The following is a 72,089-nucleotide window of genomic DNA, read 5'->3' as shown; positions in this document are numbered from 1 at the left end:
GGATAGTCACTTTAAGAAATTAATTTTCCTTCGGTTTCCTAAAGCACAAATGTGTTTTCCATTACTGATTCTCGACAATAATGTATTCAGTGCTGGAATTTACCAAACAATTAATTATTTTATTGTTTACACTGATATAGTAGAGTCCAGATGAATGCAAACTTAATCCAAGTATATTTCTGATCAAATCCAAAAACATAATTGTGATTGCATTCAATAATATCCAACGTACTCCCACTATGTAAAAATTCTAATCTTAATGCTCCAAGCACAAAATGATGCCCAATTATTAATATTTTCTTTTCATAGCCCATTAATTGCGATCAGTGTAATTTGAACCATGTCATATGCATCGCCAATCTAAGAATAAAGCATTTTCAATTTAAATTCACTCCCAATGTAAGTCATTGGGAAGAAACTGGAACATGGGCATGTGCAAATGTTAGTTGAAGCATGTCTTGATAAAACCAATTGTACTTGATGAAGACTGAGGAAACTTCAGCTTAAAATCAATGGAAAACTCTGGTCACTTCTTTTCTCGGGACCAAAAATGGTTTTCTTCCACTCTATGTTGTGAAAGTAGTCCAATGCAGGATAAATACATGTTGGGGACTGGAGGTAATGCTTATTGAGGTTGGTTGATGGCATGCCCAGCTTGTTGCATGCTCCATCAGCTTCTTGTGCTTGGCAGAGGTGCCTACTGGAGATGTTCAAAATGACTGGCACATTCATGGTTGCTACTTCTCTAGTTTGGAGTGCTATCAGTTGCTTGGGCGTATTGCATTTCTCAGGGAAGCTTTGATGAAATCCTTGAATCATTCCTCTGCTGTCCTGATAATCATCAACTGTGATGAATCTTGAACAGAAAACTTGCTTTGGAAATCGGGCATGATGTGTCCTATTCCAAGAGCTGACTAGCTCGAACCAGTGCCTCAGTACTGGACTTGTAGGCCTGAGGCAGGTCATTATAATTGGGATACCTAGTCTGCTTTTGGATTCCTTTGTCACTCACTTGTGGATGTGGTCATCGCAGCCTGGGCCAACATTTATTGCTCTCTCCTAATTGCCCTTGAGTAGGTCAGGGGGAGCTGCCTTCTCGAAATGCTGCAGTCCATGATTTTCGGAATGTTGCACAGGAATCTCTGGAGATATTCCTCCTGAGATTTGAGATGCCTCCTGTACATTACCCATATCTCCAACAATATAGGAGGGCAGGTAATATTACTGAATAAAAAGTCAAAAGAACTGTGGTTACTGGAAACCAGAGACAAAACAGAAATTGCTGGAAAAACTCAGCAGGTCTGGCAGCATCTGTGGAGAGAAAGCAGAGCAGGTAACATTATTGTCCTGGAGACCACAAGCACACAGTGACTCATTGGTTAGCATTGCAGCCTCACAGTGCAAGGGACCCAGGTTTGATTCCACCCTTGGGGTGACTGTCTGTGTGGAGCTTGCACTTTTTCCCCATGTCTGCCCTCCAATTGCTCTGGCTTCCTCACTAGTCCAAAGATGTGCAGATTAGGCAGTTTGGCCAAGATAAATAGTCCATAGTGTCAAGGATAAGCAGGCTAAGTGGATTAGCCACGGGAAATGCAGAGTTTCAAGGGGTAGGGCAGGGGGCTGGGTTTGGGAGGGATCCTCTTTGGGCGGTTGGTGTGGACCTGATGAGCTGAATGGCCTGGTCCTGCACTGTGGAGATTTAATGAATTCTATGAGCCTTTGCCATCAAACTCTCTAATTCTCAGCTGGTACAAGCTGTACTGATACATTAAGAATCATATTGAGTTTCATCAACAACCTCTGCCCATGCTGAAAGGAGTATCTCGTTAGTAACCCACCATGGATCTGGTTCATGTTTGGAGTTAGCTCTGGTTGGGCATTGCTTTCCAATTTAATTTGGCTGACCAGCTCTCAAGACTGTAACAAAGTGTCACTCAATGCAGACTGGGCATATTCTGCTGTGTAGACACGCTGTTTAGACCATATAGCATTGCTAAAAATCTTAGTTCCTGGATAAGTTATCAATCATCATACTGGACACTCTCCCTGATGAAAGACCAAGAGGTCGTGAAGAAAATTTTGGATAGACTCCAAGATACTCAAAATTTTCATTCAACCTCTAAATAGAAATGGTTCAGGGTCTGACCTTTATCAAATCAGGTTTAATTTATTCATTCTTGAAATATTAGGATTCCTGGCTGGGCCAGCATTTATTGCCCATTCCTAGTTAACCTTGACAAGGTGGTGATGAGTTCCCTTCTTGAACCACTGCAGTCCATGGGCTGAAGGTACACAATGCTGTTAGGAGGGAGTTCCAGAATTTTGTGCTAGCAACAGACAAGGAACAGCATCATATTTCCCAGTCAGAATGGTGAATGGCTTGGAAAGGAACTTGTGAACCTGATGTTTCCATGAGTCTGCAGGCCTTGGCTTTTCAGATGATGGTAGTGGTGAGTTTGGAAGGTGCTTGACAATGGACCTCAGTGAATTTCTGCAGTGCATCTTGTAGGTGGCACACCCTGCTGCCAATGATTGTTGGTGGTGGAGGGTATGGATGCTTGTGGATGTGGTGCCAATCAAGAGGACTGCTTTATCCTGGATGGTGTCAAGCTTCTTGATGACATGAAACCAGAAGTCACTGGAGTTTAAAAGATATACGACCTTCACACAATTATCAGACGAGGAGGAAAGGGGATGAATTTAAATTATGATTGTTTTAGCCCTCTTTATCCAGAAGGAGTGAGGTTTTGTTTGACTTTCTCCTTTTTCTTTCCCCTTTTTACACCCATCCCTTACTGAGATAAGCCAATGAGTGGATTTGGACTCCAACTTCTCAAATAAATCCACAGCAAGATCAGTTAAGATGAATCAAAGTTAAAATTTATTCTTGAAGGATTTATATGTTACCCATGTGCATCACCGAGGGGGATACTGACCAGCCTTATTTTGGCAACTCTTGATACCATCTCTCGACGGTTTTGCTATATTAGGCAATACATTTGTCCTCTTGGTCCCCTCTTCCTGCAAATAACAGTCCCACATTCTTTTTCTTAAAGATCAGGATGATAACTGATCTTACATAATGGCAGGCAGTCTTATCACAATATCATGTAGCCAGGATTTCTCTTGAGGCTTTAATTGTCATCATCATTGACAGTCATTTGCTAATGAGTGTAATTGCCCAGGTGTCACTAGTATTCTGTGCCTCCTTGTGACACTACTGTGCTCAATCCTAGAGCTCCATCTCCCACCACACTTTGGCAGGTACTTTTGAGACCTGGAAGTGGTGCTTGGTATTCATTTCTCCAGCTCCTTCTCTGGGCTTCCTCTTGTCTATAAGTATTCTACAAGTATACAAGGAGAAATGCGCCACTTCATACAGGAGTTTCCTCCAATTTGGTTTCTTCTGAATGACTGTATCCCACACACGGACATCTATGCATTCCTTGAGGGAAACCATCAGGGAGGCTTTGGAAAGCATGCTTTGTCCTTCTCTCATTCAAGTGCTTTTCTTGAGCCGAGCAAGGCAAATTTTCTTTGGCAGTCAGAACTCAAGCACACAGCTGTACTGAGGAGTTGTTTTTGGATGATCTGCTGCTGGTGCTATTGGTCTACTACAAAGATGCTGATGTTAACATGTTTGTCCTTCCAGTTGACATGAAGTAATGGTCTCAAATAGCGTTGGTGGCTCTTCTCAAGGGTCTTGAGGTGACGTCTATAGTTTCTGGTAGTCCACATTTTGGAACTATGTAAAAGAGTCAGTGAATGGCAATTATATTTAAGTGTCGCTGCAGCCTATGAAATCCTACCCTTTATGTTGAGTTCATCTGAAGCAGGTCCATCTGAAATAACAGCTCGCTAGATACAATGGTGTCCAGAGGATGGAGCAAACGTGGAGATTCTTACCTTGTGAATTAAAGTGTTTTAGCTCTGCGGACTCTACTCCTGGTGCCTGTGGGGCGAAGCAGTGGTGAGGAGTTGAGATGGGGGAAGTGGGTAGTTAGGAAGAGGGAAGCTGTTGCAGTGGAGAGAGGTTAAGGGGTATGGGTTGGTGGGGACCACTGGTGGTGCTAGGCTGAGTCTAACCAGTGGAGCCTGGAGGAACATTGCACAACTCACATCACCTTCCTCAGCACCTGCCTACGGAACCACATCATCCTCAATAGATTACAGTCCATGAACGGTCGGTCCTCAGCAAGGGGCTGACCTTTGTCCCCCTCCACCCACAAATCAGGGTGCTGCTTGGCCTGCTGTGTTCATCCACCTCCATACTTTGTTATCTCAGGTAAATTTTTCTTTAAAAAATTGTGCTTTTTTGGGGGGAATCAAACAGTTACATGTGCTTTAACATTGTTTCACAGTAATAATCAGGCTTAATCATGATGATGTTTCCTCCACTGAGTACTTTTTTCCCAATCTCCCACCAGATTCATCCAAGTTGTCAAGACTTCATTGATTCATCCTGGCACATGTTACTGCGCTAACTGTCTCCTTGCCATTGTTAAAAGCCATCTTTGCTCATTAAAAAGCTTCACTTTTTTTCTCTGTTTTCATTCACAGTGAGTGGAAGACCTATCCAGGACAATGAGCTTTTCAAACTTTGTGTGTAGCATTCTCAAATAAATATTCCTTACCTCAGAGCCATATTAACAAGCAGTTTAACATTTAGACTGGCTGAGAAACTTGTTATTATAGCTGGCGGTCCTGATTAATTGCTGTCTGTATTCACTAACAAAACTGAAATCTTATAATTTGCACAACGACTGCAATTAATTCAGGGTCCCGTGGTTTTATTGTAAATATTGATTTAAAAAGGTGTTTGTTCGACAGTTCTTTCTTGATCTAAAGGAATTCTGGCCTCAGTAAGGTGCCAGGTGCTGACTAGATGGAGACCTTTCATTTAATTGGAATGGTTATTTTAGATTCTTCCTTCCTCTGTAGTTAATTTGTTATACTCCAGAATCTACACATCACTAATATTAGTGTAATGGAGTTTGTAACCTGTTGTAAATTAAACTTACTGGCCATGAAGTGTGATTATAGTTTAAAAATGGGGTTGGGGATTACACAGTAATTTCCTTCATTGCAGGTATTAGATAACCTCCATGCTGATTACCATGCTTGTACCATGCAGTTAGGACCACTTCGAGCCTGCAGTAGTTAAATCCAGACTGCATCTCTTAAAGTCTAAGTCCATTCTCATTGCAGAAGGAGGTGAAAGTGGCTGGGGAAGAGTGTCTGGGTAGGAAGAGCATGCAGAAATGGTGAAAGAAGTCACAGAACATTTTCTGAAGTTCTCCAGTGAAGAAAAAGAAGACTTTGTGCAGGAGATGGACTAAAGGAAATGGGTGCTCGATCGGTAGAAATCAGCAATCTCCCCAGATCTGAGAAGACAATATAACGATGTGGGTGGCACGATCAATACCAGAATTGAGGACATTTATTTGAATTGTTAGATCTCTGATCATTTTTATTTCAGCATTGTGACCAAGAACACACTGTGATTGTCAACAACAGAGGCAGGCTGAGCTGTCTGACTGTTAGTGAATGTAAAATTGGAATTGTATTCAGTCATGTCACAGTCTAATGAGATGCTCATGGCTAGTCCAGCCATTAAAGGAATGAATCAGATGTTTTCTCCCTTTCTTCTCCACCCTTCTGTCTCCACCTCCTCCTCTTCTTCAGTTGCTCATGATGTACCACAGCATTTACAGAATGATGCAGTACAGCCTTCAGCCCACTGAATCTGGTTCCACCATAAATACGCTGCTTGTCTCACTATCGCTCTGCTAGCCACACTACTACTCTGCTAGTCACACTACTACTCTAGTCCTATTCTCCCACACTAGGCATATAACCTTGAATGGCTATGACAAATAACAGGAGAGTAGCTGTGCCCTTGCAATGGTGAGATTGTGGAGAACATAGCAGACCATTCTATATCATGAAAATAACTTAGAGAGTACTGCAGGCCTTCTACAGAGCTGTTAAGCATCTGAAGAGTTGCCTAAGCAGCCTACTGATCTGTTCAAGACACTTTTCATGGCAGCATGGCTCTAGCAATATGCATCTGCCCATTTGTGTGTAGAATGTACACTTGCAATAAGAACTAAGTGGTCAGCGGCAAGGCTTTGTCATCCAGGAAATAAATTCAGGGCTCCCAAAGTGCATGAAAGCTGAAGGTAAAGTGCACTGGCACAGGCTGAAGACATCATAAGCAGGAGACAGCCTAGTGGCATAATTGCTGCACTGTTAACCCAGATACCCATGTAGTGATCTATAAACGAACTCGACCATGGCAGATAACAAAATGTGGAGCTGGATGAACACAGCAGGCCAAGCAGCATCAGGGGAGCAGGAAAGCTGAGGTTTCGGGTCTGGACTCTTCTTCAGAAATAGCACATGATGGAATTTGAATTCAATAAAGATCTGGAATTAAGACTCTAGTGATGATCATTAACCCATCGTTGGTTGTTGGAAAAAACCTCTCTGGTCCGTTCGTGTCCTTTAGAGGGGGAAGCTGCCATCTTTCCATGGTCTGGTCTACATGAGGCTGCAGGCCCACAGCAATGTCGTTGACTCTTAACAGTCCTCTGGGCAATTAGGGATGGGCAATAATTGCCAACCCGGCCAGTGCATCCGCATCCGGTGAAAGAATAAGAGAACAGCATCACGGTTGCTGCAGGGCAGTTGGTATTAGCCTATGTGATGTTCTGAGCATGATTGCACAACACATGTGAGGGTCAAAGTCTTAGTATTCGCAGCGGTGACCTGCCATCAAAAAATGCTGAAGACAACACTTATAACTCAATTACAGGACAATCAAATAAAACCCAGGAAATATGGGTTATGCAGTCTGTCCAGTTCACACGTTTGTATTCAAGTTTACTCCAATGACCTTCCAAAACTCATATCCAGATGATCCCAAAGGAGTGTTGTTGTGGCATAAACACCATTTTGGACTCAAAATAGTATCCACTTATGGTATAAATGAAGGAATTAAACAATCAAAAGTTTTATGCATGGTACCTAAGTCATTCAGTTAACGTTGCTTTGTTACTTTTTAACATTCAATTTTATGACAGATAGTTGTAAAAACGTGGCTGTATGTTAATTGAAAACATCTAACTTTTAACTGACAGTTTTATGCTAGGTTTTTTTGCCTCAGGTTGATTTGTAACTCTCCCCTTCAGAGAGAAATTTCAACCATTTCCTACATTTTCCACTACTAGCTCCATTCTCCCAATTCAGACCACCTCATATTGCACCGATATGACATTGGCATTTCTCACAGACTTAGTTACTGTGACCTTTCAAAGAAAGCCTTATGCTGATCTGCACAACATAGCTTGGATAAAAATACACTAGGATAACGCCATTTTTTTAATTTGAAATCATCAAACTGCTCAAGTACTCACTGTGCCATGTGAATGTTGCCAAGCAGCATTCAGGCTGCAATCCAATCAGTAAATAAATTGCTATCAGTCCTAGAAACAGTACTTGTTGTAAGTGTTAATGCTTACCAAGGGAATAGCTTTCATGTTCATTTCGCTGAATTTTCAGAACATATTTTTGGTCATGACAGCAAATAAGTACATCATCCATCTTTGGCACAAAGCTTAAACTGTCATTGAATCTTTTACATTAACTGGAGCAGGGAAGGGACGGAACAAAGAACTTTCATTTCATGACCTCCAAAAATACTCAAGTACTTTGTAACCAATTAAACATGCTTTAAATGAAAACAAAGTTTCTGGAAAAGATCAGCAGGTCTGGCAGCATCTGTGAAGGAAAAAATAGAGTTAATGTTTTGGGTCCAGTGACCCTCCCTCAGAATGGTTCTGTAGATGGATTAGCCACGGTAAATGCAGGGTTGCAAGGTTGTGGGGGGGGGTGAAGCCTGCATCAAGGTTGGTGCAGTCTTGATAGGCCAAATGGTCTCTCTCTGCATTGTATGGATTATGTGATCGGTTAATATTTCATCTGAATAAAAGTCATTTCAGGGAGCCTGTATCCTGTTGGGCATCTGCCTGAGTTTCGTTTCTCATTGAGTTCAAAGGCCTGCTGGCTCCCTGTTCTTGCTTTCACACGATTGTACAAAAGCAGCATCAATCACATGGAAGGACACTTGAACTCAGAACCATCAGATTTAGAGTTCAGGGGCTGAATTATATAAAACATCTGGTTCTTACCAAATGTTCCGGCAAAACAAAAATTGTGAGGGAGAATGTTGTTTGGGGAAGAATAGCCAATTGGAGGTGAGATTTGGCACTTGGTGTTTCTGACACTGGCAGTTCTCTCCATTAGCCACAGAGTCAATGAGAGCAATGGTCATTGCTTTTACTACGTCTGGTGATACAGTGACTGTGATTCGTTACAACTTTGTAAGTGATTGGGATTGGCAAACACAATTCAGAACTATGGGACAAACTCCAATAAGAGGCAGCAGATAACTGCTTCAAACACAGGATGGTTTTGTAAAATCCAGGACAGCTGGTCATACAATCTACCTAATCTGTATTTCCTTGCTTTTGTTTTCATCTTTGGAGTTTGACTTGAACCACAATGCTCTGATTTAGCAATGACAATGATATCACAAAGCCAAGACAAAGAAATAGTGGTATGAACGTGCAGAATTGCTCCTGCTACTGTTAATCCTTTTATGTGCTGGTTGCTAGCTGGCAAAAATTTTGCAATTTTTAACAAGGTGGCACAATCACAAAGCTCTAGCTTTCTCCCACATAATGTTGCTTTTATGTATGGGGTCATTTTGGTTACTTATGTAGATCCTTTTTCTCTAACATTTTGCACAAAACAAAACCAATCTGAAACAGCAGAGGCATCCATGTCTTATTCTTTTTATTTCTGTTTTTTGTCATATTCTATCATTCTATTGGAAATAAAATGGGTTGCTCTTGATGTCTTCGTTTCCTGCCTGTGATTCATTCGGGCAATAGCATTCAGCTGATAATGGCAAGGTTGTGTCCCATGGTGTGGTGCTATTCTACAGACACCAGATAAACAATTACATTCAGGGTGACATGGTGGTGCAATGGTTAGCATTGCTGCCTCACAGTGCCAGGGGCCCAGGTCTGATTCTACCCTCTAGTGGCTGCCTGTGTGGAGTTTGCACTTTGTGTCTGTGTGAATCTCCTCTGGGTGCTCTGGTTTACTCCCACAGTCCAAAGATATGCAGGTTGGTTGGATTTGCCATGCTAAATGTGGGATTAAGGGGATAGGGTGGATGAGCTATGCATGGGTGGGATGCTCTTTGGAGGGTTGGTGCAGACTCAGTGAATCAAAGAACTTCTTTCAGGGCTGTATGGCTTCTATGAGTCGACCACATACTTCTTGTCCATCCCATCTGTACTGATCTACAGGAATAGTTGAGCTTGGGAGAGATTTTTCTGACAATATGACAGCAATGTGTAATATAGTGAGCTTCCTGTCACTGACAACATGTTGGACATCAGCCATAGGTCCTACAGCAGTGAATTTCCATTTTCCCCACCCCATTCTACTAACTCAATTACAAGAAGCAAGCTGTACAGCGTGGGAATCCACGGCAAACTCCTCCAAATTACACTTTACTACAGAATTTGATGAAACCATGCCCTGCTGAAGATTTATCTGAATCCTACGCAAGGGGAAAATCTTGCACCTAATTTTGTATCTCACTCACTTAATTGGCAATTCTCAACATTGTATTTCATCAGAATACTTGAATCAACAATTCACTGCTTGACCTCCTGGCAATAAGTGAGTTCGGCAACAAGTCAGGAACCTGGAAGTTTCAACAGCATGATTATCATTGACTTTATAACACAGTCTCAGCATTTATTCCTGAGTTCCGGAATGCTCAATTAATTGGAGATGAAGTCTGTGCACAGATGTGGTCTCACCAAAGCCCCATGCAATGTTAGCATGACTTCCCAATCCTTGTACTACAATCATTATATAACTAAGGCCAATATGTTATTTTCTTTCCTGGTTGTTTGTTGTATGCTTTTTTTTGTTCTTTGAGATTTTATCCAGGGCTATATGTTAATTTTAGGCAGCTACTTTATAGTTTTCATAAGGTCCTATGATTTAAAGACTTAAGTTAGAAACTAAACTGTTCTTAAAACAGGAAATTTCAAACTGGCTTTCTGACTCTAGTAAGGATATTAAAGAATTACTAGATTTGGTGTTGGGCAGGTGGTCAAGCATCAAGTACCATTTTTCTTCATTCACACTGTAACTTCCTTTTGGCCTCATCCAGTAGCTTATATTAAAACAAATTCAACACCTAGAAGGTCAGGAGTTCTGGGTTGACTTAAATACTAATTATTTCCATTCATTAAACACATTTTTTTAAAAAGGTTATAGTCAAAAAAGGTACCTATAAACAGATAGCATTTCTGCAGCAGAAATATTTATAAGGAAATTGAAGGGGAACAATAAGCTTGATTGTGCCCACAATGTCTTTTCTCCTTTATCCCAGATCTATTTTAAAACTCACTCATAAAAGCATTTAAGATAGCAAAGTGTGAAGCTGGATGAACACAGCAGGCCAAGCAGCATCTCAGGAGCACAAAAGTTGGCGTTTCGGGCCTGGACCCTTCATCAGAGAGGGGGATGGGGAGAGGGAACTGGAATAAATAGGGAGAGAGGAGGAGGCGGACCGAAGATGGAGAGAAAAGAAGATAGGTGGAGAGGAGAGTATAGGTGGGGAGGTAGGGAGGTGGGGAGGGGATAGATCAGTCCGGGGAGGACTGACAGGTCAAGGGGGTGGGATGAGGTTGGTAGGTGGGAAATGGAGGTGTGGCTTGAGATGGGAGGAGGGGATGGGTGAGAGGAAGAACAGGCTAAGGATGCGGGCATGAGCTGGGCTGGTTTTGGGATGCAGTGGGGGGAGGGGATGAGCTGGGCTGATTTTGGGATGCAGTGGAGGAGGGGGGCATTTTGAAGCTTATGAAGCCCACATTGATATAAGCATTTATTGGACAAATATAAAAGAGGTGGAAAACTGATGGAAAAGATATAACTTTTCTTATTTGTTTGTTATTATTCTAGTACATTGTAATCTTGTAAGGTATAGTCAGGAAGGTTTAAGTTGGTATAAAAATAGGTAAATACAAAGGTATTTTATATAGACTATGATATGATGTGCTATGATATGATATCAATATTTTAAAAAATATATCATATACAAAGGATAAACTATAAGAATGGAAATAAGAAAAGTTTATTTTTGCCCACATCTTTCTCTTTCATTATTTTACCCTTGAATGGTTCTCCTCCAACCCATCACATCCTTTCCGTGATTGGTCTTGATCTTCCTCCCCCTTTTATCTCTCTCTCTTGCTCTGACACACATTCTTGCATAAATACTCATACTTACTTAAGGGACTTTGCAGTGTAATGATAAGTGGATGCTTCCCTTCATGAGAGACTCTAGGATCAGAGGGCACAGCCTTAGTATATAGGGGTGCCAAGTTAAAACTGAGATAAGGAGAATTTCTTCACTCAACGGGTTGTGAATCATTGGAACTCCTTGTGTATATTTAAGGCTGCGATGTCCTTGGAGGAGGTATGTATCATGCTTGGTGTTCTCATGTATCTGCTGCACTTACCCTTTTAGGCAGTAGTGGTTATAACTTTGACAAAGCTGTCTATGGTCTTGGTGAGGTATGACAGTGTATTTGTACCTGGTACATTGCTACCACTATGTGTGAGGAGTAGAGGAAGCGAATGTCAAAGATGCTAGATGGGGTACCCAGCAAGTGACACTTGATGGTGTCAAGATTCTTGGGCGTCATCAGAGCTGCGTTCATCCAAGCAACTTCAGAGTATTCCTTTCAAGTGCAGTAATCCTTCTTCACAACACACTCACTAGACTCGAAATGGTGACTCTGCTTTCTCTCTACAGATGCTGCAAGACTTGTCACCTTTTTATTTATTCATCAGTAGGATGCGGCCGTCACTGGCTGGTCGGCATTTATTGCCCATCCCTAGTTGCCCTTGAGGAGTTGATGGTGAGCTACCTTCAACTCCTGCAGTTCACCTGCTGTGGGTTGACTCCTAATGTGCTTAGGGGGAGAATTCCAGGATTTTGATGCAGTGACAGGCGATATATTTCCAACTCAGGAAAGTGATGGAAGGAAACTTGCAGGTGGTAGTGTTCTCATGTATCCGTTGCCCTGGTCCATCTAGATGGAAGCAGTCATGGGCTTGAAAGGCACTGTCTGAGGATTTTTGGTGAATTTCTGCAGTGCATCTTGTTGATCAGCTGAGGAGTCACAAAGGGTGCTGAACTTTGTGCAATCATCGGCAAACACCCTCACTCTGACCTAATGATGGAGGGAAGGTAATTGATGAAACAGCTGAAGTTGGTTAGGCCTAGGACACTGCCCTGAGATGCCGAGATGCCCTGGAGCTGAGATGGGTGGCCTCCAACAACCACAACCATCTTCCAAATGCCCAGTATGTCTCCAACCAGTGGAGAGTTTGGCCCCTGATACCCATGATTCCAGTTTAACTCAGGGTCCTTGATGCTACACTTGGTTGAATGCAGCCTTGATGTTGAAGGCTGTCACTTTCACCTAACCTCTGGAATTCAGCTGTTTTATCCATATTTGCACTCAGGTTGTATTTAAGCCAGGAGCTGAGTGGCCCTGGCAGAACCCAAATTGGGCATCACTGAACAGATTATTGCTGAGTAGGTGCTGCACTATAGCACTTGCTGTTTTTGTTTTGTTATATTGATCTCCTGCCTTGCTGGTAATTGTAGAGTGGGGCCATGGGGTTGCAGATTATGCTAGAGTACAATCCTGCTGCTGTTGATGACCCACAGCACCTCATGGATACCCAGTCTTTAGTTGCGAGATCTGCTCAAAGTGTGTCCCAGCTAGCACAGTGATAGCGCCACACAATATGATGGAGGATATTCTCACCGTGAAGGTAGGGCATTGTTTCCACCAGACTTGAGGCAGTCACTGTTACAGTCAATCTGATGCAGAGCTGTGCCCATGAGATGAGATAAAGTACATTTTTCTCTCTTGATGGTTCGCTCACCACCTGCTGCAGACTCACTCTAACAGCTATGTCATTTGGGATTTGACCAACTCGAACTGTATCACTGCTGCTGAGCCACTCTTGGTGGTGGACATGGAAATTCCTCACTGTGAGTGTGTTCTGCATCCTTACCACCCTCAATGCTTCCTCTAAGTGTTGTTCCAGGTGGAGGAGCAGTGTCCCTGCTGATTCATCAGCTGAGGAAGGGTAAGGAGTTGGTCTGTGGGAATCAGCAGAAGCTGTTCATGTTTGATCTGATACCATGAAACCTCATGGGATTTTGAGTCAATGTTAAGGACTCCTTCACAAATGTACACCACTGGGTCAGAATGGCAATTTCCTTCCCTAAAACTTGTGAACCAGATGAGTCTTTACAACAATTGGCAATAGCTTCACCGTTATTAATTCCAGATTTTTATTGAATTTAGTTTCCTCCGTCTGCTGTAGTGGAATTAAAACATATGTTCTCAGAACTTTAGCTAGCTCTCTAGGTTACTAATCCAGCTAAACAAAAAATCACTGGGCCATTGACCGTGCACATCTCTTTCCTCAGTACCTGTTGTTAGCAAACAGTGCACCCATTTCCTGGTGGCTGTTAGCTTGTTGTTGCAGCAGAATGATTCTCACTTCAGGGGAATGGAGTGATTGGGAATGTTTGGTGCTCACATTCTCAACGCGTTCTCATGTTATTGCTCCTTTGTTTATCAGTGAAGTTTTTCAAAAAACCTAGAGCCTGAGAAAATGGGATTTTTTCTGAAATTGAGAGTAGGTCTGAGACCCCAAAGAGTTATTACAGTGCATAGCTCATGTGTGGACCAAGCAACATCTACGCATGGTATGCAGTTTTGAATTTTTCCTCAATCACCAATTTAATGCAATACAGTGTTTCTTCAAAATACATCTATAGCCAGCAATTTGCAGAACTACTTTCGATTTGAATTTGAAAAGTGTCACTCTGACGTTGACTGAGTACCTTTGTTAAAGCAATTGATGAAATGTTAAATCTCCTGATGAAACTGCCTGGGTCTCACAGCAGTACCCCATTACTGAGCAATTTCAATTAAATGAGACCAAGTATCAAGTGTGTCTTGGCTGCACCAATCCAGGAATGGAATCAAGGGTTATGGGGATAAGGCAGGAACAGGATACTGATTGTGGATGGTCAGCCATGAATCGTAATGAATGGTGGTGCTGGCTCGAAGGACCGAATGGCCTACTCCAGCACCTATTGTCTATTGTCAGATACAAGGATCATTTCCTGTTCCAGTTTTTGCTAGTAGATCAGAGATATCTAATTTTGCCTCCCATTATGTTTCCACTGCCTGATTCTTATTAAAGTCCCTACTTTACAAAGCCGAAATGTTGCATCTTATCGACATTGTTACTCATCATCATTTTCAAATTTCCCAGTTCCTTCAAAAGTTTTCATAATCCAAAATATTTAGCTACTATGTACTCCTGGTCAGGTCAAATTAGACCATATTGCCCAGTGAGATCAAATTGTGCTTGTAACTTGCTTGTTTTATTTCTTATTGAAATATGTGCCTTTGGGTAGAACACTTGAATGGGTAATGGTCTCCATGCTGTCTTTATGTCCATTAGGCTGTTTGCACATTTTTTACTTACGATGTGGATTTTCTCTTTCCATTAAAATCGCCAACAGTTAGTTAAAATGTTTCCCAACACCCTATTAGATGTTGTTCAAAGACATATGTGCTTCTCCAGTTTAATCAAGGCCATCCTGTCTGAACAGACCTTCCTGGCCCCAAACATGATCTCATGACTCAGCTCTGCACCAATCTTCCAGCTACATGTGGATTATCTTAATTTATCTCTCTCTCCCCCAAATCCAGGGTATGTCTTAGAGAATAATTTTAAGGTGGCTTTGCTCTTTAATGGAGAGTTCAATTCCTTTCAAATATTTTTATCATCTTAAACATCTCTACCAGGTCATCCCTCAGCATTCTCCATTGTAGAAAAAATAGTGGTTATATTTTTAAATTGTCCTTTATGATTCTGTCCATATCATAAACAGATATATTTAATAGACAAACTCAGTTCTTCTTTTGCTACTTCCTGCCTGTCTGCCTATGGTCACCAGGTAGCATACACCAACTCCTCTGGTCCTAGCAACTTGTCAGGTATATCAATTACAATGTTCCAGAAACCTTTCTCCCTCCAAGATGTTGCAAATGATACATAAGTGATCAATTTTCTACTGAAGGACTCCAGCCTTTGGATACATTGCACATTATAGTCACTCCCTGGCACATGATCCCAGAGAGCTTCACATCATCCTTTTAGATACATTCATTCTGTTCCCTATCATATTCATTTATAATTAACTAAACAGAAATTCTTTAAAGTTACAATGTATTGAAACATTTCTATTTATGTAATCCAATTTATTATTTTACTTCAAGTGCTTTAAAATCTTTCTGTTTTTCCCACTGAGATTATGTTAGAGTAAAAATTAAAAGTTAGCATTAGCGTCAAGAGCAGCACAGCACAGGAACAGGCCCTTCAGCCTGCAAACACATGATGTCTTTCTAAACTAAAACCCTTTTGCCTCTAGGCTGTCAGTATTCCTCTATTCCCTGCACATTCATGTATCTGTCAGGATACCTCTTAAATGTTGCTATTGTATCTGCCTCCATCCCCTCCTCTGGCAGCGCATTCTATGCACTTACTATCCTCTGTGTAAAAAAGCCTGCCTCTTAGATTTCCTTTAAACTTGCTCCCTTTTATCTGAAATGTATGTTTCCCTGTAATTGACATTTCTTTGCTGGGAAAAGGACTCTCTATGCCTGTAAACTTCCATCAGATTGCCCCCTGCCCAGTCCCCGTTTGTTGTGGGGAATACTTAGATAACTATTTTGTGTTTCCTGGTCGCCACCGCTTTCACTGCTTGTCACATTTCCATTAATGACTCTAAGTTTCGGTTGGGGGCATGTGGGAGCATGTTGGATTGTGTTGTAGGTGACGAAAACAATTCAATTGGTTTGTTGCAGCTTCTCCTGTGAAATAAGTGAAGAGTGAATGACTCACCTGCGGTGCCCTGGGCAAATTTCTGACCCATAGTTTATTGAATTGCACTGTATCCAGCATTAATTCCCACTCTGAAATGTGCCCATTATGTTATCCTTGTAATGCATCATATGTTGCCTTTGTTTCTATTGGCAAACACTGAGCCACTCAATGCCAGCCTTTGCCTACATTGATCAGCTGTGAATTCAGCATAGACTGATCCACTGTTGACCTTATTCTGCTGTGTCCACATTTCATTTACTGTGGGAAAGCAAAAATGTTTTAATCTATTATGTCACATCTAGTGAATTCAGCACATGAGAATTTCTTCCTGGGAACTGTTGATCGCCTTCTGTTTAAATTCAAATGTCTCTTCAGAGTTTGACGTAGATGAGCCAGTAAGCTCACTTTGCTATGACTGTGAAATTCTACATTTTCTTTGCAGTTGTATAAACATAATCAGCATGGGGTAGCTGGTACATGGGATTTGATGGTATCTTTGAAATGTGCTTTGTTAAAAAAAAGACTAATTTTCAATTCAAAAGAAATGTTATACTGTTAATATTTTCACTGCCAAAGTCAGCCATTCATGCAGTTCTGGGCTTAACCTAACTTTTGTTTGTTGAAACAAGTAAAATTTGAAAGGTCGGTATGAATATATGAACAAGGCGTAGCAGTAGGCCATTTGGCTCTCTAACCTGCTCCACTATTTAATACAGTTACAGAAACACAGAACATAGGAGCCAGGGTACACCATTCAGCCGTTTGACCCTGGTTCACCATTATGGCTGATTATTCTACTCAACAGGCTCTTCCTGCTTTTCTTTCATAACCTTTGATCCCTTTAGTCCCAAGTGTTAAATCTAATTCCTTCTTGAAATCATACAATGTTTTGGCCTCAATACCTTCTGTAGTACTAAATTCCACTCCCTGAGTAAAGAAATTTCTCCTCAACTTAGTTCTGAATCATTTACCCCATTTCTTTAGAATGTGTCACCTGGTTCTGGACTCTCCCATCATCAGGAACATCCTTCCTGCAACTACCGATATAATTAACTGATATAATTACTGATTCAACCTCTCCTCATTATGCCACTCCAGAAATCACTGCCTCCCTCTATAGCAAGAACATCCTTCCACAGATAAGGAGATCGAAACTGCCTGCTGCACCTGCATATATACCTTCAGCAAATGGTGTACAAAGACACCCAGGTTTTATTGTACCTCTCCCTTACTCAATCTGTCACCATTCGGCTAATAGCCTGCTTTCCAGCTTTTTGCTACGCAAGTAAATAATCTTATATTTATTTACATTGTACCACATTTGCTGTGGATTTGCCCACTCACTCAATCTAAATGACATTGAAGCATCCCTGCATTCTCCTCACTGCTCACCTTCCCACCAAGTTTTGTTTCATCTGTAAATTTAAAGGTATTGCATTTATTTCCGTTGTCTCAAGCATCAATTGTTCATAGCTGGGGTCCAAGCACTGATCCCCGCAGTACCCCACTAGTCGCTGACTGCCATTTGGAAAAAGGGCATTCATGCCTACTCTTTGTTTCCTGTCTGCTAATCAGTTTTCTATCCCTCTGCCTACATTACCCCCACACCCAAGTGCTTTAATTTTACACACTAATCTCTTCCATGCAACTTTGTCAAAAGCTGGCTGAAAGTCTAAATAAACCACATCCATCGCTTCTCCCGATCAACTCTACAAGTTACATCCTTGAAGAATCCCAGTGAATATGTCAACTATGATTTTCTTTTCATAAAACCACGCTGATTCTGTTGAATCTGTCACTGTTTCCTAAGTGCTCTGTTATTAAATCTTTTGATTTGATTTATCTATTGTTGTCACAAGTACCTAAGTACCGTGAAAAGTTTTCTTTTACAAGCAGTACAGGCAGTTCATAGAAAGCAAGGATATACAGATCATGGGGTGCATAGACAGAGTAAGGCATGCAAGGTTATGGTTCTATAGGAGGTGCACAAAACAAGATCAACATTGGATTAAAATTAGAGAGATCCATTGAGAAGTCCAATAACAGAAGGAAGAAGCTGTTCTTGAACCTGATGGTATGTATGTCTTCAAGCTTCAGCATCTTCTGCCTTTGAAAGAGGTTGGAAGAGAGTATTACTGGGTGGGATGGGTCTTTGATGATGTTAGCAGACTTTCCACGGCAACAAGAAGTGTAAATGCAGTCAGTGAATGGGAGCTTGGATGGTCTGGGCTGTGCATACAATTATTTGTAGTTTCGTGTGGTTCTGGGCAGAGCAGTTGCAGTACCAAGCCATTATGCTTTCTATTGTGCACCTGCAAAAGTTGGTTTTACAATGGATTCTAGCATTTTCTCCACTACTGATGTCAGGTTGACTCTAATTCCCAGTTTTCTCTCTGCTTCCCTTTTTAATAGAAGGGTTACATTAGCTACGTTTCTATCTAAAGGAGATGTTTCAGAGCCAATAGGATCTTGAAAGATAACCACCAATGCAGACACTTATTTCGAGGATCACTTCCCTAAGTAGTTCAGTACAAGGCTACAAGTCAAGTGTTGGACAATGGGATTAGAGCAGTTAGGCACTAGTTTTGACCAGCGGTGGGTCAAAAAGCTTTCTCTGTGCTGTAGATTTCTATGACTGTACTCGATGATGTAAATTGTCAGGCCTTGGGATATATCATCCTTCAATCCAGTTTCTCCAATACCATTTCCCTACTAATACTGATTTCCTGCAGCCCCTCCATCTTGCTAAACCCTGTATTGCCCAACTGTTATGTTATTTCTATCCCTCTTTGTGAACACAGAATCAAAGTACATATTTAATTGGTCAGCCATTTTTTCCCCATTATAATGTTCTCAGCCCGCATCTTTTTTTTTCCTTTATTTATTCACAGGTTGAGGGTGAAACTGTCTAGGGCAGTTAAGAGTCAATCACATTGCTGTGGGTTGGGAGTCACATGTAGGCTAGACCAGGTAAAGGTGGTAGTTTCCTTCCTTAAAGGACATTAGTGAGCCAGATGGACTTTTCCATCAATCAATAATGGATTCATGGTCATCATTTGACTCTTAATTCCAGATATTTTATTGAATTCACATTTCACCATCTGCCATGTCTGGATTCGAATCCAGGTGCCCAGAATGTTGCCTGGGTCTCCGGATTAACAATCCAGCGATACTACCACTAGCCTCATCACCTACCACATTGCCTCCCCATCTGTGAGGAATACCACTGATGATTATTGTGGCAGCTAGGAAGCTACTTCATTCCATTGTTCCCATTGAAGATCATTTCCACCAAGGGTCACAGGTCATGTCACTCGTGAGTTATTGATCACTGTGGCTCTCTTCCTTAGAAGACGAAGATGAATGTGGAAGGGCCAAGGCTGACATCAAGCTCTGGAGCAGCAGCAGGTTTCCTCAGAAAACAAGGAGCACTCAACTCAGAGAGATATTGATGCCACAGAGCTCCTGTGGGGTACACGGCAGGCCCAGAAGTTTTCCAGAAGACTCCACTTCCTGTGGATAAGCGAGGAACCGTGTTGATTCTGTATATTCCGGGACACTGGCAGAACTGTGCTGGGTGTTGGAGTGGGGTGGGAGGCCATCCCAGTGAAGGTCACTGCTGTGCTGAGCTTCCATGTGACTGGTTTCTTCAAGGGAGTGACGTGTGACCTGATTAGGATCTCTCAGTCATGCACCTACAAGTATATCAGTACAGTAACTGATGCCATCATTGTGAGATCGCACAGGTTCGTTTCGCTGAACCAAGACAATATTGGTGCTGTAGCGTGGGAAATAGCTTTTAGCATCCCTGCTGGATTCACCCAGGTGTTAGGAGCAACAGACTGTGCACACTTCATACTGAGGGCGCTGTATCACAATGCTTTGGAATTCATTAAGCCGGCAGGGCATCCCATTTGATGAGTATTCCAGTCATCGTGATCACTTTTACTACTTCCTGAGGGTGTGTGCCTCAGCTCTCATGTATCTCATGTATTTGGCAGCCCGTGCGCCATTTAAGGCAACCATTGGTCATTACACCATTGTGCAGTCCCCTAACTGATGCAGATATAATGCCTCAGCCAGGGCTGTGGTGGAGCTGAGTACAGGCCTGCTGAAGATTCATTAGGGGTGGGTGTGTCGTACAGTCGATAATATAGATATAAGGTATGTTCCATCATCCTGGTGTACTAAGCTCTGCATAGTTGAAGCAGGAAATGAGGTGATGTATTGGATGCCAAGGAGCTGAGAGAATGGGTGGAATTTTCTGAGAAGGTGGATGAGGACGTTGGGATAAGGAGGCTGTCACTATCCAAGACAGACCTGAGCTGCACTCGCACTACAAGCCAGGCAGGAAGTGGTTAACACCCAGACGAGAGCTGGGTGCAGTGGAGAATCATGGACCGCAAAGTATTCCTCGGTCACGAAGCCAAAATTTGCATTGTCAAATGAACTTCAACCGCTATTGGTTTTGTTCATATTTCCTTTTGCTTTTAATAAATAAGAACCCACATTTGGAAGTGTCTGACTACTTGCTTTCACGTGATATTCACCTACTGGTCGATGATGAGATGCAGTGTGCATTGGGTACAGGGTAGTGCTGAATCGGAGGGTGTTCAAATAGGATGTAGCTGCGTAGCTATGGAGTGGTGATGGGACAATGATGGGGTGAAAGAATGGGGGTGTATGTACAAGGGAGTGTTATCCATGGCAACTATGTTCTGAGAGAGACACATGGTAAAAATGGGCTAGAAGTGGACATAAGAGCCATCAAAGAAGTGTTTTAGGCTGTTAATACAGCAAGCTCAGTAAGATACAACGTGACAACTTGCTTGGCCTTGCAGTGTAAAACCCTCCAAAATACCCAACGCAACTCAAACTTAGTCAAAAACCGTAAGATTCAGCTCAACACCTTTCATGTCCAATGTGGTGCATAAAAAAGTCACTAACATGCAGTAAATTGTATTAAGTTAATTATAAAAGACTTTCTAGCTTGACCAAGAAGTGATTTTTCCAAGTCATACTACAGCTAGCAGGCCCTTGTAGTTTAAACAAGAACTAAAAGAACTGCAGATGCTATTCCAAGGAAAGGTCACCGGACCCGAAACGTTAACTCTGATTATTTCCTCACAGATGCTGCCAGACCTGCTGAACTTTTCCAGCAACTTCTGTTATAGGCCCTGTAGTTTCCTACATTTAAACTGGATGGTGGCCATAAACTTCCCAATGAGTAGCAGTTCGTAAAGTGTAGCTGACATGACAGATGACATAGTTGATCAATGGTTTTACCATTCAGTCAGATTTCTTAGAATACAACCAATGTTGCTCTTGATTGTCAGAGAGCTGTTCACTATTTCTAGAAGACCAATTCACCCAAAACGTTAACTCTGATTGTTTTTTCATAGATACTGCCAAACTCAAATCAAGTCTATCTGATTAGCTGCCTCTGCTGTGTGTCTCTCCCTATCACTGGTTCACCAGGCTAAACTTTCTAGAGTGCCATAATCTCTATAATATCCTTCAACACACCCCACCATCCCTCTCCTCTGGGCCTGAATTCACAGTTATTTTTCTATAGGTTCTTCATTTTCTCCCCTTATGCCTTCTTTGAGTTTATTTTGTCCATGATACTCTCTGTTTTTCTCTCTCAATTCTGATCACACTAAACTGCAGATCATCACCATTCCTGGCTACCTTACATTATAAATAGTTCTCTCTCTTCAATGGCTGTCTCTCTCTTCTATAATTCTGCCATCATTACCGTGCTCCTCAAAAAAAAATCTTACCCACCATCATTACACCACCATCCCATCTCTAAACTCCACTTCCTCAATCTCCGTGCATCTGTTATCTCTTCACAAATCCATTCCCAACTTTCCCAGCACTCTCTGACCTGCACTTGTGTCACAACCTCCAAAAGAACAACATTATGCACCGTTTTCTATTTTCACATTAGTCACTTTCTAATCTCTGGCTGACGTAGTTGTGAGAAATGTGTTGCAAATTTTATAAATACAGTTTAACTTGACAGAGTCCAAGTTTATTTCACTTAGGAAACAAATGTCTGCTGGGTCTGAATTCTGTCTCATTACAGTTGATTGATTGAAATCTAGATAACAGAAAAAAAAGCTAGTATTGAAAGTCATACAACATCATTTTTTACTTAATGACATCTATAGAAATCATTATTAATAGTTCTTTCCAAAAATAATCATTCTGGTGTTTACTATTAAAAAGTAGAAATATAGACAGCTTTTGAATCATATTAAGCTTCTTAATTCTCCATATTTGTTAAATAAATATATGTGGATGTCATTTAGAATTGTTTACTGTGCATCAATGTTGCATTATTTTATAAGGTCAGACTGTGAGCTACCTTCTTATACTGCTGTACTCACAGCTACACACATGTTAGAGTCATAGATATACAGCATGGAAATAGACCCTTCAGTCCAACTCGTCCATGCTGGCCAGATTTCCTAAATCAATCTGGTCCCATTTGCCAGCATTTGGCCCATATCTCTCTAAACCCTTCCTATTCAGGTGCCCGTCCAGGTACCTTTTAAATGTTGTAATTGGACCCGCTTTCACCATTTCTTCTGGCAGCTCATTCCAGACATGCACTACCCACTGGGTGAGAAAGTCGCCCATTAGACCCCTTTTAAATCTTTCCCCTCTCACCTTAAACCTATGCCCTCTAGTTTGGACTCCCCTGTGCCTGGGAAAAAGACCTTGACTGTTCACCCTATCCATGCCCCACCACTGTAAAGGAGTAAGTTCACATTTAGGACTAACGAAAGTCAGGATGGTGGATGGCTTGGAGGACAATGCTCCTCTACACCTGCTTCTCCTGTCCTTCTAGATGGTAGAGGTCACAGGTTAGGAAGATACTGTTAAAGGAAGCTTAGCAAATTGGAGTGTTTTGTACATGATCTGCACTGTTGTCACTGTACACTGCTCGTGGAGGAAATGTATGCTAGAGGTTGTGGATGGGTTTCAACTGAATGGGATACTTTAACCTGGATGGGGTTCAGTTCTCTGAATTTAATTGAAGCGGCATTTGTCTGCACAAGTGAAGAATATTCCATCACATTCTTGACTTGTGCCCTGTGATCGACATATTTCAATGATTCAGATGTGGGTTACTCACCAGTTAACTTCCAGCCTCTGGCTTAATATTGTAGTCACACAATTTACTGTAGATTGCTAGCCGATAGTAATTCCTGGGAGGCTAATGGTGAAGGGTTCAGCAATGGTAAAGCCATTGAATGTCATGGAGAGATGGCTAAATTCTTTCTTGTTGATCATTTCCTGATACTTGTTTGGTGTGTGTATTACATAGCACTTTTTAACCCAAACCTGAATGTTGTCTAGGTATTGTTTAACACAATCACGGGCTATTTTAGTACCTGAATACCCAGTAATGATATTGAAAACTATACAATCATCAGCAAACATTCCCTGTTCTGATAGAGTTCATTGAGAAATTAGCTGAAAATGGTTGGGCTGAGGGCAGTACCCTGAGGGTCTCAGCAGTGATGTCCCAGGGCTGAGGTGATCTACCTTCAACAATCACAATCATCCTCCCTTGTGCTAAGTATACCTCCAATACTATAGAGTTTTGCCCATAATTCCCATTAATTTAAATTTTACAAGGATTCTGTGGTCCCATACTTAGCTACCTTGATATCAACTGCAATTACTCTTACAACACTTACAGCTTTGTTGTCCATCTAGGACCAAGGCTGTAATGAGGTTACGTTGTATTCATTATGCAAGAGCATTGATTCAGTTGAGGGACTGTGGGTAAGTAATAATCAGCAGGAAGTATCTTGCCAGTGCTTGACCTGGTGTCACGAAACTCCTTGGGATTCAAAGTGAATGTTGAGGAATCTTAGGTTCATTCCCTCCTGACTGTATATCATGTGCAACCACATTTGCATGGGTTTGTCCTGTATGTGGGACAGAGTACACATAGACAAAGTGAGGGACAATGGCAGAGATGTCTGGGACATTAACTAATTGTCATAATGTGCATTGAATTGTACTTATGTCAGGCTATTGCTTGGGACAGCTCTCCCAATTTTGACACAAGTCTTTAGGTGGCAGAATCTTTCAGCAGTGACTCAACTTCTGTCACTTTTGTACTCCCTCTCTGGTTTTATTTTCAATAGGGGTTTGCTGCAAGTGAATAGTTTGCTAGACCACTTCGAGTCATAGAGATGTACAGCACGGAAACGGTCAAAAATCACACAACACCAGATTATTGTTTAACAGGTTTATTTGAAATCACAAGCTTTCGGAGCACAGCCCCTTTGTCAGGTGCAGTGAGAGGAGATCACACAAACACAGAGTTTATAGACTGAGAGATAAAGGGCACAAAGACCAAAGGATCATACAACTGGCGTGAGTGGAGTGAACAAACCTAAAATGGCTGACTGACTGCCATCTGTGGAATCTTTAATCATTCATACGTTCCTGCATTCTAGAAATTGCAGAAATAGGATATGGAGATTTTTGACTTTATCTAACTCAGTCCAACGCCGGCAACTCCACATCACAGCACAGAAACAAACCCTTCAGTCCAACTTGTCCTTGCTGACCAAATATCCTAAATAATCTAGTCCATTTGCTAGCATTTCACCTGAAGCCCCCCTATTCATTTATCCACCAAGATGCCTTTTAAATGTTGTAATTGTGCCAGCCTCCTCTGGTAGTTCATTCCATACATGCATTACCCCTGCATGTAAAAGTTGCCCCTTAGGTCCCTTTCAAATCTTACCCCTCTGATGTTAAACCTTCGCCCTCTAGTTTTGGACTCCCCCACCCCAGGGAAAAGACCTTGTTTATTCACCCTATCCATGTCCCTCATGATTTCATAAATCTGTGCCCTCAGCCTCCAAAGCTCCAGAGAAAATAGCCCTGGCCTATTCAGCCTCTCCCTATATCTCAAACCCTCCAACCTTGGCAACATCCTTGTACACCTTTTCTAAACCCTACCAAGTTTCACAATATCCTTCCTACAGCAAGTAGACCAGAACTGAATGCAGTGCTTCAGAAAGTGGTTATGGGTCAACTAAATTGTGATGGGTCTGAAATGACAAGGTGACTGGATAAGGACTATGTACTCCGTCACCAACTCCTCACCAAATTCCCATCCCCTGTACTACCTCAAAGGGTATAAAATTGGCTTAGAACAACAATCACATTCATAATTAACAAGACTAGAACTGATTCTAGATTTGTTAGCAAATGGAATTTAAACTCTTTAAGCTACCATGATTAGATTTAACTTCTTGCTTCTAGCATGTCAGTCCAAGAGTCAGTGCCTGTAGCATTGTTCTGATGTTCCCTAACCGGTTGTATGGCCTGCAGGATAGTGAGGGACATTGTCATCATGGAATTTGAAAACAAAGGTGAGGGTTTTTAAATTAAGACATTGTTTGACTGGATGCGAATGGACCTCAGTGAGCAGAGGTGTGGTTAGAGTTAGAGTTACACAGAACGGTACAGCACAGCACAGGCCCTTCGGCCCACGATGTTGTGCTGAACTTTTACCCTAAACCTAAGGTCTATCTAACCTCCTTATATGATCTTCCATATGCCAATCTAATAGCTGCTTAAATGCCCCTAATGAGGCCTACTCCACTACCCTCTCCGGCAGTGCATTCCATGCCCCTACCACTTTCGAGTAAAGAACCTACCTCCGACGTCTCCCCCATATCTACCTCCACACACTTTAAGACTATGCCCCCTCATAACGGCTACCTCCACCCTAGGAAAAAGTCTCTGGCTGTCCTCTCTATCTATACCTCTAATCATTTTGTACGCCTCTATTAGGTCACGTCTCATCCTTCGTTGTTCTAAAGAGAAAAGCCCTAGCTCTCTTAACCTTTCCTTGTAAGACCTTCCCTCCATTCCAGGCAACATCCTGATAAATCTTCTCTGAACCCTTTCCAACGCTTCCACATCTTTCCTGTAATGAGGAGACCAGAACTGGACACAATACTCCAGATGTGGCCGAACCAAGGTTTTGTATAGAGTTAGGGTTAGTATATGATACGTGGTGCAAATAAGGACACAGGCAGTAAATTTTTGAATGGCCTCAGGTTTATGGAGGGTAGAATGTCAGAAACTGGCAGCACTTCACTGGAATTCTTAGGCCCGCAGTTAACAAAGGCCTGGCATGGGTGATGCAAAATTTATTATTCTGCTGCAGCAGTGAACTCAATCCATTTGTGTGCACAATATTTGATGTTTATTAAGAGAAAAGAATCATAGGTCATTATAACAGAGCAAAAGGATTGCAGCATTCAGCACCTCAAGCATACTTCATTATTCAATTGCATCACAGTTGATCTGTATCTTAACAGCATCTGTCCATTTTGAGGTATTTTCTGATTAAGTTATTTCAGAAATGTTATTATACACCTCTGGAGCAGATGGGACTTGAGCCGAGGATACTGGACCTAGAGGTAGGGACATGGCCACTGCGTCACAAGAGCCTAACTTTGACTGTTTTGATTCTCCAACTCTTAATATTCCCCACCTAATAGCAATCCATTAATCCCAATTTTAAACTATCACATGGCATAGACACAGCAGGTTTTGTGGGAAAAGATGTCACATTTTGATTCCCTTTACGTGAATGAATGTTTTCTGACATCTTTCAATCAGCCCCACTCCAGTTCTGCAGTTATGTCCCCTTATAGACTTACAGAGGTAAAGTAAAATGGGCGTGCCACTCCCACCCTTACTATATGTGCACAGGGGAGACATACACAATCTTAATTCCTGATGTCCACCCTGCATTTTAACACTGGCAATGACATTACAGTTGGAGGCAATATTTCAGCATTTCTCTTGCTGAGAAGCTCAAATTACAGAGCTGAGGGCCAATTACCACTGTCATCTCAGGAGTGAATCCAGCAGAGAGAGGCCACTGCTAGGACTACGGGCAGTTTCAACATGTCAATCGAACATAAGATGGCATTTAGGTCCAGGCTCTCACTGGGGCCAAATAAAAGCAAAGCACGATAGAGGCTCGCGATCCTTCCAAAGCAGAGTCATTGAACTTGAAAACACCAAAATGGAAAGAACTACAGATGCTGGAAATAAGAAACAAAAACAGAAGTTTCTGGAAAAGCTCAGCAGGTCTGACAGCATCTGTGGAGAGGAATCAGAGTTAATGTTTCGGGGCCTTCCTATTAGAAAAATGGCTAGAAAAAGGTTGGGTTTTTATGCAGGAGGGAGGAGTGAACGATAGGTGGGGATGCAGCCCAAAGAGAGAGGACAGTTGGATAGGCAAAGGAGTTGATAATGATCTGCCCGGGTAAACAAATAGCTTTTCATGTCTAATGATGGGTGGGATGTCATAGCAGACCAGGTGATAACAAGGCCTGGAGTATGGGGGCTGGGGCAAGGACCTGCCTCAAAACCTAAAATTGTTGAACTCGATATTGAGCCCAGAAGGTTGCAGAGTTCCCAAGTCAAAAATGAGGTGCTAATCTTCCAGCTTGCTTTGAGCATTGAACATGAAACATCGACTTTGTTTCATTCTCCACAGATGTTCTCACACCTGCTAAGTTTCTTTGACACTTTCTATTTCAATGGGGTCAAGTGCTAATTCCATTTTTGGAATGTTTTTGAAGCTCTGAAGCAGTAAAGTCTCAATGTGCATGGTTCCATGCCACTCTTCCACCCCTACGGGAGGAGAGCGGGTTTGTGTTCAAGAGGCCAGGAGTGGGTTTAAGGATGATGGTGTTGGAGGCAGGGTGCCTCCAAAGGTTCTAATAGAGTGGCAAATTTTCCTAACCTCAGACTGTGCAGCTTTGTTTCCTGACGGGAATGGGCTTCCGGGAGAAAGCACGTGAAGGTCCACACAGGGGAACCAAGGATAGGTTTGCTGCCTGGCAGTACCTCTTCATTTGCAGTGAGGGCTGGCGCAGACAATTTTACTTTTATGCCACTCTGCCTTCAGACCTGCTGGTGGGGGAGTAGCCAATCCACCTCATGGAATCAGGTTGAATTGAAGGAAGTTATTCAACCCGTCATCTCTGTGCCAGCCCTTTAAAAGAGATTCTTCATTAGTCTCACTCCCCTACTCACTCTCCATCACTCTAGAAAGGTCAATCGGAGTCCAACTGTCGTTTGGTAAGTCAACTGTGCAAATTAACTGGCTGGCTTCCTCTGTCTCTCTGCTTCCTTTCTTTTAAAGAGAGAACAAAGGAGGTAGTTTTATGCTTCATGATTCCAGCAACTGCAAGACATGCGCATCAGAAATGTTCTAACTAATACTTTGCATAGCGCAAGCTTGTATTTGTGATAATGACTCCCAGCAAGCAAGCCTCCATAATCTGAGTGCAAGATTAGAAGTTACATTTAAAATTTGAGTTGAGATTAGGCATGCAACAATTTAAGCACACTCGATCTTCAAATAACATACCAAACCGAGGTCTTTAGGTCAATGCAGCAAATCTCAAGGCTCTGACTTTTCACTTGTGTACAGGTCACTGTTGGAAAACGTTGCTGTAACAATTTCAAACACATGCGATATAACTGAGGGTACTTTATAAATTTCCTGCAAACATGCATGCAGTGATAAAAGGGGAGTCTAACAATGTTCAGTCTCCTAAGCAATCCAACAAAAATGCAGTATTACATCCCAAAATTCCATAAATCCTTGATAAAACATTTCGCTTTAGACAGATAAGTTACAGAAGTGAAAGCTAGGGAATGAATATTAGTTGGAGCTCTCCCATTGACCGTCTGTAACCATGGAAATGCTGGAAAACTTAGTATGGTAGTTTAATGAGTTAAATTCCTAAGATTTCAGTTGCCTTTCTGCTAAAGTTATGGCTTGCCAGCAGGAGAATCTGATATCTGAAAATTTCATTTAAAAATTTTGTTCTACTTTGGAATGCTTTTGAAGCTCTGAAGGAGTAAAGACTCTTTGTGTATGAGTCTATGGTATTTTGCCACCTATGTTTTAACAGCAAAGCTTTCTCTGAGATTCAGTTTATGCCTTTGGTGGTTAAGAATAGAGTTGAATCCTATTATTCCACCAAAAGATCTGAAACTTAAATCAGCTTAAAAAAAAATCGGGCATGACTTGAATTTTTAAAGTGATACATTGGGCAGTAATCAGGACAGAAATTTAGAACTGAAAGACTGGAGAAATTATTTAGATTTAAATATGTTAAGCTGAAGGTGAGGAACATTTTGGATAACTGATCAAGGAGGTAGTGCCTAATTGTATGAGCAGATTTGAGACAGATTTTGACAAGTTGCTGGTGGAGTAACTTAATAGAGGATTTGAGAAGGATATCATAAGTACAGCAGCATACATTTTGCAATAAGCAAACTTTTGTGGCCTTTTGATTGCCGACATTCTTGGGAAATGGGATCTCAGGGACCAGCCTCAGTTCAGAATAGCCCTGTCTTCTTTGCGCCCTCATTGTTTGAGCACATTGCTCACTCTCTGACATGCGCATTACAGCTGTTAATATTTCAGTATTGTACTGAAGGAGTGCCACAACTTAGGAGGTGGTGTTATTTGGATAAGGCAATAACTCAGAAATCCATATTACTTGAAGATTAGTAGTATATTTTTCTCTAGTGCTGACCAAAACTAACCCAACTTTGTGTTGAGGTTGGACAGGAGATTGGTGGGGTCTCATCTGGAATACTGTGTCCAGTTCTGGTCACCCTGTTACAGCAAGGATATTATTAACCTCGAGAGGGTTCAAAAATGATTTACTAGGATGTTGCCGGGAATGGGGGATTTGAGTTATAAGGAGAAGCTGGATATGTTGGGATTTGTTTCACTGGAGCACAGGAGGTTGAGCACCTTATGGAGGTGTAGAAAATCATGCGGGGCATAGATAAGGTGAATAGCAGGAGTTTTTTCCCTAGGGCAGGGGATTTCAACACTAAGGGGTGTTTCTTTAAGGTGAGAGGAGAAAGATTAAAAAAGGAATGATTTGTAAGTGGATTAAACTTCCAGAGGAAGAGTTGGATACAGATACAGTTTACGACATTTAAAAGACATTTAGATAGGCACATGAATAGGATATGTTTGGAGGGATATGGGTCAACTGCAGGCAGGTGGGACTAGCTTAGTTTAGGATAATAGTCAGCATGGACTGGTTGGATTAAATAGTCTGTTTCTGTGCTGTATGATTCTATGACTCCATAACACGAAAACCACAATAAAACAAAAATAGTTCACACCTGAGCTTGAACCTGAAGCAGCTTGCTGCTGCCGAGAAAGGACACACAAAGCCTCATCTATTCGTTGCCACTTGTTGTGGTCCCAGAGGTAGCTACACAGCAGGGAGTTAGTGTGGGGCGCCAGCCCAAGGCTGCAGGTATGTCTGGGGTGGTTGAAAGGGCCTGCACTTTAAATATGAAGTCAGGAGAAGCACTTCTGCTGCTCCTGGTTGATACTTGGATGAGTACAATGTATTTTCCTGTTGGAGTCAGCCTCAGTCGTCCATTTAAAGGTGACGAGCTCAACCACTGTAGTCCAGAGGAAACGAACCACGAGATGCACAGTGCAAGCTAAGCTTGCAGTGAGCCAACTTTGATTGATTTATTTTTATTGTCTTGTGAGATACAGTGAAAAGCTTTGTTTATGAGCAGAATAGTCAGATCACGACAAGCAAAGGCTGGATAGATCAAAAAGACTTAGAGGCATACAGTTCACATTATTTGAGGCTCGAGTCCATTCAACAATCTGATAATGGTCGGAAAGAAGCTAATCGTGCATGTGTTCCAGGCATCTCTATCTTCTGCCTGACAGAAAAGGTTGTAGGTGATCATTACCAGGGTGTGATGGGTCTTTGATGATGTCGGCCGCCTTTCCACAGCAGTGAGCTGTGTAAATGGAGTCCATGGTTTGAAAATTGGCTTCCGTGATGGTGTGGGCTGTGCACACCACCTTCTGTAGTTTCTCACGGTCCTGAGCAGCGCAGTTGCCGTACCAGACCATGATGGACCATGACAATATGCTTTCCAAGGTGAGTCTGTAGAAGTTGGTGAGAGATCTTATGGACATGCCAATTTTCCTGAGCTGCCTGAGGAAGAAGAGGCTTTGTTGTGCCTTAGAATTTTAGAAGGAAACCTGAAGCAGGTATTCGTCAATTCGTAGCAGCTTTCCCGAATGACGATGATATACTCTGACCAATTTGGGCCGGGAGTTTCTCCATTTGGATTTTTTTGATGTTTCAATCTCACGCCTTCCATTTAATTTGACAGGAGGAAGCTGCATGACAGGCTGTATTTACAGTTTCATTAGGGGGTGGTGGGCAGGCAGTGGAGGTGGCAGGCCAGTCATGAGATGGCATCTGGGGGTGTCAAGCTGTCTGCACCGCAGGGCACCTAGTGTCTAGCACAACAGCGAGCAACACAAAGAGAGAGAAGAAAATGGTTAATATATCACCCCTATTAAAAAGGGAGGAAGGCAGAAGACAGAAGATTATTGGCCAGTTAGCTTGACCTTGGTTGTTGGTATGATTTTAGTGTTTATTATTAATGATGAGATTGTGGAGTACTTGGAAAGGCCTGGTTAAACAGAGTTTGAGGAGGTAACTTTTTCTTTAATTCATTTTGTGGGATGTGGGCGTCGCTGGCTGGCCAGCATTTCTAGCCCATCCCTAGTTTCCCTTGAGAAGGTGGTGGTGAGCTGCTTTCTTGAACTGCTGCAGTCCTCCTGCGGTGGGTTGACCCACAATACCATTAGGGAGGGAATTCCAGGATTTTGACCCAGGGACAGTGAAGGAACAATGATATATTTCCAAGTCAGGATGGTGACTGACTTGAAGGGGAATTTGGAGGTGCTGATGTTCCCATATATCTGCTGCCCTTGTCCTTCTATATGGAAGTGGTTGTGGGTTTGGGAGGTGCTGTCTGAGGATCTTTGGTGAATTTCTGCAGTGCATCTTATCGATACTACACACAGGGCTGCTACTGAGCGTCGGTGGTGGAGGAAGTGAATGCTTGTGGATGTAGTGCCAATCAAGCAGGCTGCTTTGTTCTGGATGGTGTCAAGCTTCTTGAGTGTTGGTGGGGCTGCACTCATCCAGGCAAGTTAGAGCACGTTAGACAAAGGAGAGCCAGCGGATGTGATCCAATTGGATTTTGAGAAGACCTTTGACAAGGTGCCATCCAGGAGGCTGCAAAATAACAACCCAGGCAAGGTACTGGCATGGATAGAAGACTGGGTGACTGACAGAAAGCAGACAGTCGGGATAAAGAGGTCTTTTTATGGATGGCTGCCAGTAAAATAGTGGAGTTCCACAGGGGTCAGCGTTGGGAACATAGCTAATCATGTGAGGCATTAATGATCTGGATGAAGAAACTGAGAATTTTATTGCTGAGTTTTCGGATGACACAAAGACAGATGGAGAAACAGGCCATATTGAGGAAGTGGAGATGCTGCAGCAGGACTTGGACAGACTAGGAGAATGGGTAAAGAAGTGGCAGATGGAGTACAAAATGGGAAAGTGTCAAGTTATGCACTTTGGTAAAAAGAATAGAGGAGTAGGCTATTTTCTAAATGGGGAAAGGCCTTGGAAATCTGAAGAACAAAGGGACTTAGAAATCCTAGTTTCAGATTTGCTCAAGGTTAGCATGCAGATTCAGTTGGCAGTTAGGAAAGCAAATGTGCTTTTAGCATTCATTTCAAGAAGGCAAGAGCAGAGAAGTACTGCTGAGGATGTATAAGGCTCTGGTCAGATCATATTTGGAATATGATGAGCAGCTCTGTGCCCCGTGTTTAAGGAAGGATGTACTGGCTTGGAGAGGTCCGGGGGAGGTTTACAAGAATGATTCCAGGGCTGGAAGGTTTGTTATATGCAGAGTGGTTGCGAATGCTGGGTCTGCACTCAATACAGTTTAAAAAGATGAAGAGGATCTCATTGAAACCTACATATCTGGAGAGAGTCGATGTGGAAGAGATTTTTCCACAGCAGGAGAGACTAAGACCTGAGAACACAGCCTCAGAGTGAAGCGACAATCCTTTAGAACTGAGACAATGGAGGCATTTCTTCAGCCATGGTCTTTGGAAGGAGTCAGAATGATTTTCTTAATCCCACACCTTCAGTTCTGTGAGAGAATGGTGCAATGGAAAGCATCTACCTGCTTTCATTGAAAGCTAAAGCACCCCCTGTGAGCTGGTGAGCCACATACAGTGCAACCTGATCATCAATGAGAAAGTTGAAATAGTAGAGAAAGTTTTATCAACCTCCTGAACTGGTGAAATGCCACTGCTGGGGGAATACACTGAAATTGGAGGGTTAGTGGACAGTGAACAAAGTTACCTCAGAGTACAACAGGATCTCGCTCAGATGGGCCAATGGGCCAAGGAGTGACAGATAGGCTTTAATTTAGATAAATGTGAGGTGCTACATTTTGGAAAGCCAAATCAGGTCAGGACTTGCACACTTAATAGTAATGTCCTGGGAAGAGTTTCTGAATAAAGAGACCTTGGAGTGCAGGTTCATAGTTCCTTGAAAGTAGAGTCGCAGGTAGATATAATGAAAAAGGCATTTTGTATGCCTGCTTTTATTGGTCACGGCATTGAGTCTAGGAGTTGGGGGGTCATGTTATTGCTGTACAGGACATTGATTAGGCCACTTTTGGGATACTGCATGCAATTCTGGTCTCCCTGCTACAGGAAGGATGTTGTGAAACTTGAAAGGGTTCAAAAAAGATTTACAAGGATGTCGCCAGGGCTGGAGGGTTTGAGCAATGGGGAAAGGCTGAATAGACTGGAGCTGTTTTCCCTAGAGCATTGCAGACTGAGAGGTGACCTTATAGAGGTTTATAAAATCATGAGGGGCATGGATCAGTGTGAAAGGCCAAGGTCTTTTAAGCCAGGATGCGGGACTCCAAAACTGGATGGCATAGGTTAAAGGTGAGAGGACAAAGACTTGAAAGGGACCTGAGGGACAACTTTTTCACGCAGGGAGTGGCATGGTGGCTCAGTGGTTAGCACTGCTGCCTCCCAGTGCCAGGGACCTCGGTTCAATTCCACTCTCGGGCGACTGTCTGTGTGGAGTTTGCGCATTCTCCCAGCGTCTGCATGGGTTTCCTCAGAGTGCTCCGATTTCCTCCCACGGTCCAAAGATGTGCACGCTAGGTGGATTGGCCATGCTAAATTGCTTGTAGTGCACAGGGATGTTTAGACATGAGGAAAATGCAGGGGTAGGGGTAGGAGAATGGGTCTGGGTGGGATACTCTTCGGAGGGGTGATGTGGACTTGTTGGGCTAAATGGCCTGTTTCCACACTGTAGGGATCCTATGGTTCTATAGAGGGTGGTGTGTGTATGGAACAAGCTGCCAGAGAGTGAGGTGGAGGCTGGTTGAATTACAACAGTTAAAAGGCATCTGGGTGGTACATGAGTAGGAAGGGTCTAGAGGGATATGGGCCAAATGCTGGCAAATGGGACTAGATTAAGTTTAGGATACTCGGTCAACCCGGACGAGTTGGACTGAAGGGCCTGTTTCCATGCTGTACATCACTGTGACTCTATTGTCATTCCCACTGCCAAGTCTGTCTCCATAAAAATATCTGGAGGCACTGAGATGTTAGGAGGCTGACACAACCCTTTCAGTTCTGAGTTTCCTGGGGCTCTGACACCTGCTAAGCCACCTACACGTGACTGGGAGAATTCTGATCATGGTGTTCGTTCAATTCACAGTCCAGCTCAAATATCCAGGGCCAGAATACCTAATAATTTATCTCACTGCTGTTTGTGTGATCCTATTGTACACAAAACGCAGCCACTGTGTTTCCCCATGCCACCGCTGGCTCTATACTTCAAAAACGTCCCACTGACTCTTTACAAATGTAAGGACTTGCTTATCAACACGATCATCTGTTTGAAACACTGACTGGAACTTTAGCGGCCAGCAAACTGTGGGTTGAAGTCAAGTGGTAGTGGGAAGGGGAATGTGATATTGGAACAGACCATATTTGACCTAAGCTCAATGCTATGATGGCACTTCAGATTTCACCACTGGCAAGAACCACAGTGGGGGGGGGGGGCTTCTGACATTCCGGTAATGAGACATGAACTGAGGTATTTACGAGGCTAATTAACTCAGAGTGAACTGGTACCAAATGATGCACAAGAATGAAGGGCTTTGGAGCTCTGTCTGGTGAAGTAAGGAGGCAGAAAGACAGAGGAGGAAAAGAGGCAGGGAAAAATTTATGCTTGGTCTCCCAGTCAGTCATTCCCTGCCCAGTGAGGGATAGCTCAGCCTCATTCATCCCACCCTTAAGACACTCCTCACTGAGGGATAGCTGAAGAGGAAGAAAGATCCTGCACCTAGTGGTGGAAGGAGGGCCTCTCACTGACTCACAAACCCCACGCAGGCCTGCCCTGGTGTGGGATGCCTGGAAAAGGTGAATAGGGAATGCCAGCAGTCACTCACACAGGGAAGGAGTTATCCCCAGGAGAGATTTGACAGACTGATGTTGCATTTGCTCCAATGGCTGAGCAGTGATGGTGAAACCTGGGAGTTTCCAGGGAAGCCGTCACTAATCTTCCTGAACAATGATGACATTGCTGTTTCTCATGCCCCATTCAGCAAGGAGGATGTGGAGCGATCAGCCAACCAGACAAATCCATAAACCACGGAGAGAGTGGCTGTGATAAGGAGACTCGGAATTTCCAAATACATAGCTACTTCCCCAACACCTTTACCCACATTTTGAAATATCCCAGTCAAGTCTTACCCTTACGTAATTCTGTTATCAGCCCCTCCATTTAGCGTACCTTCAGAATGCACTGCCTGTGATCAATAGGAAGATAATGTCGAGTGGCTCTGCCATTCAGTAATACCAGCCTTCTCCAGGTTCTGTTCCAGGCTACAAGGGCAATGTGGAATATTCTCTACACCAGGAATGGGAGGGGGACACCAGCCTGCTTGAGCTAGCAAGTCTGGATGGAGATTGCAGAGGTCAGCAGCCATGGGCTCATCCACCAGAGCTTGGAACCAGAGCTGCCAAGCAGGTTTATGGCCTTTCTGTATCTGCGAAGGTGAGAACACAGCACTTCTTTCTCCTTTAGGGGCATAATGTCATAACACAAAATCTGCAACAGAATGACAATCTTTAAGAGTATGTGTCCAGTTTCTAAGCATTTGAAGCTTCAGTGGGAGTTAACTAGACCTCGTACCAGATTAATCCAATGTTTGACATTATTTCACGCCCACGGGAGAGGAGTGAGGATGCAGTCAGTATATAAAAGCACCTGGCAAATTAGAAAAGAACCAGAACACGAAATATTGCAGAATCCAAAAATGACAGTTCGCAGCACAGTTTACAAGTCTTCCTTTTTTGCCAAAAGCATGATAGCTTCAAGCAACTCATATTTCATACTGCGTGTCAGATAATGTGCAGCAAAGTGACGCATGAACCATTGTTGAGAAATCAAGCTCTTTCCATGTACAAAATGTCTGACATTTTCATATTCACACTTGTTGCACAATAATGGCCAAATGGTGACCTCAGTCTATCCTACAGATCTGTCATAGCAACTTGTGCCCAGAGCAAACCAAAACAAGGATGTGTTTGCTGGATGGGCACTGTCCACTCAGTAACAGTGAAGTCGGGCAGTAACACACGCTGTTGGAAACAGTATCCCAGTACAAGATGTTGGTCTGCAATTGACAACTCCAACAAAGTTCCTCAGAGCCGCTGCATGCAAGAGCCATCCTTGTGATAAGCTGCTGGGCCCCTGGGGTAGGTTTTGTAGTTTGCGGGATACCTCAGTGTTTGCACCATTACTGATGGTGATATAGGGGTACCACGCCAAGACAGTGAGAGAAAGTGTGAGTGTATATGAGTGCCTCTGGCATACACAAGGCATAGTTCTCTTGGGACCGATGCTGGATGCATGGAGCTTCACGGTAAACTTTGTCAAGGTGGAAAAATAAAAACCCCTTGATCCGCAAATACTTAATTTGTGTTTTATAGATCGTGTCAACATCCACCCATGAGAAGTAAGAGGGACCCTCAATGGTTGCACACTATTCCTCACACCTTATACCGGTGCAAATACTCTGACATTCATACGAATTGTGATTAAATCTATGGTCACTACCTGATAAAGAACATTCCCTCTAAACCGTGCAGCTAAAATGTTCCATGCACGAGAGTCAGTGTCAGTACACTGATTGTGGCATTGGCTTCTGATTCGGAAAGTCACTGCCTTGTGTGTGCCTTGGAAGCCTGCACAGCCAGTAATGGAAACTGGAGGGAACGCTGCTGGGAATCACATCATGGACACAGCAGAGTAGCTGCTGGAGGCTGTGACAGCCATAGTCACTGATGCTCCAGGGGGCTGCGGGAGACCAGACCCATGCTGAGGACCAGGCTGGTGACATGTTTCTGAAGTCACCCACCACAAGTCAACCACTGCAAGTGCAGCAAGGGATAATGGAACATCTCATAGAAATTTTAAAGGCACTAAGTGTGGACAACACAGGAGTCCATCCAGGCCATTATTGTTGCTGAGATGGGTGCATGCTTGGTTTCCCCTATGGACAGACTGGTGACTCTCATGTAGATCCAGATACAGCACAACACGCATTGGATACTGATAATATGTACATTGAGGTCAAGGCAGGAGTGACGAGATAAGATGGGGATGAAGTGAGGTGGGGACAAGGTGTCTGGAGTCTCTGCTCGCTCCTTGCCCGTCTTGGGGCATCAGGAATGTACAACTGTGCCTTGCAAAGGAATAAAAAAATCTTCAGTTTAGGGAGCTCCTTCTAAGGGCATTGACTATGGGTGCAACCCCTATGCTGCAGTCAGAGGACAGCTGCCAAGATCGTCTCAACAGCAGGACAGCAAGGACGGGAGCCTCCCCCAGCAGTAACTGCTGGGTGTCACATTAGAGAGACTCTCATAAGAGAGTTAGGAATTGTACTTAGACATACCTGGGGATCACGGGTGGTTTAATTGTATTGCTGTTCTGTTCCCTTTCTGCTGTACACCTCAATAAATCTTTCATGAAATCTTCCTGTCGCTCATTCCAATTTTTATGTCCGACAACTCTGGAGTCAAAGAAAGACATCCTCAGCCCCGAGCGACTGTGTAAGAAGGAGAAAGGTCATGGGTGGGGGGGGGGGGGGGGGTGTGGGCTTTTGGATGTACACATACTACTATAGATGGGGCATGTTGTAATTAAGAGGTTGGTGGCCAAGATACTCTGATCTTCACACACTCCTTGACGCTTTGCGCTGTGCCTCCACCTGTACCTGATGGAGAAGCTCAAAGCATTGGCACCTTCCACAAAGGCTTCATCCCCATTTGGACAGTCTTGGGGAAGACATCCCCATGAATCAGTGAGGATGTTTTAGGTTTTCACAGAGGGTTTGAGGGCATCATTGAACCATTTCCTCTGCCCCATTGGTAACCCTTTGCTGTGAAGCTTGGCGTAGAGAGATTTTCAGGTATATAGACGATGTGTTCCACCAACAATCAGTGTCTCATTGTTGGGGATGCTGAACTGGGAGAAGACACTTATATTGGAGTATCTATCCAACTCCTGAATTTTCCTGAGTTTTCTGAAGGCATCTCTATTAACCCTACCATTAACCCTATCTGTACCCGTCACGATTTTATAAACTTCTATAAAGGTGCCTCTGGACCTCCCACATTCCAGTTGAAAAAGCCCCAGCCTATCTAGCCTTTCTTTATAACTCAATTCCCCACTATATTTTAGGATTTCAGTAGTGATTTGGTCTGGGCCTGCAGCCTTATTTGTTGTCAGTTGTCGGACAGCCATATTAACCACGTGTCAGGCTGGATTCACACTGGAGTGGTGGCGGGTAAAGTAACTGTGGGATGTGATCTACGGTGGTCATCTCAGGCACTGAGTTGAGGTTAATGACACATTTGCCAAACAGGGCTACTAATGATCCCCTCCTGTTGGCTCCATATGAAGTCTTCACGACAACACAGCAAGTCATGTCTCTCTGACCCTACAATGCATTGTCTCTTTCTGTCAGCAAATTGACCCAGATACATCAAACAAAAAACCTGTTGCTATCACATGGACACTTTTGCTGGTTCAAGAGGCTGACTAAGATGCGTTACTTCACTTCCTCAGTTTTGTGACTGCGTCTTGTTTGGTGTTATATTTCAGTTTCGCTCTTTGGCGGCTTTGAGTCTTCAGTGAGAGGAATAGAAAACAGTAGGGTGGCTGAAGCAGCAGAATCTGGTGAGTGCAAACAACAGAAACAAGAAAACTCAATGCAACAGGAAATAGTCATCCAATCATAGAGCTGTACAGCAAGGCAAACAGCCCCTTCGGTCCAACTCGTCCATGCTGACCAGATATCCTAAATTAATCTAGTCCCATTTGCCAGTATTTGGCCCATATCCCTCTAAACCCTTCCTATTCATGTACCCATCCTGACGCCTTTTAAAAGTTGCAATTGTACCAGCCTCCACCACTTCCTCTGGCAGCTCGCTCCATACACACAATGCCCTCTGCACAAAAATATTGCCCCTCAGGTCCCTTTTAAATCTTTCTCCTCTCACCTTAAACCTAAGTCGTCGAGATTTGAACTCCCCCACCTTGAGAAAAAGACCTTGGCTATTCACCCTATTCACGCCCCTCATGTTTTTATAAACTTCTATAAGGTCACCCCTCAGCCTTGAATGCTCCAGAGAAAATAATCTCAGCCTATTCAGCCCCTGTAGATGAAAACTTCCAACTCTGGCAACATCCTTGTAAATCTTTTCTGAACTCTTTCAAGTTTCACAACATCTTTCCCACAGCAGGGAGACCAGAACTGAATGCAGTATTCCAAAAATTGCCTCACCAATATCCTGTACAGCTGCAACATGGCCTCCCAACTCCCACACTCAATGCACTGACTAATAAAGGCGAGCATACCAAAGTCCTTTCTTCAGGTAGTAGTGAATGCAGAGTTGGTGGGTTCTAACCATTGTTATCTTTGTTGCTGCTTCAGACCTCGAGCACGGGAGGCTCCTGAGCCTCTCCCTTCTCAGTTAAACAATGATGGCAGCACCAAACTCATTCTGACCCAATCAGAGATAATGGGAACTGCAGATGCTGGAGAATCCACAAAGTGTGGAGCTGGATGAACACAGCAGGCCAAGCAGCATCTCAGGAGCACAAAAGCTGATGTTTCGAGCCTAGACCCTTTTCTGATGAAGGGTCTAGGCCCGAAACGTCAGCTTTTGTGCTCCTGAGATGCTGCTTGGCCTGCTGCGTTCATCCAGCTACACACTCTGTCATTCTGACCCAATCTCAGGATCTGGCAGCATCCATGGAGAGAGAAATAGAGTTAACGTTTCAGGTCCAGTGGCCCTTCCTCAGAGGTAGCAATAGCTTGGAAAATGCAGTATATATGTTGAAGACAGGGGGTAAGGCTAAAGGGGTGGCTGATGAGTGGAGACAGAATCCGGAGAGAGAGAAAGACAGTTAGGAAGTGACCAATAACCTACATCAGACAGATTTTAGTATTTTCTCATTCCTAAGCTTATATTGAAAATGTCCTTTATGCCATTATATTGAGACAGAGAAATAGGATTCAAGGAAGAAAACGCTACGATTTGGTATTAGCTAGACATCGAACACGGTCGAATGTTGTACTTTGATCCCATGACAATTGGTCACGATGCAATCGGGTTTCAGCTGGGATTAAGCACATCATCGACAAACAGGATCCATCCAGTGCGTGGGAAAGGAGCAGAATGGGAAGCTTTCGGGCGCACTATTGAGGAGTTGGTACAGGGACGATGGGTCGAGTGGCCTCCTCCCATGTTGCAGACCCTGGCTTCCTTATCAACGAGTATGAATATGTAAACATGAAACATTTTGTGCGTAAAAAAGAACACGGTTTCTCCCCTGCGTCGCTTGGCCGCAATTTGATCTGACTCAATGAGTGAAATGTGAGCTGCTTGGAACGGGTGTTTGGCACAAATGGGAACTGGCATTTCCAAATCCTGAGCCCGGGAGAACGCTGCTGAGACCCCTTTGGCAGTTTCCCGGGTGAGTGTTGCATCCTGGGGGGGGGGAATATCAAATGCTAGGTTCCATTTGGGGAAGGGCTCCCCATTCCACGCCGAATTTTCAATTACACGCAAACTGTAAACACATAAACTTAAAAAGATTTTCATTCTCCTCCTCTCTCCGTTCCGAAAATCCGCTGTATTGTTGCTGAAATGGTATAAAACCCACAATAGATGAAGCATAAAGAGGTGTGTGTGCGTGTGTGATTGCAGAATGCAATATTCCCCATGGTTTAAACTTGTGTCCCGTTTTGCACTACAGCCTTGCACAGCACACCATTTAAAACATAACGACTTCCATGTTCCCTCTAACGCTTGCAACGCTCCAAGCCAGGTGCTGAACCAGATAGAGTTGTTTTCTACAACTGATGAATGCTTTAAACTTTGCAAAATCAGATTTCACAGTCATTCTTATTTCCAGAAATCCCCATTTAAACGTGGTTAAATAAGCTGTTTATGTACTTTTAAGCAATTTGTTCGATCGAATACTCCTCGTTCAAAATTGCAAACAACTCGGACCGTTTTCTAATTATCTGCATTTAAAACCTTGCCTGCAATCTCTGCAGAAAGCAAACGAAAATGATGATGCAGAGACTGACACACGGTTCACACTTTGTACTAACGCGGAGTACCGTGTCCCCCTCTCCTGCCAGGTTTCCAAATTGCACACACATGTGGTTTGGAAAAAAAGCTCATGATGAGGATTCTGGCAAGTGAGAGGGGCGACAATGAAGGCATTAGGTTTCCAGATGATAATATACTGATTCAGGGGCCACGAAGAGTTAAAGAGACACCAGCACCAAAGAACAGGAGTTTGCCTTCCTGAACCGTTCTGCCGATTATAAAAGACCCAAGGATACTCCAGCAGTGTAAGCCCCTCTCTCACAGGGTTTCTATCACGCCCCATCCCACATCACTGCCAGCCTTACCTCACACCGATCGCAAAATACTTCACAAGACTCCTTCCAGTAGGACTTGGAAATTTGGAAGGACATTTTGCCAGTGTCTGACTACATACAAGAGGTGAGCTAAATTTATCTTTATACTAAATAACATCAAAGTAAGAGATTTGAGGAAAAATCGTCTTTGTAGAAATTTACGTTGACCAGTAAGGCATATATGATTTTTTAAAATTGCTAAACGATTATCTGAATGTTTCCACTTATTTGCTTTCGAGGAATAATGGGTGCATAATGTATTGAATGGAGGCTGTGTCCCCATCTCCACTGAGTTATATCCAAGTGACTGAAAATGTTAAACTACCTGCACATTTTATTTTTTTTTGTTTTCCTTATTCGGTCTAACATCTGCTTTGCAGGACGCCGCTTTTCAATTTTTGACTGGCCATCATGAAGCTGTGCTCCACACTGTGTCTGATCAGGTTACTCTGCGCCCTGCATGGAACAAGTGCATTTGTATCTTCAGTGAATGTCTCCAGCGTGTTCCTTTCGTCGAGCTTCAGCGAGAAAGCGTCGTCCGGGAAAAAAGACCTGGGACCCGGGGATGTCCCGAAAGTCAGGCGGAGACGATACATCTCCCCAACTGATAAATCGGTTATTCTCGATTACCACAATAAGGTTCGAAGTCAAGTCAGTCCACCGGCTGCGAATATGGAGTATATGGTGAGTGCCTTGTCTCTTTTCTGAACATCATCCCTCCCTGCTGGGGTGCCTGCTCATCAATCAGTAGATGTGAAGGTTTCAGAACGGGCACATGCCTAACGCTGATTTTGCTTCACTGTTCTTAGTAGCTTCGCACCCCCTGCCGGAGAAACGCTTTCAGAGCACGGCAAATGCAATGTCTTTTTTTTTCAAATCCCTTTGTTCAGTTTCAAGGGTATGTGAACGGTTTACTGGTGCACAGGAAATGAATTACTGTTAATGCTGAAATTGATTGGTGTCAGACATCATGTCCTTTCAATGAATTCTACAAAGGGGATCTTCACGAATACAAATAAGTTCGTTTGTCTGCGTTTGTGTGTGTGTGTGTGTGTGTGTGTGCGCGCACGCGCGCGCCTGTGTGTTTCTGTGTCCACAGGTGTCTCTTACAATGTACACGTGTGTGAGTATGTGCTTGTGTGCTTCTCTGTGTTCACAGATGCCTCTTTGTGTGTTTGTGTGTGCCAATGTGTTGGGAAGAGTCATCAAAAATCAGAAAACAAACACTTTGGGAACTATTAAAACCTGTCAATTTCTTCACATCCACTGGAATTAAATGACTAACAAACTCCAACAAAACTGCTGATGACCAAAGTGCAGGAACAGTCATCAAAGGCATTCAACCATTACAGTGATGTCTGTAGATGCCATCGGTGTGTGGCCATCAGCTGGTACCAGAACTGGTTTGCACCTGTGTCCTTGTTGGCCTGAGAACTCACCACCTGTTGCTCACTGTCCCTTATGTGTCACCCCTTTTCTGAACCCTCTCTGTCCTTTCCCCCTCACTGGTTTTCACTTGTTAGCCCTTGCAAGCTCTTGCTGCTCATTTGCTACACTTATTACATTGGTTTAATGTGATAGAAATGGCCCTGTCTGTTGTCTTATCACACACTGTGTAGAGAAAGCTCAACACCAGGTCAGTCAAGGATACACAGCAGTGACTTGCTCAGATTCCTTCAGCAGCACCTTCCTAACCGATGCCTTCTACCACCTACAAGGACAAAGGTAGCAGATACATGGAAACGACAGCACCACCAAGTGCTTTGACTTAGAATTATCTCGCCGTTCCTGCAACTGTTGCATAGTCAAAATCCAGGAATTTACTTCCAAACAGTACTGTGGATATACCAGGATCTCAGTTTATGTGGCTACCATCACCAGCTTTAAGAGCAATTAGGGATGGACAATAAATTCTGCCTAACCAATGAAACCCACATGCCATGAATGAATAAAATAATATATGCATATTGTCCATTTAAATTGCCAAAAGATAATCCAGTCTTCTGTCAGATTAGAGCGTGGTGCTTTTTGAAACATTACAATCACATCTTGAGACACTTATTTCAGGGTCTGTCACAATTGCGCAATTCTAAAATATGCTTAAATATTCCCATTTTTATTTAAGAATTGCAAGTTCTTTTTTTCAGAGAAGAGGGTATTTCTGTTTCTTTCTTTGCTAAGTTTTCTGTGCCATCTTTCACGCAGGCAGCTCTGTGGCAATGTCGGGATGGGCACTGCACCAATATCTGTGGGGAATGCACCCTGTGTAGTGCCAGTGTGATAAAGTGCAGGCTTCCAAGAATAGCATAAAAAGTAAGAGGTTTCGAGTCACCACACTACCAGGTGGACGGTGCTTCTGTGCAAATGAATTTCATGGGGTTTGTACGGCCAAATTATTACAACTACCAAGCTTAAAAGATGATGGCGATCTCATTTAAGTAGGTTAACAGCTCATTAAGTTTCATGATGCATCTCACTTTTTTTAACCATAATTAAAGCATAAATGTTGATCTTAGGAAGGGAGTTCAGGGTTGTCTTCTGTCTCTTTGGCTCTCTCTTTGTTTCTGTTTAACGGTTTCCCTTGCTCTTTCCTGCCTTCCCTTTAAGATTCTGGAACAAGCATTGCGATCTGAGTGTCTTTGAGTCAGCCAAATTCCTTGGCGTTAGTCCAGTGCATTACTTTTCCATTCTAGTACCGTCAATTTAAATTATATTTCTTGTGAAAAGACAGAATGAAGGGAGTTGTTGTGGAATCAGCTTAATTTCTCATTACAGGTAGGTGTTTAATTACAAAATATGTTATGTTCATTTCAGGTATATTAAGGGGAGCAAAACACTTTGCATCTCATAATCTGTTGTCAACAGATCAAACCTGATTTCCAAAACTAGATATTTACAATATTTGTTTCTTGTTTGTAGTTTCAGAAAATAACACTGCCTAATTATGTCCAGAACATATTAATACTTAAAAAGGGTGCAAATGCTACTTTTTTTTGTTTTTGTTAAACTACATATAGCACTGGATTTTCAAAGTTGACAATTTGGAACAGACTCATTTTCCCCATAGATAGTAGCTATAAAGTTGGAAAATCGTTGGTGCTACTGTTGGATGCATATTTATTACCTTTTTTTGGCCTACTATTTTAAGTCAAACATTAGCTCACTTGCAATAAACAAGTTACAATCATGTAAAAGCTAAAATGTCATACACTAGTATCACCAATGGTATTTATCAGTTTAATCTGCGAAGACCAACTTTTAACTCCTTATGTTAGTTGAAAGCAGGCCAATTGGAAATGCTACATCAAATGAACACTAACTGAAGTGCATTTGTTTGCTTATGATTGGACTGCTGGAGGTTTCTAAAAGCCCTGTGACATTGCCAATGTTGAAGAGCAGCTGGCTTGCAGCTTTAGAAAATTAGACCACCAACAAACGGATGGTAAAAAAGGTGTGAGCCTTTCATCAGCATCATTTGTGGCCATTTCTCGCAGAGATTTGAATGTTTACACAGGGTAGCAAAAACAGACTTTAGAAGCGACTGAGTCAAAAAGGTCATAGAAATGAGGAGAAAAACTGAAAGGACAAAACATTAGATACAAAGAAGGCAATAACTTGAATTACAGAGATTTGACCAGCCAATTTTGTAGTATCAATAAACATTGACCCCCTACATCACACGGGTTGATAATTACTGAACCATCCCCATGAAAGCCAAGTTACAAAATGTTTTGCCCATCCACATAAGGTTGTTGTTAGCCTTTATGGTATTAAAGGAGGTTGCTCATTGTCCTAACTACACTATAACATCATATCCTGAGTGCATGTGTTAACATATGTTTGTGTACCAATGCAGAAACTGAAATTTGGATGATATAGCTAATTAAAATCGGTACCTTTGTCAAAACATTAAAAATACAAGCACAAGCTTAGCTATCAATTGTACTCATGTATTTGCAGTGGATGGCATACATATTCTTATTTCAATGTTGTGGCAATTACATGTGTAAACGAGAGCCATCCCCTCTTCAACACCTCACCCACAGTTCCCACGTGAGCTGATGTTAAAAATCTCTTCAACTCGTCAAGCTTTTCTCAAAAAACAATCCCCGATTGAACATCCTTGAATACTACCAACCCATTTCCAGCTTCCCTTTCTTTTCTGAAGTTGTTGAATGTAAATATGCCTCCTAAGTCTGTTCCTATCTCTGAGGAGCCTGATGCTTGAATCCCTCCAATCATGCTTCTGCCTGTGTCACAACACTGAAACTGTTTTCATGCGTGTCACAAATTACATTCCAAGTGACTGGGACCATTGTAAACGATTCCTTCTCATTCTACTTGACCTGTCTGCAACCTTTGACATGGTTGATGACACTATCCTCTCCACTGCCTGTCTAGTGTTAACCAGTTGGCTGGGATTACTCTCACTTGGATTCATTCTTGAACTATCTGATGATAACCAGCGTATTACTTGAAATTGCTTCATTTTTTGCTCCTGCAGTGTTATTTCGCACATTCTCGAGGATCTAACCTTGATAAGTTTCTGTTTCCCATTTACGGACTACTGTCTGCAGCACCATTAAAAAAAGCACAACGTTCGTTTTCATATGTATGCCGATGATGTCCAGCTTTAACTCACCACCCCCTCTCTCAGCTCCTCCGCTGTTGCTAAATTATGAGGCTGCTTATCTTGACATTTGGTGTCGGACGGGCACAGTTTCCTCCAATTAAATTTAGGGAACATTGAAGCCTTTGCATTCAGTCTAAGCTCCAAACTTTTGTTCCCTCGCCACCTACTCCATCTGGCTCCAGTCTGAGCCTCAACTCAAATTTGTTTGCGCTCTTGGTGTAGTAGTTGAGAGAAGTGAGTTTTCAATCTCACATTTTTCCTTCATGGACAGTCGATTTCCATTTGTGAAACAGCTCACTTTGTCCCCGTCACAGTTCATCAGTTCCTGAAACCTCATTGGGCGTCTTTGTCACCTCTAAATCTGATGATTCCAATGCACCCTAGCTGAATTCCCATAACCTAGACTACATAAACTTGATACCAAAGAAACTCTGCCTATATTCAAACTTACAGCAAGACTTTTCCACCCAACACCATTGTGCTTGCTGATTTACATTAGCTACCAGCTACGTAATGTAAAACAGAAATCTTCAAAGATAGTATTACAAAAGGCAAATTAAAAGTTTTTCTAAACTTTTCTTTATAATGGAAACCAAAGCCGAAGAGTGTTGCTCCAAGTTTCACCCTCAAATTATGAGCCATTGCATGCCAATACCTGTTTACCCTCCTAATTAGGGTGGGATGGCCACTCAGTGATTAGCACTGCTGCCTCACAGCACCAGTGACCCAGGTTTGATTCCAGCCTTGGGTGTCTGTCTGTGTGGAGTTTGCACGTTCTATTTGTGTCTGCGTGGGTTTCCTCCAGGTGCTCCAGTTTCCTCCCATGGTCCAAAGATGTGCAAGTTAGGTGAATTGGCCATGCTAAATTGCCTGTGGAATGTGTAGGCTGGGTGGATTAGCCAGGGGAAATGCAGGGTTACAGGAATAGGGTAGGTTGGTAGGGCTGGGTAAGATGCAGTTTGGAGGGTCTATGTTGATCTGATGGGCTGAATGGCCTTCTTCCTCAGTGTAGGGGATTCTATGATTCTAGTCTCCAAGCTGAATAATTTAGCTGCTACCTGTGGTAAGCCAGCTGCCTCTGTGAGCCATGAATGATGCCCTTAGCTCACTAATAGAATACTAACAAGGAGGGCAGAGGAATTTGGATTGTCCTACCTTCAATCATATTGCTCAGCTCAGTGCTTTGTGTATTCAGAGAATGTGCATTTGCAGTGAGTGCTGAAAAGTTGCTTCTCTGAAACAGAGGGCTTCTGTCTCAAGTAGCAATTGGCAACTGCAGCCTCAGAGGGGTTTTTGGGTACTGCATTCTATATAAGACTTAACAGCCCTATAAGGGAAGCTATAAGACAGAGCAACAGAGGAATAAAATCAAAACATAGGCGGATGGAAACATCTGCAGAGGCAGTGGAAGAAAATAGAAGTTACTGGAGCAGAGGACCCTCGAGTTACCCAATTGGATTGAAAGGCTGGGATTGTCCTGACTCCAGGTTGTTAGAGGTCAAATGTATGACCCGAGACGTGTGCCAGAAACATCTGGATGCCCTGTTGCACTACCTTTGTGGGAATGGCCCAGTATGTTTGAACTTCTGATGGGCAATTGACCCATTCCCTGGGATCCTCTCTGTGTTAGCGTCAGAGACTTTGGACAATTCTGTTGTCTTTCCCTGGCTAGTTACCCAGGAAATGCTAGACAGAAAAGCCATATCTAATTCTTGGGTAGCTGTACAAAGAAATCACCCAAATTCCTCTCAACAACCTGACCTACTCTGTATGACCTGAATTCCCCTGTTTGACCCTCTGTCTCATCCCTTGACTCTCTGGATCACGTACTGACCCACTGATTCCCATCCTCCTGATCATCCAATTCCCTCCAATTCTCTGACAAATGCTCTCCCCAACCTTTTCTGACTGCAGCCTGACAATCTCACTCACCCACCCGAATCCCTATCTGATGATGTGTCTCCCTTGTGATTCCACCCCCCAACCCCACTCCCGACCCAACCCCACCACCCTAATACCTTGTCATCTATTATTCTTGCCGCTCTACCCAATTATAGCCCTACGCAGCTGGCATAAAACCTGCTTACCACCTTTCTACCCTAGCACCGTGTCACCCTGTCACTCCACCTTACTTCACTCACTGGCACATTGAAAAGCTGGTTAAATCTCCCAAAGCTTTGCAACAAACACCTGAAGGAATTTACCGGAAAACAGCAGCTGTATCCTAAAAAGTGGCAGCAGCTTGACTTCCCCTGTGGTCCGGCGGGATAAAAAACAGCTCCAATTCAAACTATGCTTGACAGTTCTGAAGAGGTCAAGCTCAGAAGCCCTGATTAGGAATTCAGAGCTCTGACATTTGCTGAAATAAATCAAAGTGGATTGTAATCCATCAGCAATTGTCGCTGCTATGAAGACTTGGAGAAATAAGAGTTTCAGATTTCCAGCATCCTCAGAGTTTTGCTTTCGTTTGAGTGGAAAGCTGCCAGGCTGGTGCAGGAGTCAAGTGCTCACTGTGCTGTGGCATAGGAATCAGTTGTGGAAAAGTGAAGGCTATATACTGAAGGGACATGACTTCATCTGAAAAGAAACAGCATGCATTTTCAGAAGTGGTACAGTTATCCTGATGGAGGTAGTAAAGAGAGCACGAAGGGAGGAGATGGAACAGGGAGAGTCTAGGTTAAGAGAACGTCTAGGGAGAGAACTCGGGAGCTGGAAATCTGAAAATAACACAGACAGTGTTGCAGAAACTTAGCAGGTGTGGTATCATCTCTGTGGAGAGAAAAACAGTTAATGTTTCAAGTCTGATATGACTGTTTTTCAGAACTCAAGTATAAGAGAAATGAAGCATGAAATCTGACAATATTCCAATAAGTAAAGCTTTTGAAAGCTGTTAACACATCAAGTCTTAGAATAAGGGGAGGCGACGGTCTAGTGCTATTATTGTTGGATTGTTAACCAGAAACTCAGGTCATGTCCCCGAGATTCATGCTGGAATCCTGTGGGGCAGATGGCAGAATTTGAATCCAATCAAAAATGATGATTAAGAATCTATTGATGATCATGAATCCACTGTCAGTTGTCAGGAGGAAGAGTCCATTTGGTTTGCTGATGTCCTTTAGGGCAAGAAACTACTATCCTGAACTAGGATTCTCCAGCATCTGCAGTTCCCGTTATCACTTATCCTGGACTAGAGACTGTTCACTGTCCTCTGGGCAATTAGGGATGGAAATAAATGCTAGCAGGGCTAGTCACCCTCACCTTGTGAATGGATTAAAAAAAATACGAGGAGAGGAGAAAAGGATCTATAAGAAAGTTGAATGTGGAAAGTAAGAATGCCACAAAGGAGGATCAACATAGCTACAGTCAATCAATGAGGCTAATGAAAAGTCTATAGTGGACTGGGAAAGAGCAAGGCTTGGCCAGTTGAAAGGAGAGATGATACAATGGACGAAAAGGCTCCCTTCACTGTTGCAAATTTCTGTTACTTCCAAGTTTACAATATTTATTAATGGAGAGCAAAAATTCCACTAGAAATGTGAAGTTGGAAGATTGTCCATGAAATATCTGTTCCTTTTCTCTCTCAGAAACATCACTCTTCTACTTTTAAGTGGTGCGCAAAATTGCAGGAAGAAAGCAAATTAGGTTGAGTATTGATCTCTGGGTCTCCCTGGCTTGCTTCCTCGGCAGCAGGCTCTTCAAAACTTCACTTTCACTGTACAGCCATCTACTCAAATTTGCTTTCAAAAACAATATATATAGCCCACACAGAGAGCTCCCATGAAGCTGTATTTCCACTTTTGTCATCCTGTTCTGTTCAACTCCAGGCGATATCTGACCTGTATCTCAACACTTTCCTGACTGAAATCATTCTGCGTGTTTGTCTGCTTCCTGCTCTCAACTTATTTACCCCTCTGAACCCAACATGACCCGATTTGACCTATTCACATGTGTCAACCCCACAACTGTTGTCTGCAGCACAGCTGTGTGGCTGGTACCCAAATCTGATGCAATCAAGAAAACAAATGAGTGTGTGAAAATAAGTCCAAAGAAGCTTTTTTTAAAAGAAACTTGCAATGTTCCAATTTAGTCAATTTTCAGGATTATTCCCTCAATTGTAGTTGAAGCCTTTAAAAACTGAATTGCTGTATTTAGGAACAAGTTTCATTACAAAATATTTACTGCCTGATTCAGAATGTAAATTTTAATGACACTTTATAAAATAAGTTGGTGGAAGTGCTCCGATAATTCTCTTAAGCTTAAATTACTTAATGGTTAAAATGTAAGTTTCAAGCTTAAAGGAACTTTTTTTTTGTTGAGCGATTAGAAGGAGGTAAATGGCCCTTTTGAGTGTGATTGAAGAGAAATAGTTGTTGCCAAATGGTTAATGGGGAGTGAATCTGTGAAGCAATATGAAGAGCGAAAGCTAAGTACATTGTTTTGAAAGAAGGAAAGATTGCTTTTTGAACTGGGCAGGTGAGGTGAAGTGGGAAGACAAAAGGCTTATGTGAGGAAAAGGGATACTTCATTGACCAAGAATGGACAACACAGTGGGTCTTATGGGTGGCACGGTGGCTCGGTGATTAGCATTGCTGCCTCACATCACCAGGGACCCGGGTTTGATTCCACCCTTGGGTGACCGACTGTGTGGAGTTTGGGCATTCTCCCCGCATATGTGTAGGTTTATGCTGGGTGCTCCAGTTTCCTCCCAAAGATGCGGATTAGTCATGCTAAATTGTCTCTGATGTGCAGCTTAAATGGGTTAGCAAGAGTAAATGTAGGGTAGTGGGTTGGTTCTGGGTGAGAAGCAGTTCAGAGGGAGGGTATGGAATTGATGGGCCAAATAGCCTCTTCCCACACTGTAGGGATTCTATGAATTGGGAGGAGATGAATTTTCAAGGGAGGGTGAGAAATTCTTGGAGGAGAGATCATGTTGAGTAGAGGTTGAGACAAGACAAACTCTGTGTGAAACAGGTAGAATACATTCTTATATGAGATAACAAAGTGTGGAGCTGGATGAACACAGCAGGCCAAGCAGCATCTCAGGAGCACAAAAGCTGATGTTTCGGGCCTAGACCCTTCATCAGAGAGGGGGAAGGGGAGAGGGAACTGAAATAAATAGGGAGAGAGGGGGAGGCGGATCGAAGATGGATAGAGGAGAAGATAGGTGGAGAGGAGAGTATAGGTGGGGAGGTAGGGAGGGGATAGGTCAAATACATTCTTCTATTTCCCTTCTCACCCCAATATAAAGAAAGGCCCAACTGTTGTAGAGGGGAGAAATCCAGTTAGCCACTGTTACAGACACCAAGATTGATCTTGTTTGCTGGTTGGGAAAGGGAGAAGGGTCACGGCCCTGGAGACATGGAAAGAGACAGTGAACCTGTTCAAGGACAGAGAGAGAGAGAGAGAGAGAGATCTTGTTGAATGATCGTGTCTTTTGCTGGGAAGGAGGGTGGAGGAAGATAACTGTTTGAAGGAACAGCAGAGAGGAAATGAGATCATGAAAGAGGAACTTCAATAGCAGCAGGTACAAAGGCATGTGGCTCAGTGGTTAGCACTGCTGCCTCACAGCACTGGGGACCTGGGCTCAATCCCAGTGTTGGCCCACTGCCTATGTAGAGTTTGTGCATTCTCCGGATTCATGAAGTGTAGAAAAGGCCTTTTGGTCCATCGAATCTGCACTTACATTACTACTACTAAAAGTATACTAATCACAATTTCCTGCACTTCGTCTCACATCCTTGAATGTTATGATATTTCAAGTGCTTATCCAAATATTTTCTAAAGATTGTAAGGTTCCTGGCCTCCACTACCTTTCTAGGCAGTGAATTCCAGATTCTCACCACCTGTTGAGTGAAAATTGTTTTTTCCCAAATCCTCTTTTAATCTCCTGCCCCTTATTCTAAAACAATACTGTCTTGTGATTGACCCCACAACCAAGGGAAGCAGCTGCTCTCTATTCATGCTGTCCATATCCCTCATAATATTATATACCTTAATCCTTTCACCCTCAGTCTTCTCTGCTAGGGTAAGAAAATAATCCAAGCCTACCAAGTCTCTCCTTTTAGCTCAATTTCTCTATGTCAAGCAACATCCTGGTGAACCTCCTCTGTACCCCTTCTAGTGCTATCACATCCATCTTGTGCTGAGATGACCAAAACTGCACACAGTACTCGAGTTGTGGCCTGAACAATGCTTCTGCAACATTCCAACATTACCTCCTAGCTCTTATGCTCTATGCCATGACCGATGAAAGCAAGTGTCCCATATGCCTTCTTAACTACCCTGTTCATGTGCTTTGCCAACTTCAGGGATCTGTGAATAAATACTCAAGATCCCTCTGTTTCTCTAAGCTACCCAGAGTCCTGCTATTCATCAAATGCTCCCTCAGCTTGTTTCTTTTTTCAAAGTGCATCACCTCGCACCTAGCAGGGATAAATACCATCTGCTACTGGCCTGCCCATTTAATTAATTCATCTATATCTTCCTGTATCCTACAACCATCTCTACCAATCTTGGTGTCGTCTGTAAATTTGCTTAACATTTCTCCCACATTTTCATCTATATTGTTTATGTATACAATAAACAATAAAGGTCCCAGAAACAAAAACAGAAATTGCTGGAAACGCTCAGTCAGTCTAGCAGCATGTATGATTTCTTTTCATAGATGGTCAAAGACTGCTGAGCTTTTCCAGAAATTTCTGTTTTTGTTACTGATTTACAGCATCTGTAGTTCTTTCACTTTTTTAACACTAACAGCCCCAGTGCTAATCCTAGTGGTACACTGCCAGACACTAGTGTCCATTCACTCAGACGGCCTTCTACCACTACCCTTTGTGTCCTATTACTGGGCCAGTTTCTGACTCACCTTGCCAAGCTTCCTTCAATTCCATGTGCTTTAACCTCCTCTATCAGTCTCCCATGTGGGATCTTGTCAAAAACTTTGCTAAAATCCATCTCAACCCTATGTCTATCTGAGTTTTGAATGGAAGTTCCAGTTTCCTCCCATAGGTTAGATGGACTGGCCATGCTAAATTCCCGTAGTGTCCAGGGATGTGCAGGCTAGGTGGATTAGCCATGGGAAATGCTGGGTTACGGGGATAGGGTGAAGGGCACTGGGCCTGGGTGGTATGGTGTTCTGAGGTTTGGTGCAAACTCAATGGCTGAATAATCTCTTTTCTGCACTGTAGGAATTCTATGATTCAAAGTGGTCAAATTACTCTGTGGATAGGAAATAGGTTTCGGCTTTTGCTAAGGCTGAGATAAACAATCCAAAGAATCCTTGCAGAAATTCACCCTGGCCTATTTTCACATTTTCTTCACATTTTGATGAGCAAGTTTCATTAACGTTTCTGCCCAGTTTTGAAGAGGGAACCTTTCGTGTGCTGGGAAAGTACGATAACCACCATACCGAGGAAACAATGCGATGGTCTTTTACAAACCTACCACATGGATTGTCAGAAATGAGGCCTCACTGAGATTTGAATTCAAGCCACAGGATTCGCAGTCCAAAATGCTCACTATTATAGTATTGGAGTCACAGCACTTCAGTCTGTTTCTATTACCCTCCAGTATTGGTACTGCTGCTTCGGTGGATAAGTAGTAGGAATTAGAATGAAAAATGCATACTACTTCAGCCGCTTGTCCAATTTTCACCATTAATTCAGGCAGACGATGCAAGTGCATTTTCAATTCCTAAATCAGAACTTGCTGGTAAAACTGGCAGCATTCATGGAGAGAAAACAGAGTTAACATTTTCAGAGCCTTGTTCTGAAGAAGGGTCACTGGTCCCGAAATGCTGAGTTTCCCCAGCTATTTCTGTTTTTGCTTCTGATACGCAGCGTCTGCAAATTTTTGTTCTTTTTTCTGTTTGATTATTAAGTGTTTTCAGGAGCAAAATTATATTTCATAGTGGATTTTTATACCTGTGACATTTTGTGAATGCAGGTTGTTCATGAGCTTTTCTGTTGCAGAGAACAAATTGCTGTAGGTCCTCATATTTGGCTGAATACTGATGCAGAGCAATCAAAGGGAGCTGTGTATCCTCAGCTTTTTTTTGTGCGAATTTCCTTTATGAATATGTCTTTATACATCAGTATATACCACATGCAGTAGACCAAGGAAGGCGACTACAAGAAAAGGGATGTCAGGATGTGGATCACCTTTCCCAGTTAGGCCAAAACCTCAAGCCATGTGTCGGGTTAGATATTAAACAAGGATTAAGTGTCAATGTGTTTGAAAATTCAAAATGTAATTGCTACACAATTCAAATAGTGAATGCACCTTTATAATGTAGAACTCCAGCAAGAGGCATTTCAATTTTAAGGTCAGGTACCTATATTCCAGTTGGTAATACAAAGAGCATTTGTCTAAGCTGCGACAACAAATGGGGTGTATTTTCATTGGGCCACCACAAAAACACCGCGAGGGAAGGTATTAATTTTTCCAAATTGAGGATTTTTATAGGGGAAAATGCACGCCTGTCTTGACTTACTGACAAGGAACAGATCTTGAGGAATTTGATGCGTTTCTAATCCATGGCCTGACAAGATCCTTTGAGGCCAAGTGTACAATTACTGGTGTGGTTGTGAACTTTCCAGGGTTTTCTTCTGACTCATAGCAATACTTCATGGCCAAATCAACATTGGCAGACAGATTTAACACACCCTCTTTTGGATTGCAACCATCATCTTTTTTTAGCTACTCACTTCTGGCACTGTAAATTTGAAGCTAAGCAGGATGTCAGACTTTTCCATTACCATTAAATGGTGCTTGGATTAATCTGGTTGTTTGCTTGTTTCCTTTGCTCAGACTCAAAGAACTCAGGCCTGGACCAGGAAGAAGAGAAAAAAAATTCTAAAATAAAACAAAGAACTGCGGATGCTGAAAAATCAGGAAAAAAGACAGGAATTGCTGGAGAAACTCAGCAGGCCCAGCAGTATCTGTGGAGAGAAAGCAGAATTAATGCATTTTGGGTCCAGTGACCCTTCTTCAGAACTGATAATAGCTAGGGAAAGATGGCATTGATGCTAATGACAGGGGCTGGGGGCTGCGGGCGTGAATGGGTAGATGGAATTGGAACCCTTAGAGAGAAAGAAAGTTAGGCTGTCAAAGGGGTAGTTGATAGTAAGCTAGGGAGGAAGAAGTACTGACATTGGGGGCCCTAAGTAGGTGAAAATGGCTTGGCTGTGCTGTATGTAGCCCATGTCATGACAGCGTCTGGCGTGTGGGAGTGGGCTGTGGTGGTCAGTAAAGGACATGGAAGAAGATGGTCAGGCTCTAAAATTATTGAACTCAACATTGAGTCCTGAAGGTTGCAGCATTCCCCAAGCAGAAGCTGAAATACTGTTCTTCCAGCCTGTGCTGAGTCTCACTGGAGGACTGCAGCACTCCTGAGCCAGAAACATTGTCATGGGAACACGATGGTGTATTGAAATAGCAAATGGATGTTTGGGGTCATTTTTGCATGCAGAATGCAGGTGTTTAAAAAAATAGTCTTAGCTCCTCTCTGTGCCCATAAGAGTATTATCTGAAATGATAGAAGCTTAAATTATGGAAAGATCCCATTTGACCGATTATACCTCTGACACTTCTTGGAAGAACTGTCCAACTCAGACCTCAGCTTTGCCCCCAGTACTTTGTTGTAGATTTCAATATAAGATAGCATAAATGGGAATCCAGTGGTCTTGTATGGGTCTATTAATAGTGGAAGAGTGATGAATGGTGGGCTGCAGAGGCAGTAATCAACAGTGCTACTTGCCCCCAGAGAACCAATATAAGTCTTGTGCACAAGCAAATACCAAACCACCGCTCCCCCACTATTAAATTCTATTAAAGTGTCATCTGTTGGCATCACATGACGTATAACATGTATGTGTACTTATAATGCTATTCTCTCTAAGGAAAATGCTCATAGGACTGGAGTTTTTTGTATAAAGCCTGTATCAACTTCATCAAAGTTCCTTCAATGGAAATAGGCTTTGCTGTTACCCCCAGCGATTTTTGCTCATACTTAATTGTCCTTGAGAATATGGTGATGATCTCCATTGAACCTCTGCTGTCTATGTGTTGGAGCTCAAATTGGTGTTAAAAGATAAGTTCTCAGGTGTTTCCAGAACACATTGTTCCAAGTCAGAATGGCTTGTCGCTTGAAGGGGATGTAGTAATGTTCATATTGTTATTCCCAATTGATAGTAATGCTGACTAGTCATATCCCAGAATAAAACTGGCTTGATAGATCATATATCTAATTTTTTGGTTACTGAAATATATTCACAGGATCCTGCAGATATTCTCTAACAATAGAACATAATTTTTTACAGAGAAGAAGGAAAAAGCAAATGAACCTACATATATAGAAGATAGTCAGAAAGATCTTAACACTGACTTTAAAACAATGTTTTACCTGTTTCCCGTTGCTATCTGTTACAGAGATTCAATCCCTATCTCAGCTTTTTTATATATTTACAGTTAAAATTAAGTATTGAGTCTTTTCATTCTTGAACCGTGGAATTAATTTTGCAATATCTGCCCACGGCTGTGAACTTTTCATAATTCTGTTTTCCAACACTTTTCCAGGTCTAACCACTTCCAGACCTTTAGTCAAACTATTGTGGGTTAGAAGCTTCACAAAATAAAAAGTATTTCTGCCGAAGACACTGGTACCCCATAATCAAGATCAAGACTTAACTCTGGGTCCTTCTGAACTCAGAATTTAGACCGCCTGTTCTGAAGCCAAAACTAAACTAATTGCGTTAATGTTTTTACTCTCCAACATAAGCTGAACAGTATAAACATTTTACCCATTAATGATGCAGGAGCTGTGCCAGACATTTGACTGAAGTTGCATGAATTCCTAGAAATAATGCAGTTAGGTCACGAATGACTTTGCAAAACCTTCACAGGACAAACCAAAACCCACTTGCCTCTATTATTTTTGAAAAATCCAAATTCCAAAGTGATAAATTATGCACATTTAGCAAACTGTGCCCCTGCCCTTATCCTTCTAGTTGGAAGAGGTCACAGGTTTAAGATAGCATAGGTGCTAACACAGGGACTTAAGTTAGTTACTGCAGTGCATTTTATACATGGTACTCACTGCTGTGACTGCATGTTGATGGTGGAGAGAGTGAATCCTCAAGTTAAAGGATGAGTTGTGAATTTAGTGGGCCTGAGCTGGCGCATGATGCTTGTATTTGACTACAGATTGCGACTGAATATAATTCTGCTACTGTTTATAGCCCACAGCACCTCATAGATGCCTAGTTTAGATCTGCTTTGTCTGTTCAGTATGTATGCATTTAACATGGTAAGAGTGACACACAAGACAAATAGCAGAGATTTGGTGTTAGGTTACCATTTTGAATCATACAGGTACAATTAATATCCTCTTTAAGCATAAGACCATAAGACATAGGAGTGGAAGTAGGCCATTTGGCTCATCAAGTCCACTCCGCCATTTAAATCATGGCTGGTGGGCATTTCAACTCCACTTCCCTGCACTCTCCCCGTAGCCCTTGATTCCTTGTGAGATCAAGAATTTGTTGATCTCTGCCTTGAAGGCAAATAACGTCCCGGCCTCCACTGCACTCCGTGGCAATGAATTCCACAAGCCCACCACTCTCTGGCCGAAGAAATGTCGTCTCATTTCTGTTTTAAATTTACCCTCTCTAATTTTAAGGCTGTGCCCACGGGTCCTAGTCTCCCCGCCTAACGGAAACAACTTGCCAGCATCCACCCCTTCTAAGCCATACATTATCTTGTAAGTTTCTATTAGATCTCCCCTCAACCTTCTAAACTCTAATGAGTACAATCCCAGGATCCTTACCTGTTCATCATATGTTAAACCTACCACTCCAGGGATCATTCGCGTGAATCTCCGCTGGACATGCTCCAGGGCTGGTATGTTGTTCCTGAGGTGTGGGGCCCAAAAATTGGACACAGTATTCTAAATGGGGCCTAGCTAGGGCTTTATAAAGTCTCAGAAGCACAACGCTGCTTTTATATTCCAACCCTCTTGAGATAAACGACAACATAACATTTGCTTTCTTAATCACGGACTCTACCTGCAAGTTAGCCTTTAGAGAATCCTGGACCAACACTCCCAGTTCCCTTTGTACTTCTGCTTTATGAATTTTCTCACCATTTAGAAAATAGTCCATGTCTGTATTCCTTTTTCCAAAGAGCAAAACCTCACATTTGCTCACGTTGAATTTCATCAGTCATTTCCTGGGCCGCTCTCCTAAACTGTCTAAATGTTTCTGCAGCTTCCCCACCTCCTCAGTACTACCTGCCTGTCCACCTATCTTCGTATCATCAGCAAACTTTGCCAGAATGCCCCCAGCCCCTTCATCCAGATCATTAATTTATAAGGTGAACAGCTGCGGCCTCAACACTGAACCAAGCACTCCTATCTGGGTGTGTGTTCAGCTACACTCATACCCAATCCACCCTTCAGCATTATTTAAAAGACCAGCTTCCTGTGAGATTTTGATTTACTCTTGCTGGTGTCAAGTTATTGGAATACTGTGTTAATGTAGTTTTGCAGGAAGTTTGCTAACGTTTTGGATTTTCAAGGGAACGATGTTGGATCTGACATGGAAATCAGAGAATTGGGATTAGCCAATCAGGAGAATGTCTGTTTCACAATGTAGGATTATAGCTGGAGCCTCTCCTGGGTCACAGCATGATTTGCAAACTTACAAACGTACATGAAAATGTACGATTTGAGAACAAAAATAAGCTACTCAACCACGCCAGACTATGGTTCACTTAGACCGTAGCTATTTTAATTGCTCCACACTCCTGCCTGCTGGCAATAATCTTCCACTGCCTTGCTTATCATGGCTGTATCTGCCTCTGCTTTAAAAATGTTCAAAGCCTCTGATACCACTACTTTCTGAGGAAGAGAGCTTCAAATACTTGTGATTCTCTGCAGGGAAAAGAAAAACCCTTATCTCTGCCTTAAATGGGTGATCCATTACTCTGATACAGTGACCCCTAATTCTAGATTTTCTTACAAGAGGAAACATCTTGTCCACATCCACCCCGACCAAGGCCCTCAGGATCTTGTACATTTCAGTCGTCACTTCTAAATCTTCAACACCCCAGCAGACACAAGCCAGGATGTGCACCTTGGAGCCCTGGGATGTTGCAAAGTATTTCTAGTTAGTTGCTGTCAGACAGATCCTGCAAGTCCCTTTGAGTGCTGGTACCTGCAACCACAGTGGCAGCCGTCTGAGTCTGGTTAGCATCAAGCATGGCTCTTCTTAGCCCAGTCTTCATTCCGTTACTGAGATATTGAGTGATTTCTGCCTTTCCTGCAGAGGATCTTGAACCGTGACCACCAGATGTTACACTGCTGGGTCAATAAGTGCAGCTGTGGCATTGGCCAACAATTTCACATTGACAGGGATGGTTATCCAACACTATGCAACATGCTGCACCAAGTGGGATCCCGACACCTTTGTGCTTCTTTACGGTGGTAACAGACTCTTTGGCAGGTCCATCAATGTACCAAATACCTTGTAACCGTGTCAGATCAAGTGATGATGCTTCCACATTACATGCCTAGCGTTACTTTCCCTGTTCCTCATTAGGCTGCAGTCACTGGCCAGGCAGCAAGCTTTGGTTGCTTGAAAACACAAATGCAAAAGGACAAGGCTGAGGTGACGAAGGGTTTTGTAGTGAAAATCAAGCATTTACAATCACACCATTTGTAGCTTTCACTTGACCACAAATCGTGGGATGAGAGTGAGATGGAAAATAAAGCAAGAATATGCTGACATTATTCATGGTCCTCAGCCACACAAGATGCAACGTAGCCATCTTCCAAATCTGATGCCATGATGTGCAGAGGGCTTGGTTGTTGCAGGTATACTTGTGTCCTTTTTGCTTCTACCTTGGCTTCCTCCTGTTATGTGCTACTTTGTCCTGCAAGAGAAAGGATAGGATGTGAGTGGGCACCTGCCAAAGCTGAGTAGCTGGAGGCATACGGAAGCAATGACAGCCAGATGTAAGGCTGCTAGCATTAGGACCGTGGAAAACTTATGTGGGCTACCTGAATGTTAGGTTGGAGACCAGATTGCCAGCAATTGCTAAAGGCAAATGCTGGTATGTAGTGTATTGAAGAGCATGAGAGCCTGCTAGGAGAGATATATTCACCGATCTTAGCTGTATGCCTCAAATCATTGAATTTCTTGTGATATAGCTCACAGGTCCACGGTTAGCTTTCAAGATTTGTTCTAAATGGTGACCTGCTCCCATTTCCTTTTCACGTTTTGCCTTCAGGCCATAAATGTCAACAGCGCAGAAAAAGGCCCTTTGGCCCATTGAGTCTGCATCAGTCAAAAACAAGCAGTAAGTATTCCAGTCCCATTTCCAGCAGTTGGCTCACAGCCTTGTGTGTCTTGGCATCGCCATCTGGCTGTCTATGGAAACATTGTGTCTCCTGACCTTTCCATGTCCTGGTCTGCAAGCTGAAATATCTTAGATGACGATGGAGAACAAGATGTGTTGCTGCCTGTTTAAATTGGACCTGAATCTGGACAATTGCACATCCTGATCGTCAAGCCTGCAAATGAACCTGAACAAGTTGTTATATCATTGCCTGTCTTTATGAAGTACAATAGCCAGTGGAAATTTACCACAATGTAAATGATGTTCATCGGAATGAGAAAAGCTATCCTTACATATCATGAACATGATCCTTCATTGAAAATTAGAATGGAAAATTAAATATTAAACAGGAGTATCATTTCTGTGGAAGGGAGTTGTATATCACCGTGGTGGGTAAAAGCATAGCATTTATTCACAGGTTTGTGAAGTGAATTATTTCTTTTTGTGTTTACAGGTTTGGGATGATAATCTGGCAAAGTCTGCTGAATCATGGGCTGCTACATGCATCTGGGACCATGGACCATCGTACCTACTGAGATTTCTGGGACAAAATCTATCAGTTCGCTCTGGACGGTGAATGTTTAGTTTTAAAATCGCTCCCCTTCAAATGTGAACTGAATTTTGTTTTTTACGCAGTTTCATGTAACTCTCGGTGCTGTGTGGATCAGGACAATTTCTTCTGTTTTTACGGCATTTCTGATTCTCAGCCACAGAGATAGAGCCCACATGGTCAGACCCGGGCCTCTTGGACCAGAAAGTGGAGATGGAACATCCTGGAGCATAAAGTTCCAGGACTCAGTTTTTAAGTCCCCAGTGCAGGCAGCGAGCTGTTGGATTTCACACTGGTGTGCCAGTTCCCTGGCTCTGTTCCACCTCCGGGTCATTTTCCAAGAAAGGGGATGGAGGAGCAGCAGGGTCCCTCCTCGCAAGTGATGAGCTGCCAGTAGAGATGGGTCAATGACCACCTAAGGCCTTTTCTTGGCGGCTGATTGGAATTTTTGTTTTGTAGGGAAAGGGACAGCTCCATTCAGGCAGTCCCAAGGCAACAAGCTGGACTTATCCCTATTGGTGATAGGCTCCCATTTCTTTGTGTCCTGCCCTGCCTGCTGGAGCTCGCTCTGACCAGAAGCTCCTTCCACACAGATTTTTTAAAATTTAATTCTTAAAGAACTTAGGGAAAGGTTGTCTCCATCATGGACTGTCCTTTACTTACCTTCTTGTCTTACTGCAGCTTCCAAGCTGATGGACTCCTATTGATCTTCCAGTTTTGAGACCCCGTTTTCCAACCTTAATCAGAGCTTTGATGATTCATTTTCCAGTTCAGGGAAGAGCCAACATGAGTGGCTGCATCCCACACAGAATGAGTTATTGACCCTTACTTAAGCCTGGTAGACTGTTCCTCCAACCTACAGAGAAAGTTAAACCCCTGATCTTTACCCACTGTCAGCTGCTGATGAGCTGGAATGCATATGTGAACATGGAGTAACTGGCTAATACTTGACTATGACCCATTATTGTATTCACTTTGGGGGATGTAGATGTCCCTATTTGCCCTTGTCAAGGCGGTCGTGAGCTGCCTTCGTGAACCACTGCATCCATTTGCTATAGGGAGACCCACAATGCGCTTAGGGAGGAAATTCCAGGACTTTGACCCAGCGACAGTGAAGGAACGGCGATATATTCTGAAGTCAGGATGGTGAGTGGTTCAGAGGGGATCTTGCAGCTTCTTACAACTAAGCAGCTTTCTAACACTCAGTGTCTCAGATCTCATATGAAGAGTGAAATGATAGTCACTGTAGTCCCAGAAGATAATAAGGCTGCTGTCACATCACAGAGAGAGACAACTGGTGCTGGTGAGGAGGTAGTTAACAACCATGAAACTGAATGTCAGCAGGAAATAGCGCTAACAGAATGGAAACAAGGTTTGGCATTATTGCCCATGTATTCCTACATCAGAAGTGGCAGATCATGGAAATTAAAAATATTGCGTGCCTCCAAAAATGTTCACATCACAACGACTGTGGCACCCCAGTATTATGTTTCTTTAAACCAGGCCACCTTCATCTCTGAAACCAGCTCACACTGGTGCAAAAAACTAATTTATACAAAGGGAGCAAAACAAATGGGATTTTGGTTTAGGTTTGCATGCACCTTCACAGTTGCACTGTGAAAATATTTCCAGATGAAACACATGTCAATATGCTAAGAATTCATGTTTAATGCGTCTCTTATAATTGTAGTGATGAAAACAAAATCATTATTGAAATTGCAGCTTGTATCTCTCTAATCTGTTAGCCTTGGAAGCAGTCCTTTTCTGCACCAAAGAATTTGTTGGGCCCAAAGTGGTCAAGTGTATTGAAACTGCAAATACTTTAAAAGCGAAGACCTCAGCTTGACTTGTAATAATCACTCGCCTGATCAGTGAATAATGTTTCAATTGGCCATTAAATAAATGGATTTAGGGTATCCAATCTGGAGAAAACCTGATGAAAAGTACAATGAATAAAGATTATAGTACAGCCTCTGGAAATTTGGAACTCATCTGGTTACTAGACCACAGATATTGCTGGATAGTCTAGCCTTTCCTTTCAAATTGATTTGCATGGACACAAGGCCAGCAGATTAATAAACAAAGCACTGGTTTAATGAATTTTCTGGTTATAATGGATGACCTGCAGTATAATTTCTCAACAATCTGTTGGGTTCAATTGGTTCTTGTGTTGTCTGATTCAGATAATTGAAACCCCACGGCAACATTGATAGAATACTGTGTTATCAGAGATACAAGATTTAAGGTTGAAATGTTTAGCCAGGGCTCTGCCTGTCTCAGTGTTTCAGATGGATGTTGATGTCAGGAAAACATATGAAGAACAGCAGAGTGTTATTTTAGATTTCTCGATAGACATCCATCTGTTAACCGAAGCTATCAAAACCAATGTAACTGCTCATTCATCTTATAGCTTCCTGTGGAATTCTGTTGTACACAGTAACAGGCACTGGTCTTTATGTTGGATGAAATGCACAAACAAATGAAATAAGATGCTGTAAAAATGGAAGTATTTATTTAGTTTACAGCTTTTTTGACTTTGTAGCATGTACCTAACACACTTCTTTCTACGTATAGCTATCGAAATATTCTACAACTGGTAAAACCCTGGTACGATGAAGTGAAGAGCTATAGTTTTCCGTATCCTCGTGACTGTAATCCTAGGTGCCCCCTGAAATGTTACGGACCAGTATGCACACACTACACCCAGGTACAAATGCTTACAATATTTCTTCTAACTTACTTTTAATACAAGGTTTCATTCAATCATATTGTGCAATAACTGAGTAAAATGCTTGTCATTCCTTAGATGGTTTGGGCAACATCCAATCGAATAGGCTGTGCAATCCATACGTGCCACAATATGCATGTCTGGGGGTCAACCTGGCGACGTGCTATATACCTCGTTTGCAATTATTCTCCAAAGTAGGTGTACAGATTTGTTTCTAATAATAGCATTATTCCTAATTTGACCTGTATTGCAAAACTGTAGATATTTAAGTCTTCATCATTTGGTGGCACGGTGACTCAGTGGTTACTACTGCTGCCTCACAGTGCCATGGACCTGGGTTCGATTCCACCCTGGGCAACTGTCTGTGTAGAGTTTGCATGTTCTCCCCGTGTCTGTGTGGGTTTCCTCCTGGTGCCCTGGTGTCCTTCCACAGTCTAAAAATGTGCAGGCTAAGTGGATTAGCCATGGGAAATGCAGGGTTCCAGGGACAGGGTAGGCTCTGGGTCTATGGAATGCTCTTTGGAGGGGCGATGTGGACTTGATAGGCCAAATGACCTGTTTCCACATTGTAGGGATTCTATGATTCTATGATTTGGATTATATCAGCTCCAAAGCTAACAAACTTCCACTCCATTAGAGGGAGTTCCACTAGAATGAAAACTGGCAAGGCTTTTAAAGCAGGAAAGTTCACTCTTTCAGATTACCCCCATATAGTAAAAGCAAATCATTACCTTTCTGTATTAGCACTTCTTATTCTCTTCTAAATTTGCTTGTTTGCTGGATCAGATGTTGTTGGTCTGGTATGGTTTCTGCAAAATGTTAGTCAACATTTTGACTAACAAAATATTGTTACAATATGATACAAAATGTTAGTCTTCCATCACCAGTTCCAAAGATGTTGGAGACAGCTGTCTCTCCTTTCATTTGGAGAGAATGGTTTGTCAAATAGAGGTTTCTAAATACAAAAACATGTAGACGTACACTGTAGGGAATGAGGAGCTTTAAGCACAAGGACAGGCAGTTTTGAAAGGGGAGGACAAAGTGTTAACAATCTGAATCTTGGCATCACTTTGTTTTCATGATTTTAATGGAGACAATCCTGGGGGACAGATGATCAGCTCACTCCCAGGAGGTGGATTGACATGTATTGTAATTATGCTGTGTGTTAAACATACAGGGCATGCAGGAAAACCTTAATATTTGTGGTAGCCAGCAGTGTACCCAGCAGGGACCCAGGCTCAGGGAGGAAGCCAGTCCACAAGTGAGTGAGGGCAGAAGGGCCTCCACTGGGCAGGGATCATAGGTGGGGTGGGACAGATGAGGTCAGCAGCAAGGGGAAGGGGCATGACTTTCAGCAGCCCTGGTTCCCCACCTTCTCAAAGCCAGGGCCCTCGGTCAGATAATGGATACCTGACAATGAAGGGTTCCAAGGGAGACATGCCTCTCACCCACTGCTGGTTGACTATCACATTCACAGGGTGAAGTCCTTAAGCAGCTTTTAATTGTCTGTGGAAGGGCCTTAATCAACAGTGGGACATAGCTTCCTACTGCAAACCCAATTGGGGCTGAGGTGGGAAGATTACAGAGTTCCCACTTGGCACCCCACATTCACTTAAAGGCCCCTCTGCCTCCTCAATCCACAGCTGCGATTCCCAAGAGATACTCCTGCTCATAGTTACCTGAAATATATTTCTAATAGAAAAAAACCTACCCAGAAATAAACAAACATTGAATCAGCTTGATATTCTTAAAAAGAAAATGAACTTCATTGCCAATGTACTTTCACATCCTCGTGACTTGCTTTGGTGTTTTCTTTAGGGGAAATTGGATTGGGGAAGCTCCGTACAAAGTTGGAGTGCCATGCTCAGCCTGTCCACCCAGTTATGGAGGAGCCTGCAGCAACAATCAGTGTTTCCCACGAGTAACCTCAAACTACCTATACTGGTTCAAATGATCCGTTAGATTTATGGAATAAGCTAGTAGCACCACATTAGGATTCCTCTACAGAGATACTAGTCAGCTGAAGGAACTTTGCAGAACATATTTTAATTAATATACCCATTACTATCACTGAAAGTTTTGTCTTAATGGTATCATCTTACAAAACACTTAACATTATCATTGTACTGCTTTTAACTTTCACCAAACTAGCTCTTATAGAAATGCAAGAATGTATTATATCAACACAAGGCGCTGTATTTATGGAGAAAAAAAAAACAGCATGATACTGCAGAATGTTGCTACCTTTTTTTTACAGGGTGAGATTAGAAAGCAGTTTGCTGCAAGATTTGTGCTTGGATGTGGTTTAATGTTCCTGAGTTGGAAAAACTGTTCACTGATTATCCTAATGGGTATGTGTAGATTTGCACCTTGGTTACTGTTAAAACATGAGGGTCAGCTAGATAAGCTAAAGAATGTGCTTGTAGAAAGCAGTATTTACAACAATTTGTAATTTAATCATCTCTGCCCTGAGTAATTGAGGCAGTCTAGCTATTAAAGCTTCACATGGTGCTAAGAAGTTTATTTAAGAAACCTGCAATTTCAGAGGGCGCACAGTTCTATGTCAGGCATTACTTAAAAGTACTTATCTATGGTATTAAAGTATGGAAAAAATGATAAAGGTGCTTCACATCACTATGATCAACATTTTGATCATTGACCACTTTTCCTGTAACAATGGGAAATTATAAACTGTAGCTCTTGGCAGCTCAAACACATCAACACATCTGTAGGGTCAGGTAGCACACGAGCTGGCCTCTTGTGCAAATTAACAATCTATTACATTTCTACAAAACGTACGAAGGATCATACTCATTGTCTCCAGCTGCATGGATTATTAATTTTCTGCTTTGGATCCCAAATCATTAATGTTACTGGATCGTTATTGCTTATTCCATTGATAATACTTCTACAGTATTGACTTAATGCCTTTTCCCGTCAACAGGTTTTGAAGCAATGAAAGCATTTGTCTAGCATCTTTAATTTTCCCTAGGCACTTTTGTCTTAAAATCCCATTCATGATTAATACATTCAGAGAAACTGATTAGAAACAATGACTGCTTGAGCAGATTAATTGCACAATCATATGTGTACAGTTCACAACCACCATCTCAAGGGCATCTCAAAAGGGTGGACAATAAATACCAAGACAGTAGCACTCACATCCGATGAGTGAATAAGAAATAATGTTTGAAGTTTAATGCAAGTTGCATTCACTTGGAGTTTTGGGTTCTTTGCTCACATTTTCTTGGTGCAATTCATTCAAAATCAGTACATCCAGTGCATCAGATTGTAGAATTTAAGCAAATTATGTTCAGTGGAAATTATGTTTCTGCAAACTTTCATGCTGATTTCAAAATATTCTGCCAGTTTTACTATAAAACTCTACAAGAACTCTTCTAGACTGAATTTATTACTGTCCTGACTTTTCAATAATAGACATTCAAAAAGGCTGAAGAAGCAAAGTTATTAAGAATGCCATTTTCAAAAGACATTTTTCCTCATTAGTGAACAAACTACAATATGACAACATATTCAGCAAATAGCTTTTTGAAAAAAGAAATTCTTCGGTTATGTAAAATCAGCTCAATATGGGTTTTAGACAAGACATTGATTAAAATACTGTTTCTTTTTAATTAACCTATGTTCAGGTGTATTAATAAAACTAGTGTGCTACATTTGTGATTAATTGACACCAGAAGGAGATGCCAGTTAACACATGGAATTGTTCTCCATTGAATATTAATGTTTTCCGGGGGCAAGGAGATTTAAGCAGACAAAATTGAAGAAAAGAATAATCAAAAACTGCACAATAACAGAAATGACTTTGTTCCACATTTTCTTTCATGTCATAAATCAAGTGCTCACTTGGTAGTGATAAATTGCTTTTGTTGTATGTAATGAAAGGGGGTGTAGAGGCTAAACCAATGCACTGAAGATACACTAACTGAGGCACTGGTACAGTTGTGACCATTGCACTGTCCTGTGGTCTATTGACAATTTATAACAGAAGCATTCAGTAACAAAATCCATTAACAAGCATTAGATTCTGATGGACAAGGAAAAAAGCATTTCCTCCACTAAAAAATGAAGAAAGTAGCCACAGCCTCAGGCGTTCCTTCATGTAGAGCCATTTCATAGTCCAGATTGATACATATTGTACAGATTGATACATATTGTACAGATTGATACATATTGTACAGATTGATACATTTTGGATACTGATACGAACTTTTTAAACAATTGCTAGTACTAATTAGTACCTTGCATCATCAAATAGAATAACTAAAACCAGGCAGAGTATGTGACTGTGCAAACACCATTTAAGAGTAATTATTTTTCTGGTTTTATATTTTAAGATTACACTTGATAAAAAAAATTATTTTGTGAACCATTAAAATTATTTAGGGACAGCAGAAGAAAATGGGTTTGTTTACTTCAAAGAACAAGGTCATACATCAGACAATACTAGGTGAGAATTCAACAGGTTTATTTGAAATCACAAGCTTTCTGATCATTGTCCCTTTGTCAAGTGGACAGGGACAGAGCTTCAAAAGCTTGTGATCTCAAATAAACCTGTTGGACTGTAATCTGGTGGCATCTGATTTCTGACCTTGTCCACCCCAATCCAACATCGGTACCGCCACATACTTGAAAGAACCTTCATCTCTTTGATCTGGCTACTTCACACCTCGGAATTTACTTTTGGTTGATATAATTGGATGTATTTTTGTTGGCAGTCACAGACTGAACAATTAATGTTTGTGGGTTTCATTCATTACACTTCACAAATGTGATGGTGGGATTTACAGTAGGTGTGGTGGGGGGAATGGGATTTAAGCTTTCATTCAGCTCACTATCAAAGGTAGTGAGAATGCAACCTTAGGCTCCTGCCCTCATTCTGCAAGATCCAAGGATAACTGCCTAAAGTTAAAAGTTTATTTTGTAGAATTGCAGATGGGGTTCTGATGATGTAATATTAATCCAAAACTGGATAGTAGAGTCAGACCTGGGAGGTGGGCCAGCAATGGACCAATACTGTAGGCTTTTTGAGCATTTTCTTTCCATTTTTGTGCGGGTTGTGAAAAGCAAATTTACTCCTCCAGATTGCATAAGTGCCTTTGGGTCTCCTTTACTCTGTGTTCCTTTTCCCCAGGATCATTTCTGGTTCCTGGGTCTTCATTTGAAGCTGCTCTGTTTTCACGTTTAAATGGATATCTCATTGAAAACATATTGAAGTAAAATTCTGTTTTTTAAATACAAAATTAAAAACACATACAAAATAGTCAGTATTTTGAGCTACACAAAACTTAAATTAGCCTTTCAATTACATTGTTTGATATGTTAGCCCTTAACACATTTGCCTACAATTCCTTTTCCATGTTTTATCTATTCTAGACATGATAAATTTGCTATTAAAATAAGAAAATAGTATCAGTGTTGAATAATACGGGTGCTTCAAAGTCATTGCAACTTTTTTACGATAGACAAAAAAAATTGTAAGGTAAAGAACTGACAGCCAGTCAGTTACCTGCATTCACATTCTCATCTAAGGTAAAATTACCCTTGTACCTGTTACCCCAAAATAATAATCATTAATGAACTAAAAAAATTGATTCCAGTCCAAAACGAAGTGAACTATTTGGAAACCTGGTTTACATTCTTAAGCAGTAAGATATATATTTGTTAATCCTGTTTCATTTTATATTGCATTGAAACCGATTTATTGTATTTGTATTTAAAATACTTTTGAAAGATTTGTACTTAAACTGCAACACCATATATAAATCATCCGTCTTGAAATTCACATACTGATATTGATGGAAACGCTGACTGTTTGTATATTAAAAACTTGTATGTCAACTGTTCTCAATAAAGAATAAAGATAATAAAGAAAAGTTTATAAAAACAATTCTTAGATTTCAGTGCCTTCCATTATCAAAAAGTTTCATTTATTTTTAAAATATAACTAACTGATCAGAGTTAATGCAAATCACTAATAAATCTTGCATGACTTTCCTAACTATAACCTTGGGGTACATTTTAGTTTTTAATGGCAACCAGTACACTGTTGGTAGCACAACAAATACCATTGGGCTATCCTTGCTAATTCCTTCAAAAGGAAGAAAAAATAAGTAGACTGTTGAGCAAGACATTCGATCTGCTACCATCAGTTTGCAACCTGCCAATGGAAGAGAAAATCTATACCTCTATGTTGCCTGGATCTATGACATCTCCATCCTGTTCACTGTTGCTTTCCTGCCTCTTTCTCTTTGATGTTTTATTTTCTGTCTTCTGCGTTTCTCCTCCTCTACTTTTGGCCTCTGTTCTACCCTGTATGTTCCCTATAAATACAAATATGGAATAAGAGGAGGTTACTCGCCCATTAAAGCCTGCTCCACCATTCAATGTCTTCATGGTTGATCTGATTTTAAACTCGAGTCTACATTCCTGCATATCCCCGATCATTTTTTATCCTCTCGGTGTTCAAAAATCTATCAACCTCTGCCCTTAAAAATATTTAAAGTTTCTGCATCTATTGACTTTTGAGGAGGGGATTCCAGAGACTCACAATACTCTGAAGAAGGAAAAGAAATGTTAACTCGTCTTTGTTTTAAATGGGGGACCCATTATTTTTAAACTATGGCGCCTGTTCTAAATTCTCCCACAAGAGGAAACATCCTCTCCACATTGACCTGATCAAATCCACTCAGGATTTAAATTAAGTTATCTCTGATTCTTTGAAACTCCAGAGGATACAGGCCTGGCCTTTCCACATCAGGCAATCTGCTCATTCTAGGTTTTAGTCTAGTAAACATTCTCTGAACTGCTTCCAATATATTAATATCCTTCTGTAAGTATGGTGGCCAGTACAATACACAGTGTGCCAGATATAGCCTCACAAAGGGGACAGACAGACAGTGCAGAGATCCCCTGTGGGCATTCCCCTCAGCAATAAGTATACCGTTTTGGATACTGCTGGGGGGGTTGACCTACCAGAGGAAAGCCATAGTAGTCAGTTCTCTGGCACTGAGCCTGACGCTGTGGCAAAGAAGGGAAGGGGGCAGAATAGAAAAGTACTCGTGGTAGGGGACTCGATAGTTAGGGGAATCGACAGGAGATTTTGTGGGCAAGATCGGGATTCCCGGAAGGTATGTTGCCTCCCTGGTGCCAGGGTCCGGGACGTCTCCGATCGGGTGTATAAAGTTCTGAAAGGGGAGGGTGAACAGCCAGAAATCGTGTTACATATTGGCACAAATGATATAGCCAGAAATAGGTTTGAGGATATAAAAAGTGATTTCAGGGAGTTAGGATGGAAGCTGCAGAGCAGGACGAACAGAGTAGTGTTCTCTGGTTTACTACCGGTGCCACGAGATAGCGAGGTGAGGAACAGGGAGCGGGCGCAGCTGAACACGTGGCTACGCAGCTGGTGTAGGAGGGAGGGTTTCAGATATGTTGATAATTGGGATGCCTTCTGGGGAAGGTGGGACCTGTACAAGAAGGACGGGTTGCATCTGAACTGGAAGGGGACCAATGTCCTGGGTGGAAGGTTTGCTCGAGTAGTTCGAGAGGGTTTAAACTAGTATGGCAGGGGGGTGGGAACCTGAGCTGTATACCAGAGGTGAGCGTTGATGCAGGTGAGGCAGTAGCAAGAGGTAGACCAGCTAGTGGGAAGGATTTTCCTGGGAAGGAACCAAGGGATC

General features: G+C 42.3%; 1 protein-coding gene across 1 annotated transcript; it reads left to right on the top strand.

Annotated features, from left to right (window-relative positions):
• Window positions 1-41,847: 41,847 nt before the first annotated feature.
• On the top strand, window positions 41,848-70,213 carry LOC125451893 (peptidase inhibitor 15). Its single transcript, XM_048529620.2, has 6 exons — window positions 41,848-42,166; window positions 42,462-42,765; window positions 61,563-61,681; window positions 64,233-64,365; window positions 64,465-64,580; window positions 66,205-70,213. The coding sequence occupies exons 2-6, from the start codon at window positions 42,493-42,495 to the stop codon at window positions 66,338-66,340; spliced, it is 777 nt and encodes a 258-aa protein (XP_048385577.1). The 5' UTR covers window positions 41,848-42,166; window positions 42,462-42,492; the 3' UTR covers window positions 66,341-70,213.
• The last annotated feature ends 1,876 nt before the right edge of the window (window positions 70,214-72,089 follow it).

The sequence above is a fragment of the Stegostoma tigrinum genome, chromosome 5 (genome assembly GCF_030684315.1).
Source record: "Stegostoma tigrinum isolate sSteTig4 chromosome 5, sSteTig4.hap1, whole genome shotgun sequence".
NCBI lineage: Eukaryota > Metazoa > Chordata > Chondrichthyes > Orectolobiformes > Stegostomatidae > Stegostoma > Stegostoma tigrinum.
The sequence above is the reverse complement of the archived record's forward strand: the minus strand, read 5'-3'. Positions and strand labels throughout refer to the sequence as shown.

Excerpts from the sequence above, each read along its gene's own strand:
- LOC125451893 (XM_048529620.2), top strand. The coding sequence starts at position 42,493 with ATGAAGCTGTGCTCCACACTGTGTCTGATCAGGTTACTCTGCGCCCTG. Across the intron at positions 42,766-61,562 it reads CTGCGAATATGGAGTATATG|GTTTGGGATGATAATCTGGC; the intron begins GTGAGTGCCTTG and ends TTGTGTTTACAG. Across the intron at positions 64,366-64,464 it reads TATGCACACACTACACCCAG|ATGGTTTGGGCAACATCCAA; the intron begins GTACAAATGCTT and ends GTCATTCCTTAG.